The sequence below is a fragment of the Miscanthus floridulus genome, chromosome 11 (genome assembly GCF_019320115.1).
Source record: "Miscanthus floridulus cultivar M001 chromosome 11, ASM1932011v1, whole genome shotgun sequence".
NCBI classification, from domain to species: Eukaryota; Viridiplantae; Streptophyta; class Magnoliopsida; order Poales; family Poaceae; genus Miscanthus; species Miscanthus floridulus.
Window position 1 is genome coordinate 5023307 of NC_089590.1, and position 60341 is coordinate 5083647.

Below are 60341 nucleotides of genomic sequence, written 5' to 3' on the forward strand. Positions count from 1 at the left end.
TTTCAATTGTTAATACAAAAAAAAAACTTGCTCAATGTATGTATGCATGACTCGTGTCTCTATGCATATACTAATGGGCATGAAGTGATGAGCATGGTGATTTCGTAGCCACATATACGGTTGAAGTTAAAGTTTCAACTGAAAACATATCGAGTACACGTACAAGTATGGCGCTAAGATGAAAAATATGAGTGGGGAAGGAGAAGTATATGAAGTAATTGATAATTAAAGTATACCATAAGAGAATATTGATAATGAAGTATATATTATATACATGAATATTTTATTAAAATATGAACAGACAAGAGAGATCTACTAAACACAAGTGCAATGCAGTATGAATATGGTAGAAAAGTACATAAGTAATCATAATTTATATCACAATAGAATAAAGCAATCAAAATATTAATCAGTATTGTATTAGAATATGAGCATACCTAAATATATGTCCAACACACATGAAAGCGTAATGCAAAGTACACAACTATAAATTGAAATAATAAAACTATAGCAATTAGTAATTAAACGATGTCACTGTTGGATCCAAATAAGAAAGTATTTGTATGAGTATTGTGTTAAAATATTGTTATAATATATAAGCAAACTAGAGAAAGCAAAGATAACCAAATTTTAATAGTTGTGCGACCTAAAATTGTATATAAATTTCTAAATGTTTATATATATCTTAGCATAGACCGAGGGCAAGTAATGCCAATTATAGTGACAAGGGAATCTTTAATTGGCATAAGGAAAAAGCATATATGCATTGTTTTACATTTGTATGAAAAAAAATAAAATGATGATAGCTAACCTAGGAAGAACTAGGCTGGGTTTTTATTTAAGAGACAAATAGGCATCCAAATTTATCTTGATGGGGACTCAAACCTAAATGATCTACGTAGGCATCCATTCTGCTGACCAACTTAGCTTGCTCAGCTTCCTATTTGAATGAAAAGGAAAGATTCTCATCCTATCATCTAATAAAAAAGAAAAAGCAAGTTCATGTCATGTCAAGAATCAGTACTAGTTCCGATATCCACTGAACAAAAGGAAAATAAATTAGTATATTTTATTCTTTTGTCCCAAAAAAAACTTTATGTTTTAGGATTTTTAGGAAATGTTAGTGCTTTAAATTAACCGCATGTCTCGCAAAAAAGTAAATTAACCATATACTCCTAATTATTAAAGGTGATTCACGTTAATTAAGGAATAAACCACTTATTAAAAGTAATATATTGAGGCATGCAGAACGCATCTCAAACTGATATTAGTCCAACCTAGTGTTCAAGAGCACAAACATCAAATTTCTAGAACAGTTTTTTAATCATAAAACAGTTTTTTGAAAAGAAGGATTGCGATATGAAGAAAACAGAAGAAAAGAAAGGGAAAAATATTTAGGAAACGACAAGTCCTTATCCTATCTTCCTAGAAGAAAATGTACTCTGCCTTCACATCAAGAATCGGTATCAGTTCTCCATTCCAATCCAATAAATAAAGAAATGGAACCAGTACAATGGAACCAGTACGAGCTCCTGATTGCACTGTATTTTTGACAAACCGATGGGCGGGAGGCAATGCCATTTGCAAGAGAAAAATAGGCACCCAAATTCATCTCGACGGGCCGCAAAGGGCCTAAGGGGAAACCATAAAAATACTCCATCCACATTGCCCATTAAACACAACAAGCTACAAACTAGAGGGTGCAAACTATAGACAAAACCCCTACACAACAACAATTAAAGACAGCACGATGCAAACCTAGAGAGGAGGGGCAAACACTGGGGAAAACACTAAATGCCTATTTGGATTCAAGGATTTCAAAACATAGGAATAGGAAAACTATAGGAATCAGGTAGGTCGCTAGTGGTAACACAGAGGAAACGAAAAATGTAGAAAACATATACAAACAGGTGTTTGGATCGGAGGAAAATTTGAAAACGAGCACATGACCTCATCACCATGAAGTGAGTATGGTTAAATATTCTTCGCTTTGCACTTTCACATAAAGATGACGATGAGGCATGCACTTTGTGAAGGAAACAATCCAAGAGATTTGGGTGGATGCTTTTTCTCCTCCATTTTGCACGTGGAAGCAAGCCCTTCCTAAGGAAAGGAAATCACAATTCCTTTGTTCCAAACACCAAAACAACAAACCTTTCCATGGGAATATATTCCTCTATAATTCCTTTAATCTTCCTCCAATCTAAACACAGCCTAAGGAAAGGAAAACACAATTCCTTTGTTTCAAACACCAAAACAGCAAACCTTTCCATAGGAATATATTCTTCTATGATTCCTTTAAACTTCCTCCAATCCAAACACAGCCTAAACCCAAGAAAAAACCCTCTAAGGGCCTGTTTGGAACACAGGAATTAAAAACACGGGAATAGAAAAAAACGCAGGAATGGGGTGAGTGTGTAGTGGTAAAACAGAGTAAAGGAAAAACGTGGGAAATAACTGAAGGGGTGTTTGGAACGCAGGAATCCATAACACAGGAAAAACGCAGGAAGTAACACTGCGCAGCTGAAGGAAATCAAAACCAGAGATCTGAGTGGATTATTTTTTTCCTTTGAAACGAGCGTTTGCGGGAGCCTTTCCTCTGGAAAGGAACTCACGAATCCTCCATTCCAAACGACGCTACAGTATTTTAAACTATAGGATTCTGATTCCTTTAGAATTCCTTTGAAAATCCTGTAAACCAAACTGTAGAACCAACAAACCTAATAACTCAAAGTAAACCAGTGCTGCGAACACTAATCACAACCCTCTGTTGCGGCCCCTAATCTCAACTCTAGTGGTGAAGAAAACACTAAGCGCCAAAATGCTTATTTCTAGGGATGGTAAAAATATTGTAAACTAGGAGGTCATTCAAAATTATGGGATACATACCAATACACAACAAAATACAAATATATATTTAGTTATAGGTGTGTACAAATGCTGTGAACTGGCGTGGGCAAACAAAGAATCGGGGTACAAAACAGTTCGTCCCTCAATGCTATTATGTAGGGGATATAAAAGCTAAAAACTAGGTGTATTGAAAATTATAGGGACACCCAAGTTTAAAATGCCATCATGGGTGAGGGAGAGCGGTTGCTAAATGCTGTAAAAATAGGTGGCATAAAAATATAATCCACAAAACAAAATCACCTAAATATTAATAGAAGGGGTATGCATTTTCATAACTTTTTTTTTTGGTGCCGCATTTTCATAACTTGTGGTCATATAAAGTGGAGTATAATTGTTGATAACTAGTAGGCGTACAATACAAATATAGTGAACAAAATGCTAGGATCGACCAAAAAAACTAATTTTTACTAGTGGTATAAATGCTTGAAGCTTGGTGGACATTCAAAATTATAGGATAAGTAACAATTACACAACAAAACACAAATACATAATCGAGGGGTACAGATGCTATGAACTTGGAGCAAACAAAAAATCAATATCATCTATCGCCCTGAAAGTACTGTTGGCTGATTTGTTGTGAGACAAAAATAATATTTGTTGACTGAAAAAAGTACGGCTTATAAGCCAAGCGAACAGGACGATAAAGTTTCATGAACTATTGTATAACTACATATAGGGAACTGCGCTTCCATAAAGTTTCATGAGCTACTATATAACTACATATAGGGAACTGTCTATGAAATGGAAGCCACCGGAGGAGGGAACTCTGAAGATCAATATGGATGGAGCTTTCCTACACGAGAGCTGTACAGGTGCAACAGGCGTGGTGTTGCGCCGGCATTGGCTCGGTGGATGAACTCGGTGGGTTCAACGCTCTTGGTCGAAGCGCAGGCGTTACGAGATGGCATTTGGCTTATCCCAGAGATCATATCGTTGTTGAAACTAACTCCCTGGAGTTGGCCTCGCAGAGGGAAACATCGATCAGAAATCACTACGATCTTAGATGACGAGCAGCAAGAGATCAGCAAATTTTGCGGCTCACCTTTGTGCTCAGCATGCTTCGGTGACGAGGCAGAATTTTGGTTGGCTTATCCCCTGGCTTCTTGCAGCGTTGTCTGCAATCTGATTGTAACGATTCTATATAAGCAATGAAGCATTTCTTTCTAGGAAAAAACTACATATAGGCCGGTAAAATAAAATCAAAGCCTGACAACCTCAAGCCATCATGAAGTTCAATACGCTAAGGAATGTGACGAATCAACTGAGCAATTGGAAGGGATTTGGGAGAAAATTGACACCCCTAGCAGCAAATTAAGCAATGTGTGTACTGACACGTGAGACCAGAGGTGCAACTGTGCGAGAAACCGATTGATCCAATGAAATTTACGGTGTGTTTGGCTTGTAAGTCACTCCATGCATGCTTCATGAGATGATGCATCGTAAGTTCATCACATAACTTTGGTGGAATCAATCAATTCCTCATGCGTATACTAATTATTAGCTCGTGAGGAATGTGGATGGATGAACTCATTTCATTCAAAAAAAATAAAGGTGAGAAATGAGAAGATGATAGACCACCTCATTTCAAAAATCAAATACACAAACAACGGAACGTTGTATTAGCTTTCCCCATTTTTCTTTCTTTCTTTCTTTTTCCCGCTGCTGCAAAATCTGGGCGTTTTCGTGGCGCAGGCCGAGAGGCCAGAGGACGCCAATCCAATCCTTATCCCCACGTGTGTTATCCTTCCGTTCCCGCCGGCCTCGATTTTGTGGCTGGGGGTGAGCTCCTGCAGCCCTGCTCTCCTCCTCCACCTCAACAACGACGCCACCGCGGGCTCATCTCATCAGCTTGTGGCCACCACGGGAGGCGACCGACAAGTCTTTGTCCGGTCGGCAATGCAGACCCTCCATGCCTCGCCCGCCTCCTTCCTCGCGCCGCCCGCTCCCCAGCTCCTTCGCACAGCGCCGCCACCAGCCCCGCGAGGTGAAGTGCCTCTCCGCGTCGCATCTCTCTTGTTCAAGTACGTCATGCTGAATCACTGATGACTCCGTGGTTTGGTTCCTGCAGCAAACGCTGCTGCTCTTGCCGCGGTGGCCAACCGGTCGCGCCCCTGGTTCCCCCCGCCGCGCCACGCCTGCCGTCGCAGTCGACGCGTGACGTCTGCGTCGTCCGGTGGTAAGCTTCGAGTTCTTGCATGGAAAACTTGGAAAACAATCCTAAAAAGAATTGCCCTGTAATTAGCTCTATGCATGGTGTTGCGCTGATGCCTGTCTAGTTGATGTTTCCTGTGTGACGTACGTGTGCATTTTGCTCAAATCGTTGGGTTTAATTCGTCAGCTAGTGCGACCGTGGCCTCCGTGGATGATGCCAAGACGGATGTGCTCATAGCCCTCTCCCAAATTATCGATCCTGATTTCGGCACGGACATCGTGTCCTGTGGGTTCGTTAAGGATTTGGAGATCAGTGAGGCCTTAGAAGAGGTAAATGGAAATCTTTTACCAAAAGATGAATCTGATTAATGTGAGCTGCACATTTATTGGAATCGGCGGATTATTTTTGGTTCATACGGCTATATTTCAGGTCTCATTTCGTCTGGAGCTGACGACTCCGGCATGTCCAATCAAAGACGAGGCAAGTGTAACACCTTTATCTGATTTCTGAAGAACTATTCACTAAATCTTTGCTTTGGCCTTTTGGGCTGCTAAAGAAAAAGAATAATGCTGAAACGTCTTAACTTCATGTTGTACTTATTGTTCGTGGATTGATGGATGTGAACATTTGGTTCGTAAATCTGCTAGTCAAAAGCAATCAGCTTCATAACTAAAGTAGTAAATACTTCTTTTTACAAGATTGCATTATCATTCTGACTTCTGAGTGCAAAACTAATGTAGTGAATACTAGCCATTTTAAGTGCAAATCTCTACTGCCTTGTGCCGTACAGTTCGAACAAAAGGCGAACGAGGTTGTTGCAGCACTTCCATGGGTTAAGAAGGTAGATGTCACAATGTCTGCGCAACCCGCACAGCCAACGTATGGAGGGGAGCTTCCAGAAGGACTACAGAAGATTTCCAACATCATAGCAGTTTCAAGCTGCAAGGCATGCAAGAATTCTGTAACTTCGTGCATATCAACAAATCTCATAGTTCATTTCACTAAAGAAAAATCAGTTTTTTTTTCACAGGGAGGGGTTGGGAAATCAACCGTTGCTGTAAATCTTGCGTATACACTAGCTGGAATGGGTGCCCGGGTTGGAATCTTCGATGCTGATGTCTTTGGTCCAAGCTTACCAACTATGGTTTCTCCTGAAAACCGGTTGCTAGTGATGGTAAACCTCCTGGATGAACTTCTGTATTAGCATGGAATTTGGTACTTGCACTAATAATGGTAAACAGACTTACCTTTAGAACCCAGAAAACAGAAGTATTCTTCCGACCGAGTATTTGGGCGTCAAATTGGTGTCCTTTGGATTTGCTGGACAAGGAAGAGCCATCATGCGAGGTCCAATGGTTTCAGGAGTCATCGATCAGCTGCTGACCACTACTGATTGGTATGCAAACTTACAAGGCTATAATTGATACATGTTAAAAGAAATCACGTGCACATAAATAAGATAGGACAATCCAATTCACTAGTATATTTCTGAGAACCTTCTTAGTTTCCTTACACTAAAGAACTTGACAGTATCCTTTGATTCATAAAGGGGTGAACTTGATTACCTTGTCATTGATATGCCTCCTGGAACTGGTGACATACACTTAACACTCTGTCAGGTGCTACCACCAGCCCTCTATGCTGTACAAATCATAGTAACATCAATAGTCCTTCAAAGCATTGTGAAATATAACGTCTGAAATATCAGGTGGCTCCACTGACTGCAGCGGTGATTGTTACCACCCCTCAGAAGCTGGCTTTCATTGATGTTGCAAAGGGAGTAAGGATGTTCTCTAAACTGAAGGTGTGTTGCACAATTTGATACATTATAGAAGTCTAGCGTTTGTACCTAATCTTACATTGACTAGTTTCTGTATCCTCTTCTGTCGCCAAGGTTCCTTGTGTTGCAGTTGTTGAGAACATGTGCTATTTTGATGCTGATGGAAAACGTTTTTACCCATTTGGACAAGGTTCTGGAACTCAGGCAAGACATCAGCATTTCAATTATTTCATAGCATAGTTATCTTGTGTAGTTGTTGAATTGCTTTTAAAATGCAATGCCTGTTTCAGGTCGTGCAGCAGTTTGGAATACCTCACCTCTTTGATTTGCCAATACGGCCAACTGTAAGTTCAGTAATAGCTACTTATCGTTGACTAAGGGGGTGTTTGGATCCCTACTGGATTATAGTAATTAGATAAAATAATCTGAAGGTGATATAAACATCCTAGACTATGGTTTGGATTAAAATAATCCAACGGCCAGATTATTGTAATCGTTATTTATACTCCAACTAACAATGATCCACCTCTATAATCTCTAGGGATCCAAATGGACTAAATTATTACAATCTATAATCCAAATTACTATAATCCAATTGGGATCCAAACAAGCCCTGAATAAGAGAGCAGAAATCACAGTTTGGTAATTTTTGCAGCTTTCGGCTTCTGGAGATACTGGAATCCCTGAGGTCGTGGCTGATCCGCTAGGGGATGTGGCTAATATATTTCAGAATCTTGGAGCATGTGTTGTTCAACAATGTGCTAAAATTAGGCAACAAGGTAAATAGATGGAAAAGTAGTTCAGGGAAGGAGATGACCTCAAATATTGACACAAAAAAATAAAGGACCAAATCAGTTGTGCAGCACATGTTCTGAATACACATACATACTACAGAAAAGAGACACTTTTCTTATGAATTATTGTTTTTCTGTTTGTCAGTTTCAACAGCGGTGTCCTATGATAGATCCATTAAAGCAATCAGAGTGAAAGTGCCAGATTCAGACGAAGAGTTCTTGTTGCATCCGGCAACAGTTAGACGGAACGATCGATCTGCTCAAAGTGTGGTGTGTATATGTGCTTTTCAGCATTCAGTATGTGGGATATATGTGATTTTAACATCAGTTCTTAAGGATGACAACTCAAAAGTATCTTTATGTCATTAAGTTGCAAATGTTTCTACTTGATCATGGTCAGCATCATCAAAGTACAACATCTACTGATAGTCCTTTTTATATTTTTTATTTCTACTTAATGAATAGGCAGTGATCTTGCCTTTTTTCTAAATAAATCCTTATGTTTTTTAAAAAAAAAAATAGGTCATGCATGGTAAACATATTTGCTGCAACATTGTTTTTCCCTGTTTATAACTACAAAGTCCTTATTGCAGGATGAATGGACAGGGGAGCAGAAGGTTCAGTACAGTGATATACAAGATGACATCGAGCCACAAGAGATTAGGCCGATGGGAAACTATGCAGTTTCTATAACTTGGCCTGATGGATTTAGTCAGGTAAAACGATAAAGTTTGGATTCACCATCATAAGTATTGTCATATTTGGAGTCTATTAAAGTTCTAAAACTCACTTAACCTGTCATATCCATTTCCTGAAAAATGCATGCATACCTGATGCTTCTGCAGATAGCACCTTATGACCAATTGGAAATGCTGGAGCGGTTAGTGGATGTTCCGAGTCCAACAGCGTCTGCAGTGGCCTCATCATGATACAGTAGAGAGAATATTCAGTTATCAAGGGGGCAAGAAGACAGACTTTTAGCTCCCAGAAAATTTATAGGCCTACAACGAATTTTGAAGGAATTTTACAGTGTAGAACCATCATCAGTTAATTGTTTATTGAATAAAAAAAGGCAGCATCCTTCATTCCCGATAGTAGTGATCTGAAATGATGATATAATAAGTGGTAGACATGTTTTTTCCCTTTCATTATTTCACTGTAATCACAGGTGATATTTTTCTGAGTATAAAGAATTATGAATACCCTAATCCATTTTGAACTAATGAATTCATAATGATTGGTGATCAAACACTTCTATATTCATGAGTATGAAGAATTATGGACACCCTAATCTATTTCGAGCAGGTGAATGCATAATGATTGGTGATCGCTCTCCCTCTCTCTTCCTAATGCGTTACTCCCTCTCCGGTCAGAAAATTTGATGTTCTGACCGGAGGTTGCAGGCCAATTAACGAACGGAGCACATGACAGTGTAAATGTCATATTTTCTTATAGTGGAAACAATTACAAATCCCAAAGCCGACTGAAATAGGTAGGGATGAAACCGGATCAGATACAGACGGATACCAGTGATCCTGCATTATGTCCCATATCCCGTATTATATCCCATATTTTTTCTTTTTCTTAGATCTTAGAACCGGATACAAATCATTCGGATATTGATATCTATCTCATGTACATATCAGAAATCCAATATTGAATATTCGGATTCAAATACGGTCGGACATGTTCGGATTCAGATACGCACTATCCATATGGAGTTTTGACCTTTTTGGGACGGACAATATCGGGAAATATCCGTTTCGTGTTTATCCCTAGAAATAGATCAGTAGAATGCTTTATTATGAAAGAAGAAAAACGTGGAGAGGAAACCGAAAGTGGAAATCTAATGCATGTTTTTGGTCACATATCTCCAAAACCTATACTATAGATTTTCTGTAAAAGATGTCATCCACAAAACAGCATCAAAGCTAGAAATACGATTCACTTCAGCATACGTATACGTTGGCGGTTTTAGTTGCACAGCAAATCCCCCTTCTTCCCCAAACAGCTTCGCCGACGAAGCTCAAATCATGAAATTTGCCAATGCTTCCGGCAAACCAAGTCTCATGAAAATGTGTAAACTGCTATAGCACGACAAGAGAAGAGAAGGTGCAACCTTGGCGGTTTTCACGAAATTTGCCAATGCTTCCGGCACCCCGCCTGTTGGACCAATGTGGAAGGCTATTTTGCTTGGGCTGCTAGGTTGTTTCGGCCTCGGTTGCAAACAAGATTTGGGCTATGGTGGTTAGAAGAAGAGGAAGGTTTCCTATTTGATTTTAAAACCACATTCAAAGTTGGATGTAATTCCAAATTAAAATCTCTAACATATAATCATCACATGATTGTGTTTATTAAAGGCTTTCTAAATTTACGTAAATCTAATTCTGGCCTATGTTTCTCAGGTTTCACCAATATTCACAATGAAGTTTTATATTTCAACAACTTTTGGAAGAAATACAAAGTTAACTACTCCCTCGGCTCCAAATTATATCACTTTAGTTTTGTCCTGAATCAGGAATTTTCTAATTTTGGCCAAGTATGTACAAAAATATTAGCATCTGCAAGTTGAAATAAATACGCTAGCAAACTGAGCATAAGCTTGGTAAAACTTGTCCACCCAGAGTTAATTTCTTAACAGGTGCTCCTACTTTTCTAGATTTATTCTAAGTTTTAAATATTCTAAGATTTAATAGTGTTATTCTTTCAGCGGGAGATCACCATCAACAACAATGTGCCTATGATGACTTTATCAATCTCGCGATCTACCGTCTTAGGGCTTGTTTGGTTGACCGCCACCACCGGACCGGCCACACTACAGCACCCTCTTAAGTGCTGTTTGGTTGCTCATTCAAGTTTGGCACGCCACACATCTTTCTACAGCTTCTCAGTAGGAATTCTCACCACATGTGTGGCGGAAGAATTTGCCGCCACAGCCTCTGGCGCGGCCACAGACTTTGGCGTTTGGCGTGGCTCGCTATAATCTTCCAGGGGTGCTTATATGGATGAGTATGTGTGCATATTGTGATTTGAACTAAAACTAGTTGCATGTTGTGGTTGTAGATGGTGGTATATGTCTATAAACTTAATTAAAGTTAAGAAAGTTTTACTTAACGAAGCTAATGCTAGTTATAACTTGGAATGGAGAGAGAAATTACAATGTTGATAATAAACCGGATCTCCACGCGTGCGCTGTCAACATTCTCGGCCAGGCTGCAGGAGGGGGGCAGCAGCCCACGAGGACGAGGTGGACGACCTTATGGGAAAATAGTCATAGCTAGATTCTAAAGATCGATAAATACTCCGTAATAAGATTTTTATAACTGGCAGGACAATTACAATGAAAATTTCCCATTAAGGCCTTGTTTTGATGTTATCGATCCACATGTATAATGTATTGGGGTTGATTAGAGTGGAATTTAGTTCAAGTTTCACTCTAATCCACACCAGCACATTTGACGCAAATCCGACTACATTCAAACCCTACGAAAGCCTGAATTGCCATGCTTGGCCCGTAGGAAACAAAGAATCGCAACTGCACTCAGTTAACAGATAGCAGTGGATGACAAAAGACGGTAAAAGCTGTAAAATAGAGCTCGAGAGCATCTCGAGGCAAGACAACTGATAGCAGCCATATGACAACATTGCATGTAGTAAAGTCTGACAATCACATAGCATAACTAAGTACAGGTCACTCTAGACTCTAGAGACAGGAGTTTAAGGCAATTAAGGTGATACTCCGGTACAGGGACAGTAAGTTCTTGCTACTGGGTGCAGCCCTGGAAAAAGGCCGATATAAGTTGCAGATAGCCTGTAGCACCATCTTACAAAGATAATTCTCGATTAGTCATATGCTCTTCGGTTCACACGTGGGGATCTTGATCGATAAGCAGGAGATCTGCAGATTATACAATTATGTTCTCATTAGATAACAAGACAAGCCCTAATAAGTTGAAATACTAAAGGGCAGCAGTAAGCTGAAAACTGCAGCCTGAACAAAAAAGATGAAATGGTTGCAACCAAGAGAGGTTACATGGCACATCACGTATTTTCTGAGAAAAATATTCCATAGGACCAGGTTTGCTCAAAGAAACCTTAAGCTTGAATTCAGGACTAAAAATTTTAAGGACTCTGACTAAACCTTGAATTCAAGTAAACTATCAACCATGATGGAAGTAGGTAATAAAAAAGAGAAATCAAACAAATATATATACCAAACAAAAACTAACTGCAGGCGCTAATCATTTAACTTGATGGTACAGGTACAAGAGACTATCAAGATGTCCTTATTATTAAGACCGTACAAGAGACCATCAAGATGTCCTTATTATTAAGACCGTGAAGTGGGCTCCAGAAGCCCTTCTACAGTCATATGACATGGCATCAGGACAAGTATGTATACCAATGAAAACAATCCAAGGGCATTACCTCCGATAGCGATCACGAACAGGACTTCTGACATATGAACCATATACAGGACTTGCTGGGCGACCATAGTCTGGACTAGGCCGTGACCTGTACACTGGGCTATCACCCCGCCTACCATAGCCACCACCTCTTCTTGGGCTGTCGTACCTATCACTCCGTTCATCATCATCCCTAAAGGCATACTCAACAGAAATCACCCTGTCCAAAAGCGTGCTGCAGAAGGGTTGGACACATTAGCATCATTATTACATATGAGCAGTGCAAACGAGCAAGAAGAAAATTCTACCAACAGTGCAAAAGAGGCATACATCAAAGCTAATGACATGAGTTTAGTGTCTACAATTAAATTAAATGGTATAGATGCGCGGAACTTTACATAGAAATTGAATGTCAAGTTCTGAACAAGTATAATTACAGAAAACTCACAAACTTTAACAACTTTAACAATTACTACAACACCTATGCTTTCTTTTATAATTTACAGCAAAAGCAAGGAACAGTTTAGAAATTCTAAACCCCAAATATTGAGTCAGTCATTGGAAGTCAAATATTGCTCATTTTATAGGACTTGCTACTGTGAAAATAGCTACATAGAAAAAAGTTTCCAGAGAAGGAGGCTTACGTAGCATGAGTAGCTTCAAGAGCCTTTCTGGCTTCTTCCAGTGTTTCAAACTGGACAAAAGCAAAGTTCTTCCTTATCCGAACACTTGATAAGTTCCCAAATGGTGCGAAGTGCCTTTCGATATCACTGACTCTTGTGTTGATTGGATCAAAGTTAATGACAAACAATGTCCTAGTTGGCTTAGTGTTTGCTTCTGGTTTGTTACCATCACGTCTAGCAGCTCGATCACCCTACATTAAATAATATATCACAAAAAAAAAAAGAATCAGAATCATCAAGTGAACTGACCACAGCATGATAATGCACAAATATTAGCTAATCAAAGTCTGCTTTACACACTAGGGTAAGGGTAGGGGGTTCAAAATAATACAAGGAATTACCCGTGACCACTCTACTGAAAGCCTGCGTCTGCCAGGGCCAAATGGATAACCATCAAGAGCCCGTATGGCATCATTGCCATCACGTTCATCCTCAAAGTAGACAAAAGCGAAGCCTACAGACGTAAACATGCAAGTCAGAACGATAAAATTTTGAATAACTAATGTCCAAACAATCACGAGAATATTTCCACTTCTGTTTTACAATAACAACTCAACACATCAGTATATCCAAACCTAAAAGAATCAGAAAAGTACTGCACCTGCATAGTTCTGATGGTATGAAGAGCACTAGAGTGGTAGATTCCATTCATGATGAGAGCTAAGCATGGTGTTGAACAACTTATATCCAAAGTAAGAAATTATGACCGGTGACATTGAACATGCTTTCACCATAAATATAACTCTTGCTTATCAATATAGTACACATAGTATGTTGTCATGCTGGTGATACTTCTAGGTCGTGGCATGGTAAGGCATGATGGTGCTGATGGCATGGCATGAATCACATAGTCCCGCTAAACATGCTCGAGCAGCAGTAACAGCGTTCATCAGGGCACATGAACAGATGGTTTCAAGTGAAGGAAATGATGGCCAGGTCAGTGAATGGAAGGAATTTCAGGAGTTGAGGAGCCCCGGGGGAGCTATGTTTTGCCCTGGTAGTTCCTGCGCCAGAGTAAAAATTTAAACATCTGCCTACTATTTATTACACAAACTGCAACTGCAGTTACATCGCAGCACACAAGCACAAGTCTGTGCTCTTTATGATGTAGATGTAACACAACTACAGTACAACCGCAAAGTATCAGAGTATCCTACTCACTTCAATTTCAGTCCCAGTTTAAAAACATATCTGTCCAAGTTCTGGACAGCAAAAGATTTGCTTGTTGACGTGTTCAAAACTTAGATGACAAATCATTTCAACAATTATATTAGCTAATCAACCAAGAATAACTGGAAACACTAATACAGCACTACTGGATGATGAATCTCATCAAAACAATTTATGGTACAAAACTTTCTCAGTCCCTCTATTTTATTTTTTTATACGAAATAGGGGGAATTCCCCCACCTTTTTTTTTCCTCAACTCATCGAAATTCACACATCAAGATATACCAACTGATTAGGTACATACACAATAAGATCAGATCGAACCTAAACCGACCGAAGGCGACGATAAACAAGGGGTGAGCAAAAAGGAGGGAATGCAAGGGCGAGCAGACCTGACTTCATGTCGATGCGCTCGACCCTGCCGTAGCGGTAGAAGAGGTGGTCGAGCTCCGAGTGGCGGGTGTCATAGTCCAGGTTCCCCACGAAGACCGGCCTCATCTTGGCTGCCGGCGAGTCGGCTACGAACAAATCCCCCGCAGAAAACCCTACGAAGAAACCAAACGGTAAGCGGATCCGTCCCGGGGCTGGGGTTTCACCGAGCAACGAAGGATCCGCGATGGGGAAATCGGAAATCCTGTGTAGGAGCAGGAGAGAGGAATACCTCCGCCGTCGTCGCGTCGCGCGGACGAGTGCAGACCGGAGAGCGAGGCAGGCGGCTAGGGTTTCGGCGATGCGGTGCTTCTCTTCTCTCCTCTCCTCTGCAGTTCGGCTATGACACCAGGTTGGTCGGTGGGCTTCACATTTACGAGTAATTCGGATGGGCTGGACTACTTTTACCTTTGAGCCCACATGCTTTCCAACCACCGGTGGCCCAGCTAGGCCTGCTTCAAAATATCAGACATCATCCTCCCGTTTCTGGGAGACGCAATGGCCTCGAGTGCTAAATTGTTTGCCACCCGTCCTACATTGGCACTCGAGCATCTTGGAGAGACTCTATTTTCCGAATGGAAAACAAATCCCGTATTCCAAAGGTATGTTTGGAATGCGGGATTTTTTCTCCATTCCTGTATTTTTTCTGTGAAATTAAACTGATTCCTGTGAAATTCCTGTGCGATTTCTGTGAAATTCCTGCGTTCCAAACATGCCCTAAATGCTTAGAATAGAGATTTTAGTGAAAAAACTATCATCCAACAGTTTATCTAAATGGTTATTTAAATATAGCCATCTTCTATTCCAAATTTTTCGCTAGGTAAAAATAAAAGACAAGAATGGCTCTCTAGACTGCTCACGAGATATAGAAAAACTGTTGGAGAGTGAAAAGATAAAGAAAACGATTTTTATGTAAATGACTCTCCAAATGATAATTTAGAGAGTGAGAGCATCTCCAACAATATCCCTACTTGACCCCTGCTCCAGTTTTAGGTAGTGGAGGCCAAAAATACAACTCCAGTAGGCCCCTACATTTGTTGGCCTCCTATTTTCCCCCTTCCCACCCTCTATTCCTGTTGCCCCCCTTCTCCACCGTGCAAAATTTTTCCCCTTCTTCCTTCCCTGCATGCAACTGTGCGAGGCTCGACTGCTATGCGGCGGCCCTGCCCGACGGCGCTGCCCTGCACATCCTGGCCCTCCCCCACGGCGACCCTGCTCGGCAGCGGCCCTACCCGGCGGCGCTGCCCCGACGCGGTGGCCTGCTTCTTCCTCGCGCGGCCGTCCGAGCGGCCTGCCCCGGCGGTAGCGCGACCAGCGCCGGCGGCGTGGCCTACTCGGCGCAGCCAGCCCTCGAGTGCGATGCGAGTCCCCTCCGGCTCGATGCAGCTCCCTCCGATGTGGCAGCCCCAGCGAGGCTCCCCGTGGGCGGCCGCTCCTCCCTTCCCCGGCGCAGCCTCCCCTCCCCTCCACGGCGCGTCCGCCCCTCCCCGAAGAGGCTCACCGGTGGCTTAGCCTTGCCCTGCTCCGTCCGTCCATGGAAGAAGAACATAACAGAGGATGACATATTGGTCCCACATGCCATTCTCACCTACAATGGATTGGGGTAGTCTGTTTAGGTAGCGTTGCTGGAGAAAAAAAAATGAAATTTGGGTAGTATAAAAATTGGTAGCTACCTAAACAGAGAAATAGGAGATGTGTTTTAGGTAGTATTGTTGGAGATGCTCTGAGATTTAGAGACTCTTGAAGATGCTCTGAGAGTGAGAAATTCTTGAATCATTTTTATTTTTAAAAAATAAGTTAAATTTTCTATAATTTTTTATGTTTAATTGAATCTATAGAAACTTAATTTAAATTAATACTAAAATAATTTTTACAATTTGAAATGGAAGAAATGCTAAATATATCATCTTAGACATGTTTAGAGTCATGGTAAAGGCCGAGATGTTGGGCAGCCAGAAAATTTGATGAATAGACTCGTAATGCACTGTCTCATCTAAAGTGAAGTCATTCTTCAAACCAAAAACACACTATATATGTCTATACCTTTGCTACAAGCACACCCCCATCACACACCCTCTTACCATTTTGGTGTGTTTCACAACCATCAGATCGTGAGCCTTTGATCTAACTATCAAGAGAGAGGAGTGAGGAACAAGGGCAATAGCTTTGAACAACCGTCGAGGAAAAAGACTGAGTTTGAGTTTCCTTCTCAAACAACAAAACTGGATAAAATTGTCTTTCGAAACTTCTAAAACCATTTGAAATTGCCTCCGGATCTCGTCATAAAGTGGTTTTTGAGGCAATTTCATTTTTTTACTAAAAGAAATCAAATAAACACTTTATATGGCTTTTAAATCATGAAAAAATCTCTAAGTCTCTAAAAATTTCATGAAAATCTTAGAGATAGATTGGGGGACGTGAACCCCAAATAAAATATTTAGAGCTCGTTAAAATGTACCTATAGGCTTCCAAAAATTAAGTTTCACTCTAGTTAAACAGAAAAACATCCCGAAGAAATTTAAAATTCTAAAGATATTTTTTATCATTGTCTAAACATATATTGAAAACTTTTCATAACAAAACACACGAGATGCAAACAACATGAATATAATGATTAATACATTCATATTAGTTGTATCTCATATTTTTATTGTGGAATGCTTTCAGAATCATGCATACTAATTGTAGCAGAATATTTATCTCGATGTGTACATGCATGTAACGGCTAGTTTCAGGGACTGTTTGGTTGAATTATGAAATATGGAAAAGCTTTTGTGTGCTATGAGCTATGAGAAAACTGTTATGAGCAATGTGGTGTGAAAAAAATATAAACTACTGGGTTAAAACAACTACAAAATCTATCCCTCTCTTTATCTCTCTTGAAATAGCCGTAAAACATCTCTCTATTATCACTCCTTTGGAAAAACAGAAAGCTGAAAGCCAAAAGTAGAGTTCAACGTGCTGCAAAAATTGTATTACGCGGAAGTAACTATTTGCTTTCAACAACCTATAGGAGTATCTATATATTATAAAATGCTCCTATCTATTGCTAACTACTTGCTCGCCATTTGCCATGCATCACCATCTATACTATACATCATCCATGACAGCAGGAAAAAGTGCACAATTCCTTCAAGAGGATAAGAAGATCCAATAGTGCTGTCACCGTGCTTTTTTGCTAGACTACAAAAGCTCACAGGGGCGAGCTACGTGGAGTCAAATGACACCAAGGCTCATGTACTGAAGATAGCCCTATCCTCATCTTAAGCTAGCTAGCCACTGAGACAACACTTCCTCTCCCTCCATTCTACAGAGGATGAAGCTTATATATAGAAAGAGAGACCATCCTTGTGCTTTTTATATGCTGAAAACAGCGCGGTGACAGAGTAACAAGTGAAATTACAACACTCCCACTAGTAGCTCAGTACAGCCCTCATGGCTTCTTCAGATGCTATATTGTCTTCGCCAGTGGCCAGCGACGGCTTCAAGAGCAAGGTTTTCTAAGTTTCTAATCCTACCATGATGTGAAATGTTCTCTACTAGTTTGCACCCTGATCTGAATTATGAGCAATTATCTGCTATTTTGCCATTTGGTTGCAGTTCTTGGCGAGCCCTGCAGTAGCAGTAGTTCAGGTGCCTGCAGATGCCAGCAGCAGTAAAACGCAGCAGGTGAAGATGGAGCTCACCAGCGGTGAGATTGCTTGCAAGCAGCAGCAGCTGAAACCGCGGTTCGCCCTGGAATTAGACGGGCTCAACTGCTTCGAAACCCTGGTCCCCCGCTGATTGACCGAGGAATCCATTCACTGGATATTTTTTCTTTTTGTGGATTTCTTGTTGTTTTGATTGTAATTTCCGAAGTTCATTAGGTTCCATTCACACGTATGTAAGTGTAACCCGAGTACAGTATTCGGATTTTTTATATTTTTATATTGCCGTTTGTTGTGGTAATTAAGAAAAAAAATTACACAAACATTCCTGTGGTTCCATTCTAGATGCTATCAGTATTTCAACTACTCTAACTATTTCGTTAAAAAAAACTACTCTAACTATCTGAAGTTCTAGTTGGATTGTTAAACTACTCTAACACTACTTAAGCGGCTTAAATATATTTGAAAATCAGCTTTAAATAGCTGCAATGTAAATAACCGCAATTGCCACAGCATGATCCAACTAGAACTTTAACTAGCACGTCTCACACACTGCGTGTGATTAATTAACCGTAGGAGCATGGTGATTGTAGTTTTCCTTTTTCAAGATTTATATCAAACTAAACTCAAGATCCACGCCGAATAATTGATCTAAGGGTTCTCTATAATGAGTTAAGCATCATTGCATATATATATATATATATGAAGGTAAACTCAATAAAGATGTGAACGAAGAACATATAAAGATAGAGCATACGACAATATCTACCCACATATAAAGATAAGTCTAATATTCTAGTCTTAGCTTATATGCATCCAAGTCAAGGGATTTTTAAACCACTCATTCTCATCCCCCTCCCCCGACTATTGCCAATCTACTTAGCCTACACCCTATCATGACCCTAGCTCCTATCTGCACTAGAGATTTGAAGGGTAGAGGATAGAGCATCACTAAGTAACCGTATCTGCCAGTATCTAGTTACCATGGACGAGGGCCAACATATAAGATATAATCACTACAATACATAACATTCCGCCCCCTTACATTAGTGTAAAGAAATAGCAACTCAAATGCATTGCCATCAAGGCTTTTGACAACATGGATGACTAGCGGTTCATGCATAAATAGAGTACAGAAATTTATTATACGCCTTGAACAACTCAACCAGAAACATGTGGCATCTATTCTCATCAAGTTGTTGTCTTCGTTTTCTATCGGGGGAGGGGGTTCTTTCATATTCATAGTCTACATAGGAAGTGATGCAAAATTAGAATCAAATCAACTTAATATGGGGTTGAACTGATCGAATCAAAGGCAAGTGAGCCATTCAACTCAAGCCTGATTTCTTGCTAAACATGCTTTGGTTTTATCCAATTTAGTTATGTGATAGCTCTTATAAGAGTATGTAGTACTCCATAATTTTCAAGTAGGTTCATCCATGCATATATCTTTAGATAAACATTTTTGTGTTCTTGGCTTCCTTATTTGGACATTCTCTTCTATCTCTTGTAAGGAACCATATATCTTCATTATCTTTGTCCTTATAAGCAAAGCCTGGGGGTACTAAGTGGTGAAAGATCATATGCCCCTAAAGCTGCCCTTTATAAGGGGTGAGCAGAAGATCTATGATCCTATTTTAGGTTACTAACGACAAACATTCGTTAGAACTAGCTATCTTCACGAGTCGGTGTGATTAGGTTGAGTTCTAGTAGCAAGATTGAAGGTTGATAGCTGAAATGTTGAGGACCACCAAGGTAAAAGGAAGAAGGGAATAATAATGATATATGATTCTAGCAATAATTAAGACAAGCTCTAGCACAAGCAAAGATGGTTGGTACACTTGATATTTCAAGGATTGAGAATCAATATACAAGTATAAAGAGGAGATATAAGAGATCATATTTAATGCTCATTTGTTGAAAATAAATGAGTGATGAAGATACTTGACAAGAGATTATATTAATGGATACATGGAAATATGTATAGTGTTGGTGGGCATAATCAACATCTATGCTTAAAGGACTAGGACAATTCATGAAGACCATTAGGCCGATGACAATCAAGACACACTAAAGAAGCTGTTCAAAAATTGAGAGTTTGTGGTGAAAACTGATGAGGTGGAATAAATTGGAGGTGATGTTATTTGTCGATTAACTTCAAATTGATAATCAACAATAATATAATGTGGAATGAAATTTTAATTTTTTTAATTAAGTGACGAAGTGAAGATATTGAAGATGTTGGAGTGTAAGGTGGCTTTCTACAGTAAAACAATGAAGGGCTAAGTGTAAGCCTTGATGGGCCGTGCGATAGTGAAGGGCAAGCAAAGAACATGGTACCAATGGACCAATCAAGTAGTGAAAGTTGAGTGAAGACTTTAGCTGTCATAAGCGGTGGGTCAATTTTTTACTTTTTATGTATCGTGTTTGCTCCCTTCTTAATAAAAAACGTGTTTCTACAGGGTCGTGGAAAAGAACACAAAATTTAAAAATAACTGATGAGGGAATTCATTTGTCAATGTTTTTTTTTATTTTCCTACATTAATTAATTAAGTAATTCAAAAAATTTAAAAAACAATGGATATTTATTTAAGACATTACCTCCTATAGTAAGTAGTAAGGTGAGTACCGTAGCATTGTCCTTGTGTTTCTGCATGCTCTTTTAAATTTTTTCTTTTAAATTTTTTCTCTTCCGTCAGTTCTTCTGAGTTTGGGTAAAAAGACTTTACCTTTTGTATACCGTTTTTACTCCATTCTTAATAAAAAAAAATGTGTTCCAGCACGGTCGCAAAAAAGAACATAATAGTTTGTGTGTTGTTTGGTGATTCCGACCCTACAAATAATCTGAAAACGTGGCACGCACCGGATGCATTGGAACAACAAAATGCCTAGTTCGTTCACATTGGAACAACAAGAACTCAAGAGGTCAATTATGCCAGATAAAAAAAACTCAATTATGCATTCTCGGCTTAGTTCTGTGGCAGATGAACAACCTGACCCCATGTCTGCATCGCAACGGAGTGGCATTACACAGACGCCAAGTAGGGACAAACCTAGGAGGGGCGCAGCAGCGCGGCGTGTGAGCTGGGCGGACCCTCCAAAGCCGAGCGTGAGCGCCATCGTCCACCGAGGACTCGCCTGCCTTGTTCTTCCTCGGTCTCTCCGCCGCCCACCATCTCCTTCCCCTCCTCTCTTTATACGCCACCGCGGCGGGGCCTCCCCCGTCCATCCCTCTGTTCCTTCACTGCATTGTCCCCCGAACCGTCCGGCCAGGAGGAGACAGCGGAGAGGGCAGAGAGAGATGGCGGCCGCGTCCTTCACCGCCGCCAAGTTCCTGGCGCCGGTGGCCGCGAGATCCGGCGGCGAGAGGGCGCCCCCGCTCCCCGCCGGCGCCTCCTCCTCCTCCTTCGCCAGGACCCTGCACCGCGGCGGGGCGCACCACCCGCGCCTGCGCACCGCACTCGCGGTCTCCTCCGACCTGCTCGCTGGGAACAAGGCCGCGCAGGCCGCCGCCACGCATCCGGTAAGGAGTTCCGCTCTCTGCTATTACTTTAGGGAAAAAAAAACGATCTTGGGTGCTGACGGAGCGTTAAAACCCGATCTTGGGCGCTCTTCACAGTTTAACTGTGCTGCGTGATTGGATCTTGGGCCAGCCCCTTGAGTGTGAAATTCTGATGCGTGGTATGGTTGAAGTCTAACAAGTTAGACTGATTGCATCCAAGTACTTTGTAGTCGCAATTCGGTATGCACAAGTGTAAATCTCACAAAACTTCACCTCCCAGCTTTGGAATCGTAGTGCTTAGAAACGATATCCTGGCCTCCTGAATCTCACTGGTGAGGACTCTCCTTTGTCCTGTACTCTAAAACTACTGCTAAAGTTGTCCTCTCGCTCTCAGATACTGCTCATGTGTGATCGGATACTATTCCATCTTATCAATTGAAACAATTGTTTAGTTAATATAAAGTCACTGATTGACAACTGAAACTGAAGTTTTCGCAACATAATTTGAATAGATCCACCATTTAGCTCTGTTCATGCCTGCAGCTGCAAGTCTGAGGCATCTGTGTTTTCAGATTCAGAACTGGACTGATACTATTTTACTGTCATCTAGCTTACCTAACTAGTAGTGCTTAGACTTGGAAAATGTCTTATTTGCCTTTCCGTTACTGCAAATTTATTCAAGTTGGGGACCACTGTGTGTGTTCTTAATTCATGGTTTGTCATTTTCTCCAGGCTGTTACACGGGAAGAGGCACTGGAGCTGTATGAAGACATGGTTCTTGGCCGTGTATTTGAGGACATGTGCGCACAAATGTACTACCGCTGGCAAGATGTTTGGTTTTGTCCACCTTTACAATGGCCAGGAGGCTGTCTCCACTGGCTTCATCAAGCTTCTGAACCAAGCTGATTGTGTTGTTAGCACGTACCGTGATCACGTCCATGCGCTTGTCCAAGGGCGTCCCGGCAGCGTTCTGTCATGGCTGAGCTCTTTGGCAAGGCCACAGGCTGCTGCCGTGGACAGGGTGGTTCCATGCACATGTTCTCCGCTCCCCACAACCTCCTTGGAGGCTTTGCCTTCATCGGAGAGGGCATCCCTGTTGCCACTGGTGCAGCCTTTGCTGCTAAGTACCGTCATGAGGTGCTCAAGGAGTCCAGCCCTGATGGGCTTGATGTCACATTGGCGTTCTTTGGAGATGGTACCTGTAACAATGGCCAGTTCTTTGAGTGCCTGAACATGGCACAGCTTTGGAAGCTTCCTATTGTGTTTGTTGTGGAGAACAACCTGTGGGCAATTGGAATGTCACACATTAGGGCTACATCGGACCCAGAGATTTGGAAGAAGGGGCCATCATTTGGAATGCCTGGGGTGCATGTTGATGGTATGGATGTCCTGAAGGTCAGGGAGGTTGCTAAGGAAGCAATTGAGAGGGCAAGGAGAGGTGAAGGACCAACCCTAGTTGAGTGTGAAACCTACAGGTTCCGAGGTCACTCCCTCGCAGACCCAGATGAGCTCAGGAAGCCTGGTAAGGATTACTTTCCTGTTTCATTTTATTTCAGTTTTGCTTTATAAGGAATGATGTTTATGGTATGAACAAGGCTAACTGACTGGAGAAATGTAAAGTGGCATTGATTCTTTTTACGCTTGTAGTGGTTTCATATAAACAGTCTCATCTTGATCTGAGTTCAAGTAATATACACTATATTAATGTTACTGTTATTTGCACATGGAAGATTAATATTCCCTGCACTAGTCCTGTGATCCTGTCTAGTGGCAGTGTGGCATCACAAACTAGTGAACCATGTAATATTTTAAAACATTAAAAACAGTACCTGACTCTATGTCTGAAAGTTTAGAAGCAATTATCATGTTAATAGTGCATGCAAAAAATTGATTGGAAATCTAGTATGTTTCTGCTGCTGCTGCTGTGTGTGTATTGGCATAGTTAAGACGCCCCTTTTTTTGCTTGCACCATAGTATATACATGCAGGATTGCCTATGCGGACACACATGATACTTGACTAGTAAGATAATATTATTTGATGAAATCTGGTTGGTCAGAGCAAGCTTGTTTGCAGATTCTGTGGTGTCAATGAAACTACCGAAAGAAACATTTTTCTCAGATTTCAGCTCTTCTTATCGTCATCGCAAATTCGCAATCATCTTATCTAAAATGTCAACATCTTGATAAGAATCTTTAGGATGTCTTTTAGCCACCTGCCCACCTCATAGGCTTCTAGGACCACTTGCCCTGGATTTTCTTTTCCTATTTCTGAAATTTCACTCTAACGTTCATGGCTATATGTGATGATGCATTTTGCTCTTATTTCGCTAATTAAATGCAGCTTCATAACAATCAACTTGCCTTCCCCCTTCATTTCTGAAGGAAAATGTTTTGGGGAACTTGATATTTTCCTGAAGGGACCACATCGTGTAGCGATGGTGGGAGAGCACAACATATAAGGCGGGATAACCCCCACCTATCAGGCTAGTCTTTTGGGTTGAGAAGGCCCAAAGGCCTTATATGTTGTCAGCTCCGTTGGACCTGGGACCTGTGGGAGCGCAGGCTCGTGGTAACGAGCCGGGCCGGCTGTAAGCCAGCTCCAAGATCGTGAACTCGGTGGTCACCACCGGTTCCAACAATTGGTATCAGAGCCGGTACCCGTGGTTAGAAAAGCTAAACCCGATAAAAAAAAATCTCGAGCGTCACATATGGCGGGGGCACCCTGATGTGTGACTAAGAGGGAGATTGTTGGGTTTAGTCCCACATCGTGTAGCGATGGTGGGGGAGCAGGCTAGTCTTTTGGGTTGGAAAGGCCCAAGACCTTATATGTTGTAGCTCCGGTGGACCTGGGACCTGTGGGAGCGCAGGCTCGTGGTAACGAGCCGGGCCGGCTGTAAGCCAGCTCCAAGATCGTGAACTCGGTGGTCACCATCGGTTCCAACAATTGGTATCAGAGCCGGTACCCGTGGTTAAAAAAGCTAAACCCGATAAAAAAATCTCGAACGTCACACATATGGCGGGAGCACCCTGATGTGTGACTAAGGGGTGTTGGAACCGGTGGTATGTGACGCTCGAGATTTTTTATCGGGTTTAGCTTTTTCTGACCATGGGTACCGGCTCTGATACCAATTGTTGGAACCGGTGGTGACCACCGAGTTCACAATCTTGGAGCTGGATTGTAGCCGGCCCGGCTCGTTACGAGCCTGCGCTCCCACAGGTCCCAGGTCCACTGGAGCTGACAACATATAAGGCCTTTGGGCCTTACTCAACCCAAAAGACTAGCCTGATAGGTAGGGGCTTCTTCCGCCTTATATGTTATGCTCCTCCACCATCGCTATACGATGTGGGACTAAACCCCAACAGAATGTAGGATATTTTTTTTGAACGAGTGGTTTCCTTGGCTATGCATTTTGTCCCAAAACTAAATGAACATTAATAAAGTTAATAAGGTCAGTGGCTGTCATAATTCCTTCACTTGTGTTTTTGATGCTTTAATCAGTTTGGATTGACATGTCAACCAGCGAACTATCTTGTTTTATGTAATGACTTGACCATACCTTTTCCTTCATTATTCACGTATGTAATTCGACAACTGAGTTGTTCAGCACATTTGCACCTTGTTTCATGACTGTCACAGGTCACATCACTACTCATATGTATATATGCATGTGTTCTCTTCATTTCTTCATCATACATGTTTGAGCACCTCACTTTTATTTTTGGCTCGGGTGTTCAAGCTTGCGTGGGTTTCTAGTCTTGCTGGAACATTTATTAAACTGATGACTCCCACCACAAAATGACTCTTTGCACAGATGAGAAAACCCACTATGCTGCAAGGGATCCTATTACGGCCTTGAAGAAGTACATCATCGAGCAGAACCTTGCAACCGAATCTGAGCTGAAGAGCATTGAAAAGAAGATCGATGATGTTGTTGAGGAGGCTGTTGAGTTTGCTGATGCAAGCCCGCATCCACCACGGAGCCAGCTGTTGGAAAACGTGTTTGCTGACCCCAAAGGCTTTGGTATTGGCCCTGATGGAACGTACAGATGTGAGGATCCCAAGTTCACGCAAGGCACCGCCCAAGTTTAAGGTTTTACGGAGGTTAATCTGCGCTCTCTACCACTGTACTTCGGTTCTCTAGTTTTGTCGAACCAATGTCATGTTAAAGATACTGTACGCATAAGGCTGGTTCATTTCTTTGATTCTTAGGTGCGTGTCTGATATTATTGTGTAATTTGTTCAAATGCTCAACTGATGCGTGCCCAGGTTTTATGAAATGTGCTGTAGCTCAACTTGTTCAGGGAACAGCTCAGTTTCTACATCTATAGAAGTCTGTGAAATGGTTTCGGGGGGAGTATCAGATGTAGTTCGAATCATTAGCTACCCTGTTGGGTAAGGCAATATTTGCAATTTCTATTATGGGCAGTGAAAACATAAACCTTTTTTTTTCAATGTTTTCCATGTTCTGTTGTACTGTTTGGGTAACTCAAGCTGTATATATTTCCTTTGTTATAAGTTGGAGTCACTATTCAAGTATTCACCCTGTCATTTGGAATCATGGCTTGCTCAAACTTTTTTTTTAAAGGATGGCACGCATCATGAAAACCGTTATACCTTTTCGTTCTACACGACTGTGGTTTGGTTTGATATGGTATACACGTGTTGGTTTACATCATAATGGACGGCTACTTCCAAGATGTTTATCTAGGAAGCACATGACATGACCTCAACACTAACCATACAACACATAACCCTAATTGGTCAAGTACTCTGGGCGTCAATATGGAATAAACTGTCTGCTGCCTTTTGTTTCTAGTTTGTTTAGCCACTCTATTTTACTTTTAGGGAACTTGCAATAATATATCTGTCTTCTTTCCTAGGTTGTTGGGCTAAGCTCATGAACATATAGGGTGAGATTCATTATTTGCATTGATTTTAGCCTGCATTAGGCCAGTGGTGTAGTCAGGATTTGTAGCTAGGGCGATCCATTGCTTAAAAAAATTAACTACTATGAATGTAACATAATGATATACAAGTATATGAATTTTGAAACATAATATGATTAAGTTAAAAAGGACATATGAACATCACAAAATTAAATAGGCGGAGTCTAGCTTGCTTAAAATAGATTATAGATTACATACCTATAATAGTTGAAAAACAGTACGTCACTACTTCCTCCTGTCAGGCTTGTTGTGTCTTCTAATAACCATGAAAGTGTTGATTATCTCATCTTCCTTTAATCATAAGAAAATGCCTTCCTCCTGTCAGGCTTGTTGTGTCTTCTAATAACCATGAAAGTGTTGATTATCTCATCTTCCTTTAATCATAAGAAAATGCCTCGTTCAAAAAAGTGACTAGATTCACCCAAAAGGCTATCTCCGCTCTTTTTCATGGTTCACAAATTTGCAAGAGAATTATACAATATTTTAATTTATTATCCCAGTAACCCAATGTTGCATAAAAAAGCCTATACATACACAGCATGTTCGTTTCGTCGTAAACGATTATGGATTATTTACTACTGGCTGGTTTGGTGTGAGATAAAAATATTGTTCCAACTTATAATCCACGATCATATACGAGCAAGCGAACAAACTGACAATTGAAATAAAATAGAACGCACTCTAAGTCTAGAACCTAATTAAATCAGTTTTGCATGGCCTAATGGCTTGATCGCTCCTGCTCTTAGGTCTATTTAGGGCTTATTTGCTTATAGTCTCTAAAAGAGGGAAAGACTTACGTACGAGCAGGCTGATTATTGACTCAAGAATTGCAGACGTAGTCTAGTTGAGTGTGCTACTGTATGTAGTGCTTCTCGCCCGCCGCGTTGAATCAGGAGACCAGCATGTTCGTTTAAACTTATCAGTCATGGTACAGTGTTTTTTATTATAACAAATCAGCTCTGCGAAGGTCGAAGCGGACCAACCATTACATTAGATAGACCTGCTATGCAGTACGACTCAAGTTAGCATAAATGTATATGGTGCTTGATTTCCTGGTTCCTGCACAAGCAAACTGTAGTATTTGGTAAAATTATGTTTTGTTGTTTACATTGTATTGCATGTAGTCATCTTCGTGTTGTAGTAGATGTCTTATGTTTCTAGTAGAGATAGAGATGTGAGAATATTTTATTTTTTATTATGTCCATCGGCTGGTACAAACTTGCATTATTGCTTATATATACAACCAAATCTGACCCGTACTAAGCTAATGCTGCTACTTTGAGCACTATGCAAACCTGCATAAGAACCTCCTCCGAGCTACACACTAGTATAATCGCAAAAGAAAAAAAAAGAGTTACACACTAGCATAGACAACCAAACATACTAGCCATTAACCTCCATGCAAGATTGGTTGTTTTGAATTTGGAATCAGAAAGCGATCCCTCTAGCCACTTGTCAAGAGCTTGTTAACTCTTTTTCCCCCTGATTGCAACTCATGTTTGCATCAATTCAGATTTAACAGAAATTTCCTAAATGATTCCTGCAACTCTAGTTTGTTTTGAGTTTGGAGATCACCTCAGGGCAATTTTTATAGCTAGCCCAAACTGACATTTCTTTGTGATGCTGCACTGCAAAGGAGTATCTGGTCAAAGGTTATTCTGAATGGTCGGTGTGCAATTTGGTCTGAACCAAATTCCATTGCTGGGAAGTCTGCTGTCTGCATGTTCACATGCCTAGGATTGAAATGGTCCACCAGTCATCAGTGTGGGAGGAACAGTGACTCCAGTCAATAAAAAATGGCGGCTTCTTGTTCAACATGGACGGAGAATGTCAAGTCAAATATACGATGCTAGCTTGCAAAGTACAACTTCTCAATTATCTGACCAGATCATGCTGAAAGTAACCTCTCCCGGTTGCCTTCTCGGAAGCAACATAAAAAAATTAAAAAAATAAAAACAAAACTACTCATTTGGTAAGAGAAACAGTCGTGTCAGATTAAGCGTCCCGTGTTCCTAAACTTGCCATTACAGTCAACCCAGCACTGCCGAACCCTCTGAACAGGTCATCATCTCCTTGCCGTACCAAAGAGTGCGTTCCTTCAGGCAATGGTCACCTATCACATTCATTCACACATGACAGTGCCAACCTTTTCTTGCATCCATTCAGTTAGCAGCAGCGTCGCAGCAGCATCATTTGTTTTCCCCTTTCAAAAGCATGAGGACGTACTGATGCCGTCTCCAAAGCAAGTTCATGTTGTGAGCCACACAAAGTTGACAAGCGGCAGCATCACAGGCTGTGAAGCAATGGCCGATTGCCAATTCGAGGGCCTGGCTTTTGGCCAGCTTCAGAAAGGATGGACTAGCCACGGGCTCTTGCAAAAAAGTTAGTTGGAGGTAACACGTCAAGTACCTACCTTCCTGTCATGTGACATATGGAGAAAGCAATATGATGATGAACTAGTCCATCACGCGTGCCCTTATGCGCGTAGTATATTAGGACTGATTATCATATACAGACGTAGAATTTTTGTTGGCAAAGAATTTATTTCTCTTTGACCACGACTGACTAAATAAATTCAGTTTAGTATGTTTAGAGAGAACACTGATAAGATGAGTAAGTTAATATATAGATGCATATAACCTGAAGATCCAGGTGGGCAAAAAAGGAGGAGCGCATACCTGGTTGATGCTGGTACCACTGAGAATCGAAATATTGAATATGTAAGAAACCAAGAAGGCAAATGTAATCAGGAAATGACATATGCGAAAAAACGTGAACAAATTGCACATATGAATACATTAGTGAACCACTAAATCAAATAATTAATTGAGCTGAGAGGTGAGAAATACACTGCCTATACACATGTAACTGGATTGTGTAAGAAGAGACGACGAAGCTATAAGAATCTGAATTACCATTATGTCAATATTGTAACTAACTTTCCTTAAAAGAGAACAACAAGAACATATAACATAAAAAATAGCAGCATTTATATAACCAAGACAATAGATATTGTCAACAAAATATTTCTTTTCAAACTAACCTTTGAGTTTCAAAATTTCTGAAAGCGCTATGGTGCCAAACTCAAAGGCATTACCATTTCAATGATCAACAACTCAACTAAGACACTACATGGAGTAAGTAATGGGAAAATAAGCTGAGTAAACAGGCACACAAGAAATTGTATCATAGAAAACAGCTGAGGACTACAGACTACATCCACATTCGGTGGAAAAGCAACTCAAGTATACAGACTACAGAAATAGTCACTAATAGTCACTTAAAAAGTTGTGCTATCAAGGGATGCTAACCCAATTGTACCTGCAAAGATTGTCAATGTTGTTGCTCTTGCCGGATGCAACAACAATTCCCAAACCTGAAATGTAAGCCATGAAGTTCATGAATGATTTGCCATATTTTCTTCCCAACAGAATTAGCAATTCAAATGAATGATGTGTAGATAAAATGGGTTAGACTGAGGAATGAAGACAAAGTGGTTCAATCCAGGCAATCTTACCCCACGAATGAACGATGCGTACATATGGGTTAGACTAAGGGATGAAGACAAAGTGGTTCAATCTAGGCAATCTTACCCAACACCAATGGTTTTGAGCTCAACAGCTAACTTGATGAGCAGGAAGTTTAACTAAACAGTAAATCTCCAATAATAGCCAAAACTAATTAGTGAATGTAGCTATCAAAATAGACAGTGGATTAGGGTAAAATAAGATCCAACACCATATTTTTTATGTCAGCAGTTAACCTGATGACCAGGAAGTTAAACTGAAAAAGAATCTCAACTAATAGGTAAAACTAATTAGCGAATGTAGGTATCAGAATCAAATCAAATATCACGAACATTGCAAAATTGCTCGGAAAAGAATAGTTGGAGACATTTATATTCTAATGACAACGTGTATGTTCAGGTAGCTACAAAGTGTCAACGATAATTAAACAAACGCTCAGAGCACAAACCTTATGAAAGCTTTGATGCTGTTGTAAATAGATCTTTACTTCACCAACTACAGAAACTATAGTACTAAAACTGTCATCAGCCAACACCATGTGAGATGCCCATTTGGCAACCCGAAACATTAGAGATTTGTTTTAAAAAAACACTTCAAATTATAGCATGACAAAATCATAGTTTTAGAGATAAATCTTCTTTGTGGGCAGCACAACATATAAATTCATTTCCTATAGAGTAAAGCTGATGCTGTTAAATAGTGTCCGTTGGCTATATTTATAAAACAAGAAACATAAGAAAGCAGTTATTCTCTGGTGACCTACGACACACCCCTTCTAATAACAGCAGTCCTTGGAATTTAATTATCTGAAAATAATTATTTTATAGGCTTCCTGAAGCAGAATTGATATGGCAATTCAAAAGGCTGGCATGTCTATGTACATAACACCAAAAAGAAGTGATCTGAGGTGAATCTAGTAAGTTGTAAAACTAAGTATTTATCTGAGTTCTAGTAATGCCAAGCAGAATTAAGATGACAATTCAAAAGTAATGGAAACGGGGATCCCGATCTTCCGTCAGGTAGAGGTAACTATCGTTGTGGCGGAGAATGACACATCGATCCGACTTCAGATCGAAAGATCGAACCCTGCAATCTTAGCACCACAACTCCTCTGGTTATCAACCAAGACACGGATCCGGTTGAGCCTCACCAAGAAGGCTAATCCCTGCCTGCGCAACGAAGAACACATGCAAGAACAAGAAAGAAAGCAACCAAATTGCAGATGAATGATTAATCTCACGAAGTTGGGGTCTCACAAACTGATGAACGACGAAACTGTTCTTGACAGATTAATCTAAGCAAAACCCAAAATCAAATAGAGGCGGCAGCGTATGATTATAAAGGTCTTAGGGTCGTTGCCTACCCTGGACGCACCTCCTAATAGGCCCAAACACGATACACAGTCCAACGGACCAAAAGACGGTGTCGCAGCACCTTGGCAGATTCTGGATGTTGACTTGTTTCGACGATTCCTGTTGATTCTGAAGGGCTTTTGATGTGAGACCACTTGGATTAGCTTCCTTATCAAATTAGATTTTCAACCATATGTGGATCGTCGAAAACGGAGTCCGAATGCATCCTGGGTGACCAGTTTAAGGCAGACTGGTCCTGGAGCTCGAGACAGACTCGAAATCATGTTGGATCGGGCCTTCGGTTTCTGTTGGACATCCTTGTTGGTCATCATCACCTCCACCACATCCTCTAACTCCCTCATGACCCTCTCCAATATTCCTAAGCATGATAACATCATTAGGTAGCAGTCTATTCTCAAAAGTATAAAAAGGATCGCTTAAGAACGAGCTCACCTCTAAATTGAGTTGACGCATTCGAGCCCGGGTCATTAGACCTTGCATGATGGTTGGAGGATCAGTGGGTACATCCGAAGGAGTGATGTCCTCATCAAAAAGGCTGGCAAGTGTATGGCCATGAAACTAAAAAGAAGTGATTTGAGCTGAACCTAATAAGATCGAAACCCAAGTATTTACCTCAGTTCCAATAATGCCCATAGGTAATCCTCCAGAACCTGGTAACAGTACTGAAAGCATCTAGGCCCCTAGTTGAGTTTCGATGATTAATGACAATACGAGATTACTGTGACTAACATGTGTTTTGCAGATGCAATTAAGTTAGGTCATGGTAATGGCAATTGATTGGGCAATCATGGTTGTCATGCCTCTACGATGGAAATCGTTTTGGTTTTCAAAGGATGGACGACAAGGTTAAGGATGGACTAGTTCCAAGTGTCGTTTGGAGTTAAAGAGACACTTAGAGTAGTTTAAGGACATCATTTTTCCTTTGGCCATACTATTAAGGGGGTATGGACAGGTAGCTTAACCTAGGTGAGTCTAGTGGGTTAGGTGTGGTGCACACTTGTCAAATCTAGCACTAGGTAGCTCCTAAAAAGCCCTTAGATCAATTGGAGCAAACTTTATTCACATATGATTGCGAGATGGAAGTGAATGGAGGGTCAAATGCTGACCGGACGCTAGCGCAGAGTCCGATCAGTTTATTTGATCAAGGTGAAGTTGTCTGTTGCGACCAGACGATGAGAGGTGAGCGACCGGAGGCTATGTGCCAGCGTTCGGTCGACTCCAGTAAGGTTCCAGAGAGCAGTTTTCACGACCGAATGCGTCTGGTCAGTGCTAACCGGACGTTGCTCAACGTCCAGTCACCACTTAATTGCTCGGTTTCGGGGTGAACTGACCAGAGCGTCCGATCAACTTGACCAGAGCGTCCGGTCACCCCGCAGAAGCACATAACGGTTCATTTTGAAAGAGGAGTTATAAATACTTCCTCTATTCACTCAAGGGATCACTTTTTGCTCATTCCAACAGCTGAGAAACACCCTTGAGAGTGCCAAGAAGAGCAAGGTCCTAGTGAGGTTATTGAGATTTGAGAATCCAAGAGAGAGACCTCATTAGTGAAAGCAAGAGTAGCAAAGTGTGCATCCACCCTTCTCATTAGGCTTGTTGTGGTCAAGTGAGAGTTCATGCTTGTTACTCTTGGTGATCGCCATCACCTAGATGACTTGGTGGTGATTAGGAGCTTGGTGATCATCCGACAGAGCTTGTGGATGACCCAACTCAAGTTGTGAGCGGTTGTGGATGATTCACCGCGACGGAGTGTCAAAGAATCAATCCGTAGAGAGCACTAGATCCTTGCGTGGATCAAGGGGGAGCTATACCCTTGCATGGGTGCTCCAACGAGGACTAGTGGGGAGTGGCGACTCTCCGATACCTCAGCAAAACATCGCTGCATTCCTTCTTCTCTCTTTACTTTGAGCAATTCAATTTTTGTATTTACATTCATAGAATTGCCATGCTAGAGTAGGATTGGAACTTAGGTTGCAAGACTTTTTGTGCGGTAAAACATTAGAAACGCTTTCTAGGCACAAGGGGTGAAGTGGGCTAACCATAGGGTTTAATTATTACAAAGAAATTTAGAATTAGCCCAATTCACCCCCCCCTCTTGGGCATCTTGATCCTTTCAATTGGTATCGGAGCCTCGTGCTCACGAAATTAGACTTAAACCGTCTAGAGAAAGATGTCTCACGGGGATGGTCCTCCTCCTATCTTTGAGGGGGATGATTTTCCTTATTGAAAAATCCACATGGAGGCGTATTTAGAAGCTCTAGATGTTGGAATACTTAGAGCCACCTCAGAAGGATTCCCAAAACCTCAGGATCCCACGCACCTTCAAGGCGATGAAGTAAATTACAAAAAATGGAATGCAAAGGCTCGAAACACCATCTTTAGAGGCCTTTGCAAAGATGTGTTCAACCGGGTGTGGAACCACAATGACGCCCATGCACTATGGTTGGATAATTGTGCGCTCCATGAGGGAACTAAGAGCGAGTGTGAGGAACGATATCATCTTGTTATGAAAAAGCTAAATTCATTTGAGATGCTTCCCAAAGATAGTGCTAATGAAATGTACTCACGCTTGAATATTCTTGTAGATGAAGTCAATGGGCTTGGACTCACTCAAATGCAACCATCCGATGTTGTAAGAAAAATCTTGAGTGTCCTCCCTAATGATAATATGGGCATATTGTGACCATGCTTCATCAAGGTGATCTTTCCACCGCTACACCGACTCAAATCTTGGGAAAGATCAATGCTCATGAGATGTACATGCACATCACAGCACAAGATGGCTCATCCTCTACTAAGAATAAAGACAAGGACTTAGCATTCAAAGCTAGCCAAGAGAAGGGCAAAGCAAGGCTTGAGTATGAGAGCTCAAGTGATGATGAAATTGATGATACAAGTCTTGCTCTCACGGTGAGAAGAACTGCCAAGATGCTAAAGAAACTTAACAAGAGTGGCATCAAGTTCGATGGGAAGAAAAAGAAGTTCTTCACTAGCACAAGAAGGAAGCCAATCTCGGAGATGGATTGCTACAATTGTGGAGAACTTGGTCATCTAGCACATCAATGCACCAAGCCTAAGAAAGACAAGTACAAGAACAAGTACAAGGGCAAGAAATATGACTCAAGTAATGAAGAAGAATATGAGAAGAAGAAAAACAAGCCATACAAGAAGAAAGATGGCAAGAAGAAGGACTTCCACAAGAAGAAGAAAAATGGGAAGGCATACATCGTTGGTGATTGGCTCACGGACATTGATTCATCAAGTTGTTCATCGATGATGATAGTGATAATGAGAAGGTGGCCGTAATTGTGATTGACTCCTCATCATCTTTACCAACACCACCGCCATCATCCTCTGCACACCTATGTCTTATGGCCAAAGGTGAACGAAAGGTATCAAATAATGATGATAGTAGTGATGATGATCATGTCAATAATGATGATAGTGATAGTGATAGTGATGATGATGAATTTGAATCACCTTCATATGATGATCTTGTTAAATTGCTAAATCAATACACTAAGATCATTAGAAAGACTAGAGCTAAGAATGAAAAGCTAGAAGCTAAGAATGATTCTATTTTAGCTAAATGTGATATAGCCGAAATGGCTAGTGTTGAGCTTAGAGAAGCAAATGAAGCCATGTCATCCAAACTCAAGGAGCTCAAATCTTCTAAGAAAGAGTTTAAAGAAAAACATGATAAACTTGAGAGGATACATAATGAGCTCATCACTAGCCACAACATGCTAAAAGAAGAGTATACCAATCTTAAGATTAATTATGATAATTTTATTATTGCTCAAGAATTTTTATCCAATGAGTCATATGATGCTACTAATGATGTTGTTAAGATTGATATAGCTACATCATGTGATGATTTGATCATTGAGAGCATTAAGCAAAGTTCTAGTAGCAAGGGCAAGTAAATGGTTGAGACCGATAATTATGATGAGTATATCAAGCTCAAGAATGATAATGAAAAGATCAAGAAAGATCTTGAAGAGATCAAAACCCACAACACTATTGTGCTAGAAACTCTTGATCATAATGGTGATTTGATTCTTGAGAATGAGTAGCTCAAAGAAGAGAATAAGAAACTCAAGGAAGAGAAAAATAATAATGCACTAAAGGAAGAGAACAAGAAGCCCAAGTTAGAGAAAGAGCATCTCAAGATTCGATTGAGAAAGTTCACAAGAGGCAAGCATCTTCAAAGTGAGCTACTAATAAACACCGTCATGAAGATGGATAGAATTGGCATTGGGTATTTGGTAAACCAAGAGAAGAAGGCTCAAGCTCAACAACAACAACACAAGTCAAAGCCAAAGCCAAAGATACGTTTTGAGTGTGGAGAAGAAGGCCACTTTGCCCATGAGTGTCAAACTCCACCACCACAACCCTTGACCAAGCATGCTAGACCCTTTGCTTTCAATGCTCATTACATGCTTAGAAAGGACTCTAGTGGAAAGATAAAAGCTATATTCTTAGGACCTTCCAACAAGAATAGGCCTAAGAAAATTTGGGTTGCAAAGTCACTTGTTAAGAAAGTCAAGGGCCCTCAACAAGTTTGGGTTCCTAAAGCTTGATCTCTTGTGTGTAGGTAAACTACAAGACCGGTGGAAGTCATTGGGTAATTGATAGTGGTTGCACACAACATATGACCGGTGATCATCATATGTTCACTTCACTAGATGAAGAAATAGATGGACAAGAAAGAATCACATTTGGAGATAATTCAAAGGGCAAGGTTAAAGGATTGGGCAAAGTGACAATATCAAATAATAATTCAATCTCAAATATGCTATATGTTGCTTCATTGAGCTTCAACTTGCTATCCATTGGACAATTGTGTGATCTTGGCTTTCATGCCTATTTGCCGAGAAGGAAAGTGGTTGTATCTAAGAAAGATGATGATTAAGTGATATTCAAGGGATTTAGATACAACAACCTATATCTAGTGGACTTCACCTCCGAAGATGCTAATTTGAAGACTTGCCTATTCACCAAAACAACACTTGGGTGGCTATGACATAGAAGACTTGCTCATGTTGGGATGAGCTCACTCAAGAAGATAATGAAGAATGATTTGGTGAGAGGATTGAAGGATGTGAAGTTTGAGAAGGACAAGCTTTGTAGTGTATGTCAAGCCGACAAGCAAGTTGCAAATACTCATCCTACAAAAGCTTTCATGTCAACCACAAGAGTGTTAGAACTCCTTCACATAGACTTATTTGGACCAACAACATACAAGAGTTTGGAAGGAAATCTTTATTGGCTTGTGATTGTTGATGACTATTCAAGATACACATGGGCCTTCTTCGTTTATGACAAATCTGAAGTTGCATCATGCTTCAAGAAGTTTGCCAAGAGAACACAAAATGAGTTTGAAGTGAAGCTCAAGAAGATTAAAAGTGACAACGGTAAAGAATTTGACAACACAAATATAGAAGCCTATTGTGATGAAGTTGGAATGAAGCATGAGGTCTCCGCAACATATACTCCTCAAGAAAATGGTGTAGTTGAGAGAAAGAACCAAACATTGATCACTCTTGCAAGAACAATGCTTGATGAGTACAACACTCCCGAAGCTCTATGGGCGGAAGCTATCAACACCACATACTATGCATCCAACCGCCTATTCCTTCAAAAATTTCTTGGCAAGACACCTTACGAGTTGCTTAATAGGAAGAAGCCGGACGTCTCCTTCTTTAGGGTGTTTGGTTGCAAATGCTACAACTATAAGAAGCAGCAACACCTAGGGAAGTTTCAAAGATGTTGTGATATTAGTTTTCTTGTTGGTTACTCATCAAAGTCCAAAGCATATAGAGTATTTAATCATGCCACCGACTTGGTTAAAGAAACATATGATGTGGAATTTGATGAATCTAACGGCTCCCAAGGACCACATGATAATCTTGATGATATAGGTGATGAACCATTGAGGGAGGCCATGAAGAATATTCTAGTTGGAGACATCAAGCCTAATGATGATGAAGATGATGTACAAGTGATCAATCCACCTTCTTCATCAAATGTGCTACAAGATGGTGATAAAGATGGGAGAGTAGAAAATGAAGACACTCATGTCTCCCATGAGTAAATAGTGACACAAGCACATGATGCTGATGCTCCACAACCTCCCCCTCAAGTGGTTGATAGAAGAAATACACCTCTACTACAAGCTCATCCATAAGATCTCATCATAGGGAGTTCATCAAAGGGAGTAATGACTCGCTCTCAAAAGCTTGCTTCGTTTATTGAACATCACTCTTTTGTCTCTTGCTTTGAGCCTATTAAGGTAGAAGAAGCTCTTCAAGATCTAGATTGGATAAATGCCATGCATAAAGAGTTAAACAACTTCACCCATAATGAAGTTTGGACTCTTGAAGAGCGACCACAAGGTACAAGAGTCATTGGAACAAAGTGGGTGTTCCACATAAAGCAAGATGATCAAGATGTTGTTGTGAGGAACAAGGTAAGACTAGTTGCAAAGGGGTTCTCTCAAGTTGAAGTGTTGGATTTTGGAGAGACCTTTGCACCGGTTGCAAGACTAGAAGCCATTCATATCCTCCTTGTATATGCATCACATCATGAAATGAAACTATATCAAATGGAAGTGAAAAATGCATTTTTAAATGGCTTTATTAATGAACTAGTCTATGTTAATCAACCTCCTAGGTTTAAAGACCCTAGATATCCTATTCATGTTTATAGGTTGTCCAAGGCGCTATATGGGCTTAAGCAAGCCCCTAGAGCTTGGTATGAGCGTCTTTGGGACTTCCTTATTGAGAAGGGCTTCACCATTGAGAAGGTCGACACCACACTATTTACCAAGAAGCTTGATGGATATATCTTCATTTGTCATGTGTATGTTGATGATATCATATTTGGATCATCAAATGAAGATTCTTGCAAAGAGTTTGGTGAATTGATGTCGAAGGAGTTTAAGATGTTAATAATTGGAGAGCTTACATTCTTTCTTGGTTTTCAAGTCAAGCAAATGAGAGAAGAGATTTTCATCTCTCAAGAGAAATATACAAATGATCTTCTCAAGAGATTCAAGATGGATGAATGTAAGCCAATCAAGACACCAATGCCATCAAATAGACATCTTGACCTAGATGAGAGAGGTAACACGGTTGATCAAACTCTCTACCGCTCTATGATTGGTAGCTTGTTATATTTAACCGCATCTAGGCCCAACATCATGTTTAGTGTGTGTATGTGTGCTAGATTTCAAGTTAATCCTAAGAAAACTCATTTGATTGCCATTAAAAGAATCCTTAGGTATCTTAAGCACACACCAAGCATTGGCCTTTGGTATCCTAAGGAGCTATATTTGAATTAGTTGGCTATTTCGATTCGGATTATGCCGGTTGCAAAGTTAATAGAAAAAGCACATCCGGAGGGTGCCATTTGCTTGGTAGATCACTTGTGTCTTGGTCCTCCAAGAAACAAAATAGTGTGGCCTTGTCCACCACCGAAGCGGAATACATTGCTGCGGGTGCTTGTTGTGTACAAATACTTTACATGAAGCAAATTTTGCTAGACTATGGTGTAGTTCTAGAAAAGGTACCTCTTTTGTCCTCCAAGAAATATGTTTAATCTTTGGTAATGCATATAGGGCTTGTCTAACATGGTTAAAATAACCGTCGAAAAGCATGTGAAGAAGCTTAACCTTGGATCAAACTTGACAAGCAACTAGAATTACTTTCAAGTATTGCATTGCATATGCATGAATATTGTTTTGTCGTTTATTTTTAATATTTCTCTTCAATCACCCTTTTATTGCCTATTTTATTAAAAAGAATTATAGCCTAAGGCAAAATACTTTGAAAAATTTTAGGGTTTGAGAGAGGTCACTCACATCAGTCCCAATTGGTGTTTATTTGGATATTATTAAAGTTGGGACTTGATTGGGAACAAGCAGCACGAAGGAACTTTGAAGATTTGCTAGAAAAGAGTGACCGGACGCTGCACCAGACTCTGAAGTCCAGCGTTGGGTCAGTTCACAGGAGGTGAACCGATGCTTCAATGGAGTGACCGGACTCTACTGTTCAGCGTCCGGTCAGATGGCGTTCCTGCGTCCGGTCGAGCGAAGACGATGAAGACAGGATCGACCGGACTCTAGGTGCGTCCAGTCAATGGTGATCGGACACGTCCGGTTGTGACTCCAGGGGATTTGGACCTCTTTGGAGTCGACTGGACTCTAGGTGGCAGCGTTCGGTCATTACCATCGAAGCATCTAGTTAGTAGAAATCATGCGGGATTCCAACTCTTTTCTCTGTTGCCTTTTCTATCATGAGTGGGCCACCATATAACATCACGCCGCCGTGACCTAATCTCGTACCTTGTGCCGACATCACCATAGCTCGTGCCCTAGTTGCCGTCGCATCCACACCCGCGCCGTGCTCCACGCTTGAGCTCGCCATTTCCTGCGCCCGCACCTCTACGCCACTCCCGCATAGCCACGCCAGCACCGCCACCGCGCCCCATGATGCCATCCCTGTGCCAAAGCAGCGCCACCACACCAGCCACCTCTGCTCCACGCCACCGCTGTGCCCATGCCCTAGCATCTCCCACATCAGCGCAACCACCAGAGCCTCACCGGTGCCCTAGCACATTGCTCACCACGCATCTTCACCGCATTGCACCGCCGATTCACATCACATTGCCTCTTCGGAACCCTAACCCTAGGTGTCTTCTCGGTGGTGCCCTCGTGTTCCGTTCCTCTGCTCTTCGAATCACCAGTTCGTCAGGTAGCAAGCCCTCGACTCTAATTTTGTATCTAATCACTTGCTTCTTAGGGTTTCGTATCTCTAGATATATATTGAAATTATTCATATATTTGATCTATTCTAACGTGCAGCGAGTCGGTGTTTCTGAGGTCTCATTGGCAGTTGTCAGTCAACTCAGGGCCAAGCTCATGAGTATGGATCGAGGCCAAGCCTCAGAAGTGTCTATTGGCAGTTGATTCTTGTCAGTGCAATTGTTCTTTTTAGCTCCATCAGATGGCTCATGTCAAGAATGTTGGAGGTGGTCCCGTTTATGAGGATCCGAGGCCCCCGCCTTGCCTGCCTTCTGAGGCAAAAGGGAAGGTGATGAAGAAGCTTGCAATGAAGAAGCGCAAGTATCCAGATGCTGACATAGAGAGAGCAGTAGCAGTTGCAGCCGTCGTAGACCATGTAGAGAGAGGAGGTGCTCGGAGTGGTGTTGTCATTGCAGATCAGCTTTCACCAGCTCAGAGGGCTGTTGTCCAGGAGGTTGAGCATCATCATGGTGGTCCAACTAGGATAGCCATGGTTGGAGGACGACATGTCGCTATTGATGAGAGTCAGCCTTAGGGGGAGTCACAGCAGCAGGCACAACAGACAGTGCAGACTCAGGAGGGAGTGCAGTTAGAGGAGATAGAGCAGGCACCTCAGCCATAGTTATGCCACTCTGGTCGTACTTGTACCCAGGTGACACCGAGGCTAGAGACACAGAGGAGGGGTTCTCATCCACCTCCTAGACCATAGGGTCCGCCTCCAGTGACTCATCTGGATTTGAGGGCCACCATGGCCAAGAAGGTGCAACAGCTCAGGTTCGTTCAGTTCGAGGAGTGGTTTTTGCCTAGGAGGGATGAGCGTGCATCAGAGGGCTTCTACACACCACTACAGGAAGATTTTTATAATACATATCTTAACAGTGGGCACAGCATTCAGGTCTCAAAGGGTGTGCAACATTGAGTCCATTGTAGCAGCAGCAGGAGAGCAGATTCACCCTTATCTATCCTACTTGCCAGGGCTGATAGATTTACTTGGACGGACATGCAGCTATGTACCATCATGGGTCCGTGAGTTCTATGCTACACTTTGGATTGACCCACAGCACAGATTCATTCGCTTTGCATTCAGAGGGTCAGGGAGATTCTCAGGCTTCAGGAACAACCCGTCTAGCTACATGAGGTTTGCTATGGTCAGACAATGCCTCCTAGACACCCTCATGGTGGTAAGGTGCCTCCTACTAATTTGGTCCGCCATTGCTTCATAGAGCCATTCGACGAAGGGTCGAGCAGGACACCCAATGACCTCACTCCTATAGCTAGAGTGCTTGATGCTATCATGAGGAGGACCTTGCTTCCGAGGATAGGATATCGCAAGGGGTTGACTCGCATTCAGTTATGACTACTGAATGCCCTGATGTATCAGATTGTCTTTGATATTTGTGATCTCTTACTATCAGAGATAGAGGATACTATTGTAGAGGGGTTCAGAGATCACCGACAGTTGCCCTATGCTCACTGGATTACATTCTTGATTCATAGAGCAGTTACAGTGAGGCCACCTAAGATGCTAGCAGAGTACAGTGGTGCTACTACAGAGTTTCCTGCCTATAACATGACTCAGATGCTCCGCCACAGTGCAGTGAGGACACCTAGCTAGCCACGCCGTAGTCCAGAGGTGCTAGAGATTGTAGCCTAGGAGGATGAGACTATCAGGGGCATTACAGCTACAGAGGAGCAGCAGCTTGATGCTCAGCAGGAGGGGATGGTCAAGAGCGACCCTAGTGATAATTCTGATGATGAATACCAGGATATCCCTCAGATGCCTCCACGACGACATGACCATGAGGCCAGTAGCTCTAGTTTAGCTCCACCTACACCACAGATAGACCCCGCTCTACTTGCTATACTTGAGTGGATGAGGCAGGATCAGGCTCGCTAGGTCTAGGAGACCGTTGCTACATTTGCACAGTTTCAAACCAGGTAGGATGAGTTTTAGCAACAGCAGCAGGCAATCCAGCAGTAGCAGCATGCTATATAACAGCAGCAGCAGGCCATGCATGAGCAACAACTTCTCATGCAGCAGCAGTTACTCAGGTTTGTGCAGCATGTTGTGACAACTATTGGGGCTCCACCGCCACAGCCTTTACCCTAGATTGGTCAGCCTACCACCACTTCTATGACTCTAGCTTTATAGCCCAGTGGGCTTTAGAGTCAGGGACAGCCAACGACATAGTTTCTTTCACCTATAGAGCAGGTGTCCTAGTGGTTTGCATCGCTAGTGCCAGCCCCGTAGTTCACACCTCTATAGATGGGCTTCACATTGGCTCAGTCTTCCTCGCTGCTTGTGCCAGATACTACAGTCTCTAGGAGCCTTGGTGCTACCTTTAGTGAGTTGACAGGGCAGCCTACTCCGCCATATCTATATGTCCTAGATCCTTCCACAGTTGCACCTATTACAGGGACTACAGAAACGCTCCCTTCTTTAGTTGCATCATCAGAGCTGCCTGCCATGGTCATACCTATAGAGTCACAGGCCGCACTAGTCCCTAATTCGACCCAGACCACTTCAGCGTCGCTTCCAGCTATAGAGGGTCATACAACTTAGAGCTCAGGATCAGATGATGATGGCACACAGTTCCAGCTCGCTCCTCACACCTCAGCGCCCGACTCGTCCACTGTAGCCCCGCCGACCAACCCTTAGGTTTTGGTGTTTGACGCCAAAGGGGGAGAGGGATCGAGTATGTTAGACTTAGGGGGAGCGATTCTTTTAGGGGGAGATTATCTATTATATTTGGTTTTTATATGTGATACACTATTATGCATTCATGTGTTTACTTTCATGCATCGAACTATATTTATGTGATAGTGATATCTACGTGATCATGATATTTATGTGATATGTGACATGTGTGCTCTCTACTTTGAATTATTTATATGTCATATCACTTGTGTTATGCTCATTTGCTTTGCTTCCGCGTTTTACTCCGATGCAAATGAGCTTTATTACTTGTCCTCATGCTTATTTCATATCTATCGAGTACATCATGTTGGCTTGGGTCATATAAGCTTGCCTAACTCTTTTGTTCTTATTGTCAAAAGCTTATATGAACCAAGCATGTTAAAAACCTCATCTCTTTTACATACTCGAGGTGGTATTGTCATCAATCACCAAAAAGGGGGAGATTGAAAGCATCTAGGCCCCAAGTTAGGTTTCGGTGATTAATGACAATACAAGATTACTGTGACTAACATGTGTTTTGTAGATGCAATTAAGTTAGATCATGGTAATGGCAACTGATTGGGCAATCATGGTTGTCATGCCCCTACGATGGAAATTGTTTCGGTTTTCAAAGAATGGACGACAAGGTTAAGGATGGACTAGTTCTAAGTGTCGTTTGGAGTTGAAGAGACACTTAGAGTAGTTTAGGACTTTGTTTTTCCTTTGGTCGTACTATTAAGGGGGGTATGGACGGGTAGCTTGACCTAGGTGAGTCTAGTGGGTTAAGTGTGGTGCACACTTGTCAAATCTAGCACTAGGTAGCTCCTAAAAAGCCCTTAGATCAATTAGAGCAAACTTCTTTCACATATAATTGCGAGATGGAAGTGAATGGAGGGTCAAATGTTGACTATACATGGGTTCCAGGTGTGACCGAACGCTGGCGCAAAGTTCCGGTCAGTTCATTTGATCGAGGTGAAGTCGTCTGGTGCGATCGGACGCTGAGAGGTGAGCATCCAGACGCTGGGTGCCAGTGTCTGGTCGACTCCAGTAAGGTTCCAGAGAGCGGTTTTTGTGACCGAACGCATCTGGTCAGTGCTGACCAGACACTGCTCAGTGTCCTAGTCACCACTTAACCACTCGGCTTTGGGGTGAACTAACCAGAGCGTCCGATCAACTTGACCGAAGCGTTCGATCACCCCGTAGAGGCACATAACGATTCGTTTTGAATGAGGGATTATAAATACTTCCTTTATTCACTCAAGGGATCACTTTTTGCTCATTCCAACAGCTGAGAAACACCCTTGAGAGTGCCAAGAAGAGCAAGGTCCTAGTGAGGTGATTGAGATTTGAGAATCCAAGAGAGAGACCTCATTAGTGAAAGCAAGAGTAGCAAAGTGTGCATCCACCCTTCTCATTAGGCTTGTCGTGGTCAAGTGAGAGTTTGTGCTTGTTACTCTTGGTGATCGCCATCACCTAGACGGCTTGGTGGTGATTGGGAGCTTGGTGATCATCCGACAGAGCTTGTGAATGACCGAACTCAAGTTGTGAGCGGTTGTGGGTGATTCACCATGACAGAGTGTCAAAGAATTAACCCGTAGAGAGCACTTGATCCTTGCGCGGATCAAGGTGGAGCTACATCCTTGCGCGGGTGCTCCAACGAGGACTAGTGGGGAGTGGTGACTCTCCGATACCTCGGCAAAACATCGCCGCGTTCCTCCTTCTCTCTTTACTTTGAGCATTTACTTGGAGCAATTCAATTTTTGTCTTTATATTCATAGAATTGTCATGCTAGAGTAGGATTGGAACTTAGGTTGCAAGACTTTTTGTGTGGTAGAACATTATAAACACTTTCTAGGCACAAGAGGTGAAGTGAGCTAACCGTATGGTTTAATTATTGCAAAGAAATTTAGAATTAGCCAAATTCACCCCTCTCTTGGGCATGTTGATCCTTTCAAGTACCTGAAACTAACCATCCAACATATGCACAGGTAGCAGATGATCTGCAAAATAAACGCTCGAGTAGTTATAGTTTAGATTTGTAAAACTATATAAACCTTGGAGTTGGGCTGCAGGCATATTTGTAGGTGAAATAGAGGCTAGCAAAAGAGGTTAGGAAAACAATAGGCAGTAACCATATCTCATAGCGGTATTCCATCAAGCAAATGGTATGCAACTCATATAGAATCATTCACCTAGCTGAGATACAAGATGGCATGGTCATGTCAGCACAGGTCAAAGAAATTGTACAGGTCGGTCAAAGAACACCCTTGCAGATGAAATACAGGTTAGCAAAACGAAAGGTACAAACCACATATCACATGGGCATTCCATCGAGCACATGTTATGCAACTCTTATACATCGACATTTCATTGAACACACGTTATGCAACTCCTACAGAGTCATTCACATCTAGCTGCAAATACAAGATGCCATGCTCATCTCAAACTCAGGTCAAACAAACTGTAGAGGTTGGTCAAAGAACACCAAATCCGAAAAAAACCTAACACGCCATATATGTTGCCTCCAAGAATAAAATGTATAATCAAAGCAGCTAGAAACAACAGCTGCCCATCCATCCATACCTGTTGTGTGGCCTTTTGTGCAGTTGGAGAAACTGAAGAGGGGATGACTAGGTGGATCGCTGCCATGGGGCATGGGTGTGCAGCCGAGGGGGCATGGGTGCGCAGCCGCGACCAGCACGCGCCGGTGGCCCTCCTGGCAAACGGTGCCAGCGGCGGCTTCGCAGCGGAAGCAGAGCATGTTGGGCATCAGCTCCTGCTAGCGAGTGGCGCCGGCGGCCCAGGTACTATGCACCACCGCCGAGGGGCCCTGTATGCCACCGCCTAAAACCCTAGCCCTAGCAGAGGCAAGGCAATGAATCCGGTAAAGACAAAACAAAAATTAGACAACAAATAAATCACGAACTGAGGAGGATTGTAGATGAGACTGACACTGTGGAGAAGGCGGAGCAACGGAGCCGACGATCGGAAGAGGCGGTGCTGGCGATGGAGAGGGGCGGCGCTACGAAGACGGAGCGGCGACGCGGGCGCTGGCTCCTGCCAGCACACATCGCGGGGAGGAGGTTGTGGCTAGGCCCGTCTGGCGCGCCGCAGCGAGGAGGGATGGGGGAGGGGAGGCGGCGGAGGCGGGAGAAGCGCAGGGAAGAGTACGACGGGTGGGAGGCGACGGGCTCCTCGTAAGCTGACAAGAGGATAAGGACACATTTTTTTTACGATGGGAAGGAGGTTCAATCCACTCCGTGAATTCAGGATCAGACGTTGTAAATTTTTTTTTTTCTGTCGTGGACAGGCTAGGAGACCGCCAAAGCAAAGTGCTTTGATAAGAGTATAGATGCATAAATAGTTTAATCTTTGACTACGTTGTAGAAATTTTCCTATTCTGAAAATACAGCGTTGAGTGGTTGGACACAGCATTGGGTAAAAATTTCTGTCAAAAATTCTTCAGCAACTGTCAAAAGGTCAGCATCTAGCATCCATAGGAAAGAACAATAGATGTCATATAGTTACAAAAGCAAGAATTCTTGTTATTGTTATTAACTACTAAACAGCAGTGTATTTTATACCACCTCTGAAATGAACCTAGTACAACGTACATCATACAGTTGTTTTCTTTCCCAACTCTTCACACTTGTCCTCATAATAATGCTATAGTTCTAATCTAACCAGCTGGCTCTAACCCGCGGCGACTGCAGCAACACAAGTACGTCCGGTCTGCTTACATACACTTCTTTGTCTCGCTGGATCTTTCCGTCCATTTCCTTTTTCGGAATGTTCAGGATCTATTTTCTCAACTGACCTAATATGAGCACACCACCTTATCTGCAGCATGAGGATATCCAGACTGATGAACAACTAGCCAAAGCATTCTGTCCTCTGCAGTGCATTGCTACAAAAATACTGTTTAGGGCACTTCCACGCATAGTTTTGCTACATCATAAGCATGGCTTTGCTCTACGGTGACCAGCTCCATCCACCTACCGCCTTCCTGGCCCTGCAAACCTTCTCGGCCGTGCCGAATATGACGGCCTTGGTCAATAATCCACCTGTCAAAGGTGCAAGCCAGGGCGACGGCACCACCTATCATGAGGACCTTGGGTATGTTGTTTGTCCAGTGCTTTGGCTTCTCAACCTCTGTGTTGTTGTTGGATGAACTGGCCTCTGTGTTGTCTTCTGTGATGAGCTCATCCGCATTGAACCTGGTGGTAACATGTGCCATGGCAGCACATTTCGAAATAGGCTCTCCAGCGGTCCTTGCAACTTGGTATGCCCGAAGGCCAGGCTCTATCCTTTTGACGCAGCCCCACATCCCCTGCCGGACACCAAGCTTCGCAATCTCCCATGGAATCCCCATATCTTCATGATGGAATAAGAGCACCTCACATGCAGTCATTGCACCATCGCCTTTTATTGATTCAACTGATAGATAAAATAGGGACAAGTTGAGTTCATGCCCTTGAGTTTTTTGATATCCTACGAAGATTGCAAATAACTGTGATGTAACTAATATAGTACCTGGACGGATGCACCAGCTGGAGTAGTACAAGTCCACACGACGAGGTTTGTTTTGTCTTGGAACAGAGGGACGAGGCACACCCTGAAAAAATGTCATTTGAGGTTTAATCACCTTGTTTAACCTAGTTACTGCTACCTATAAATTGAGATGACAAAACATGCCCATACAAAATTCTAGAGAGAACAAAGGAAATGCCAAAAAGAATTTCTAGTGCTTTTTCCAGTAAGCAGTAGGTGGAGGACAGAAAGAATAGCTTACACTCAACTATAAATTCACAAAAAATAAAACCATGGCATTTTTTTATGTGCGCCTATAGTACTGTAATCTGTGGGCAAAAGCAGAGCACTGTAAAGTGATTCTTTCCTTTTTATTCAGAACATAAAGATCAGGAGTGTAGTTTAGCGATTTTCCTAGTGGGACAAGCATCTCAACCACTGGTGTGGAATGGTTTGGGAACATAGGATAGCCTAGATACCAAGGCTCACAGAAATTGTGCCCCCTACTGCAAATGATTATGCAGCTTAGATACAAAGCACTGACAACATAGAAGTGACGCCTTAATGCAACTCAACTCCAAGAAGCATCATTGCACTATGATGCAGTTCCAGCTCAAAGTCATTACTGAGTACAAGGATAGCTAAACATGGGCGTCAACACAATCATAGCACAGGCAGCAGAAATTAGTTTATACTTATAAGCTATACCTTGGTCACACAGTAAAACGTCTTTCCAGATGCCCATATCCTGCGACCTATGATGTACTCCCTGTCGCTGCAGAAGAACGGGAACTGCACACGAGAAACACCCATCAATTATAAGCAACCTGCCATGGTTTGAACTCAACAATCACCAGGAGAGATGATGCGAAACACTCACCTTCCTGACCCACCGGACAACCAAGGTTCCAGTCTTGGTGCACTCCTCCAGTGTCTCGTGCTGAAGAAGCATGTCATCCCAGCTGTTCTTAATCCGGAACTCATCGTCCCAGAAGAAATCTCTCACAACCTCTGGTGACGCATCCTCAAAGATAGTGCTACTGCGATACTGTGGTGGACCATTCTGGATTGAAGCAAACACAGAAATAATTCAATTCAAAGCTATTTCATCTTGCATACACCTACCTAATACAGTAACCCATACATATATCTACTAAATAGTTTGTCTACCATCAAATAAATTGTTTGCAGACAATTATTCAGTTCGAAACTTAGTCAACCCCATATACCATCCTAACAAGTCTTGAACCCCATATATCTAAAATTTAGTCCTAAACAGTTTGCAGACAATTATTCAGTTGTAAACTCATTCAAGTCTCTCTAGCCATTTAATTTAACGATGATGATGAAAAAAAAGACTGCTACATACCGGTGGGTCTCTCCTCCAGGCTTGGTACCTCATGGTCGGCAAGGTGCGGTCCATCATGTGAATCCACGACGGGCCACCGTCCTTCTCCTCGACGAGCCGCCAAAGGTGCATCAAGTCGCCGGTGTTGACCGCCAGCTGCTCGTCCTCGGGCGCCGCCGCAGGAGCCAGCACAGTCCTGCAGACATGGCATCAGCGCAGCAAATCTATTAGACAGACAATTCAGGGAAAAATCACAGGGACTCGCGCATCCAGCGAACGAACGAACGAACGCCTCACCTCGGCACGACGGCGGCCGCCTCGTTGCGAGAGACCACCGCGGTGGCGGTGGCGGTGGGGCGCGCCGGAGGAGGCGGCGCAGGGAGCTGCGCCGCCGCCTGCTGCTGGGCGCTGTCGTCACCGACGACGAACCCCGACCACCTCGGGCGCCACGCCCAGCCGATGAGGAGGCCGACGAGCGCGGCGAGCCAGAGCGGCGCCGCCAGCGCGGCGAGCTGCAGGGCGGCGCCGCCGAGGGTCTGCTGGCGGAAGATCCCCATCAATAGATCGAGGAGAGCCGACATCTCTCTGTTCGGTAACTGAAATCCGCAGAAAAGATCCGATCTTTCACCACGGAATCCTCGCCAAAACGCGTTGTATTCGCCGCGACAACTCACCCACAGAATCGATTCCGGCGAACGGAAGGATAATAATACTGGTAGCCGAGAAGAGTTTTTGGGTATAGGATTGGGACTCTGCAGCCACACCAAAATCTCTCTCGTCAGTGGGCCGGTAATGGGGGAACGAGGTAGCAGTGATGAGTGACGAGAAAGAAACGAAGGGAGGAGAGGCCCTGCCCCGGCTCGGCGCAAGCAGAAGCGGGGAGCTGATGGAAAAATCGTGTGGGAAAAATCCAGACGAGCGAGATCGAGAGAGGTGTGGAGGGAAGGCGCGGAACGTGTGGCTGAGGAGAGGCGGGGGGTGCGTGGGGGATAAGGATTGGAGTCCTCTGGCCTCGGGCCGCGCCAACACGAAAACAGGCGATATTTTGCAGCAGCAGGAAAAAGAAAAAGGAATCGGGAGGAAGAAGACAAGCCCAGGGGAGAAGCAGAGAAGGGGGGATTGGTGTGGTGGTGGCGATCGCGAGGCGGGGGGTATCAGCGGGTGCGGGCGGAGTATATATACAGCTCTCCTTCCTCTGGTCAGGTACTCAGGTCAGGTGGGCCTGGACGGAGCTGCTGGACTGTGTCTCGGCTGTGGGTGGAGTCGCGAGGTCCTCGTGTTTTTTCTGCGGTGGACGGTGGTCGCTGGTCCGGGGTCACTCGGTTTCGTCAGCTCCCTCGCTCGTTTTCCTTGCTGGCAGCAGCGGGGGCCGGAGCGCCGGAGTGGAGTGGTTAGCGAGGGAAAGCGAAGGTTCCACACGGAAGACCGGCGGACCGCGTGACGGCTGGGCACGAGCGCGGCGTGGAGATACGGACCACAGCCGCGTGCGGGCGTGGGCATCCACGACCTACGTTGTACTGTAGCCTGTAGGTACCAGCAACTGCAATCGCAACCACCACTGCAGGCTGCACAGAGGAATTGAAAGTTGTCACACTGGTGGGATCTCCCAACGAGCTCCACGCTTTTGCACAGTCTTAGGTGTTACTTCCCTCCGTCTTTCTTTACTCCTCACCAACCTTTTATGGTAGCAGAAATGATCACTCGTTTTCCTTAAAAAAAAAATCTTAGATACTTCAAAGTATATAACATTAATTAAGTATGTAAAATGAAGAATTACATATGTGAAAAATTAATGTATCTTAAAAATCTTTTGTAGGGAAAACGCATGATTAAATTGCAACAGTAAAAATTCTGTGACGAGTAAACGAAAACGGAAGGGAGTAGGTACATACTGTTATCAGTAGCAACGGACGGTAACCTGATTCGAGCATAGCCTCGCCGGAACTTTGATGTTTTAAGCCGATGCTAGAGAAAAATATCGATAAAGAAAGGCTTTTGGGCCTGTTTGGTTCATGTCCCCCCGTAGACTAAAAAAATGCAGGTCTGGTTGCCTTTACCGTCGCTCCTCCTGTACCTATTCAAGTTAAGGTTTGAACCGCTCTGCTCACCCACCTATCCAGCCAAACCCTTCTCACGAGTCACACGCTACTGCTATGGTCACGATTTGCTGCATGAATATTTCTGACCGCGGATTGCGATCCAATCAACCCAGTTAGACCTGCATGACAGCAGGGAGGATGAAATAATCTGGACACTGGGGGATCCGGAGTGTACTCATGGCCTTATTAGTTTCCAAAAATTTTCACCCCAAAGTGTCATATCAAATTTTACGGCATATGCATGGAGTATTAAATGTAGACGAAAAAAACTAATTACACAGTTAGGTGAGAAATCACGAGACGAAACTTTCGAACCTAAGTGTCACATACTTTGCAAAGTATTCCTTTGGCTCCTCTTGCAAAATCGGCTATGGGCTACAGCTCGCCTACAACTTCGTGGATGGAAAAACAATTACTTCCGCGCGCTATGCGAGAGGAACTTTATGTATTAATGCATGTGATAAAGTGTGTAGATCAATTTCTGTAACTCGAAATGATCAACAAAAATACGAAACGAAAGTTGATTCAATAGTTCATACATATTAAGTAGGGTTTAAAACCAATTTTTATTAAACAAAAATACTATAGAACATGTATGTGACACTTAAATAAAGTTTGAACTGCAAACTTTATAGATGACAATGAAATACTTGCTGTAAAAAAATCATATTACTAGCTGATATTTCTAATAGTATAGAAACGGAACTTGAAAACAAATTTAGCTCAAAAACTTAGAAATTTTCAAGTCTGCCAACAGCCAGACATCACTATGTTTAGCAATTTATTGTGAGAGATTGGGTTAAAGGGTGGTGTAGTGTTATAGCTTGATTTGGTAGTCTCATATGCCATCTTGAGCATGGTAAAGCTGGTTTGGCTCCTGGAGCGACCGTTTGGTTGCATTGAGCGCTTTAAAATTCGTGCACGTCACATGTCTTGGGATGGTGGTGCTGTGTGTGTGGTCATCGCACGGCCACCATGTGCCGCGCCCATGACCGCGTCTCGCGCGGTCACCTCGTACCGCCGTGCTTGGGCGGTCGTGCCGCTTGGGCTTGGCCGAGGCCGGCCGCAGCGAGCCGCTGGCCCCACGCCCTTCTGCCTAGCCTCGCGCTGCCGACGTTGGTGCCGCCGCAGCTGCGCTGCACTGCCGTCACATCCGTCCACTGCTGCCTCGCGTCACGACACTACCTCCGCATCGTCGTCACGTCTGCGCTTGTCCGCTGCATCTCTGTGCTATTTGCCGGTCCTGGGTGTGTCGCCTCTACTACGCGCACGTGGTCGAGATGCCGTCGTCATGTCAATTAAGACACTACGGCCGCGCGGGCCATGTCGGTCGAGCGCGCGCGCCTGTCGGCTAGAGCCGGTGCGTGGGTCTTTCGATCTCGCCGCTCGCGTCCCGCCAAGGCGACGACGAGCCGAGCCCACCTGCCACGCCCCGTCTCTCTCTTTCTCTCTTTCTTCCTCTGCTTTCTTCCGCCGTCGAGTCACGATCACGGTGAGTTAGAGAGCGAGCACCTCTCATCAATTCCTCGTGCCCACATCTCCGCCTTTACGTCCTCTTGTCGACCGCCCCCACCCCGCCTTGATTACAGCCAGGCCGAGCTCCAATTTTGGAGCTTTGCTCCTGCCACCTCGCCATTAAGGCCCAACCCATCTCATCATGGCCAACTCCAACCTCGCCAATTCGCGTCAAATTGACCGCACCACTAGCCTCGCCTAGAACCCCTCTTCGTCGTGCGCACGCTAGTCATAGCCCTAGTGCCGCCTCCACGCCGCTGTCACGGCTGTGTCGCTGCAGTTCGCCGTCGAGCTCACTGTGCGCATGCGGCCAGACTTGCTTAGGGCGTCTCCAGCCAGGACACTGCCACGGGTAGGAACGTGGTGCGTCACTGATGCTTACCTATCACCTCTATTATCTGTTGTACGCTGTGACTTATCGGAACACGGTTGCCGTCACCGAGGAGAGCCCGATCTGCTTCACCCCTGTTCGTGCAACCACCGCCCATCGTCGCACGTTGGCCCATAGGTGAGCATCGATCCCCTAGCTAGGTCTACAAGGGTCTCGGGTGGCCGGCGAGCACGGGGCGTCTTGGGGACCTTTCCGGTGCGAAGGTGAAAAGATACGATGGCTCCGTTGCAAAGTCGCTGTTTATAAAAATAGTATGTGTAGTGTTTGCACTATTGTTTGATAACGCGAGGACGTTTTTGTAAGAGTGTCAGCGCGCGCGGGATCCCCGTCGTGGACCGCCTCCGCGTGTGGACCGCGCCCCACGTGGGCCACGTTGGGCCAAAATCGGTTTATCTTTTTTGTGGAAAATAGAAATAGCTTTTTATTTAAATTTGAGCTGAACTTTGGTAATTAATATAAAATAATATAGACATCCAAAAATTATGAAACAAATTTTGTTAGGTTTTTAAAATTGTACTCTATCTGTTAGTGTATTTAGTTTATATATGTTCTTGTTGATACCAGGAGCTATTAAAGTATTTCAGAGTGCTCAATATTATTAAGTTAATTATTGTAAGAATTTTTATGTTAGATTGGTGATAGCTTTAACTCTAAAATTTTTATTGTAGCTTCATGATATTATTAGGTGCTTGCTGTAATTTTGTAGTCCTAAAATAGACTATTTAATATGGTAGCTAAATACCTATTAAAGCTAAATGAATAATGACATGATATTGGTTTATAAAAATTAGACACTTGTAGGGTGAGCTTGGAATCTATTTGGTAGAGATAATGATTGGCTTAGTACCTTAGTCATTAGAGCTAGCTTAGTAACTTAGCATGTGTATTCTTATTTTAAGAGTTGTTGTTGCCAAAATACTAAGTGTTACATCATCATTGCATGCATGTAGAGAACGAGTTGGTAGAGTTCGTACCCGCCGGAGAGCAGGAGTATAAGGAGGTGATCGAGGAGTACGAGGAGGAGGTCCCACAACCACTGACTGACTCAACTAACACCGTGCCTGCCCCAGACAAGCCCCGATGTATAACCTTTATTTTGAATAATCACTGGATATATATGTGATGTACATTTATGTGACAGGATTTATATTGAAACTACATGCATAGATAAACCTATCTATGAGTCCTACTAGCATAGATCAAGTAGCTGCTATGTTTAGGCTATCGATAGCGTGAGTAATATGCCGTTACTCACAATAGGTGATTATTATTATTACTCTCATGATAAAATGGTGAAAGAAAATAGAGATCGGGCAGGGATATGAAAGGATATTGGTAGGTGTAATAGGTTGTGTCCCGCGGTCAATGGGGCATAGTTTGGTTACATTGTTTTTCCTGTCCATGTCGGTTAAGGACCGTCCATTGCTGTGGATTCTAGTCAGTTCACAGACTTATTATCCTGAGTACATACTTGCTTATGGGAGCGAGAAGGCTCGTTGCTCTCTTGTCGTGGGTTTCGGCTCTTTCTAGACCGACTGATTGGAGGCAGGGATGATGGAGGTATAAGTACCACACTGAGTCTGGGACTCAGGAGTGGAGGCTTGGAGTCCAAGTTTGGACGGGGACCTGTATCTCTTGACAGGAGAGTTGTGGGTTTGTCTTGCTTGTGCCTGGGGTACAAGCGGGGCGTGTATTTCAAGGTACCCAGCTGGGATACATTGGTTTGCGAATCGTCGTATGATACGATATAACTTGTCTATGATCTAGCACCGTAGTAAGAACTAGAAAATGAAAGATGGTGAAATGAATCTGATTGCTCAACTCTTGCTTGAAAGTAGAACATGCGCTTATATAGAATTGTTAGCTAATGAATTAATCATGACTGCTAATAAAACACATACATAAGGTTTCACTGCTAGTAATGCTTTTCGTAAAAAGGAAACCCAGCAAACTATACAGCTTATCATATTCTTTGGAATCAGAAAATTATTCTCACTAGTCGGGTAAGTCTTGCAAGTACATTGTGTATTTAGGGTTTATTTACCCCTTTTGCAGGTGCAGCTTGAGGAATGACTGTTGTGTGGAGGATTCTTCTGGTGGGTACAGCGAATCCTTGTATCTTATCGTTAGATGTTTAATTTAGTTCCACTGTTTAAATTTCATACTCTGAACTTGGTATTGTAATAAAGTATTTCCGAGAACTCTTGGTGTATAAAATAGACTAAGTATTGTAAGCTCGTTCTCATTATTGGATCCTGGATAAAAAACGTGGATTGTTCGAGTTCTCTCTTGGGGTGTGCTCGACGGAACCGTTCAATGTAGCCAACTTTCAGGTTGCTTAGTGTCTGGTGACGGACGAGTGTCTCTGAAAACGTATTATTTCAGACGGTTCTGCCACACAGCCAGCCACCTATTCATCAAATGCCCATACTCGAGAGAAATTTGGATGATGATTGACGTTGAGGATCCTGAATATGACGGATCAAGGTTCGAAAATGGCACACACATTAGCAATCCTAACACTTTGGAGCATCTAGAAACAAAGGAACGACGTGATTTTTAGAGATTCGAGGAAATCAACGCAGGCCCTCTTCTCACAGATCAAAGTCACCTGCTCCACATGGTCTTACGCTGGGAGAAGGTCCTCTCACCTCTTTGGGTTGTTCCAAACTTTGAGAGTAATTAGCTTCGTGATTTTTGTTCGCATGCGCAGACCATCTACGTTTAGGCTGCGCCTCTCACGCATGTAATCTGAAGTTGTGATATCTCTCCCTCTTATTAATATACAAAGCCGGGTAAGCGGGTCTTTAAAAAAACCCGCTATTGCTATGGTCATGCGAACATCCGTCTGAGTATCGTGCTCTGCTACTGTCTACCTAGTTAGCATGTGCACAACTATATGATTAGCATGCTCTCAGAATTGGTCATCTGCTATCTTCTCATGGTGAACAAGTGCCTCGTCGAGGTCACCCACTTGGGGCGAGGTTCCAAGAGGTGTAACCTACGATGACGATGGAGTTGAATCCACTGAGATCAGCGGCAACAAGCTAGGATGTCCTTGACGATGCAATAGGGCAACTTCTGGCATAAACGCAGCTTTAGGAGAGGGGCGGCAACGAGGCTAGAGAGGCGGAGTCTCAGGCCCAGTGTGGCTAATGCCGTGAATATTCCTACTCTTGCTGCTGCTAGTGAGTTCACAATTCACTACAAGGAGCCAATAAAATCATCAATCCAATTAATTTGGGTCAATCTCTAAGTTTTCAAGGCAAGATGATTTAGTTTCAGATATGACATAGCTTGTCAAAGGTGCAGATTTGTTGGACAAAGACAGTAATAACTTTGTGGCAAACAAGAATCTAGAAGCGCTTGATATTGGCACAAAGCCGAGGACAGCTTTGTTTCATGAGGACGAGAATGATGAATCCAATACTCCTCAAAATATTTCAGCTGATGACAATAAAGATCATTTAGTTATACAGCTTGGTTCATTGTAATTTGATGTCAAGAGTGGCAACATGAAGAAAGAAGTCATGCCATCTACAACCAATTTGTCGACCAAGCAAATATTTAAAGAAGGTAATTTTCTGAAGAAAAATGGAATGGACAAGCCGGTATATTATATTCAGGTTGGCTTAATCCAAGTAGATATCACGGAAGAGGCGCCAGGTTGATGTACAAAACTCATGGTCAACTGATTCATCGGCCCTAAAGTTAAACACGCTCGTGTTGCCTAGTTTATTAACGTGCAATCTTGCCGCCATCATTTCAATATTTATGGTTAATAAATTAAGAGGTCAGTCAAACTACATTAGTATTTTGGGTCTGGTCTCTTTTGGCTTGGGAATTAACGAGTCGTAGCTGGGTCTACCTGTTGGAGTCAGAATTAGAGTTAGGCCCTGCGTGGCTATATATCTAGGGCATCACCCTTGTATCCAGGTCAGACAAGTTTATCCGAATTTTCCTAATTCGAGCCGTGGCTCTAGAAGGTCAACCCCAGCCCTGGGCGCATAATGCTCCCTGCAGCCATCGAAAAGACCCCAATAAACAAGGAAGCAAAAAGTATCGTGAGCAATTTCATATCGTAGCAAGAAAGCTAAAAGATAGTAAAAAGTACCGCTGATACCGACTGATAAGGGCACGCCTGTGATAGTCCAAGAATTTTGCAGATCTTTCACGGTACAAATCACAAGAATACAACTTCTCTGAATTTTCAGCTTCATAAAAATAATTAATCTCGTCTCCCAAGCTTTCCTCACATCCGGTCAAGGACGGCTCCAATAATAAACAACAAGATGGCTAATATAATCAAGCACGAGCAATAAAAATATGCTCTCGGGACTGTTCAGAATATCTGGCCTGTTCTTAATATCTGACTAAACCATGATGGCGGCCAGCACGACCAAGTATCCAAACGACTGAATACTTTGTTGAATAAATATATAAATATATGTGAATCTCTCAGCAGCAATTTATATATGGTTCAAGCTCTCAGAATTATCAAATAAGGTATCCACGGCAATAGGTGTCCCAAAAAGGCAGACCTACCAAACAGTTTGGTTGACTCAATCAGACGTGAACAGTAGCAGGTGTATATCATGACTAGGGATGATCCAATTTAGAGAAATAAACCAGTAAATATACGAATAGGTAAATCGGGACAAAATCACTTCCAATCAATCAATCACCAATTATGATGTCTGATTTGAAATTGCTCACGGTACTTTTTGCTTCCTTGTTTATTGGGGTTTTTTTCCGATGGCCGGGAGCGTTCTGGTGCCCTGGGCTCAGGTGGCCTTTTGGAGCGACGGCTCGACAGAGGAATAAAATCTGAATAAACTTGTTTGACTTGGATACAAGGGTGATGCCCTCGGTATAGCCACGCAGGGTCTATGACAGAATCGGTTAATTTATACAAGATTAAGTACTGGCTGTCCCCGTTTAACACATTGACGTACGCATACTTTCACTTATATAAATCCGGTAGTCCACCGAGTGTCACGAAGGACCTCGGTAAATCAACATCACAACCAAGATCGCACGATTAAGCAGATACACATCACATACGCAGAGTTGTAGCGAAAATAATATTACATATGGGTTCACAAATAATAGTACAAGTTTGGGTTTTAAAACCGGTTAAGGGAAAACAACATAGCTTTTAAATAATTACATTAATATAAGTTCCAAATACATTGCTATCATAAGTGACATCCTCTGACAAAAGCATATAGATGAGAAATAAATATAGAGTCACCGAGCCCACCGGCGGTTAGCCACCATCTTTCTCAGGCTGAGAATTTCACCTGCAACATGGTGGGATAAACCCTGAGTACTTGAATGTACTCAGCTAGACTTACATGTCATAAACAAAAATAAAATGATACCAAGGATCATGCAAGGCTTTATAAGTGGAGCTAGTTTGACAATATTTTGCATAAAAAACCACTAATTCAACTGTACCTTTTATAATTCGGTCATCAAGTTAATTATAGCTATTCATCTCTAGATTAGCAACTAACATATGTCAAACATGTGGCATATCATTTAGTAGCATAGCAATAGTAACCATAGCCGGTGTAATAATTATATATTCATCATAACCATCATTCCATAATTCAGTTACTACGATGTTGGCACTAGCCAAGTTTATCACTGTCCGGGAGAAATGACAATTCGAATCAATTTCAACCAGCTGGAAATTTATTCATAACGTAAACCTAGGTCTACCAGCCACGGTAGCCTTAGGTCACCTTTGGTACAACTCAGGTCCACATTTCATGGGTTCGCCCAGCACCGCACAATTAGGGACAACTAGCTGCCAGGATGTTTAGGCCTAGCCTACCCTTAGGCTCACTGTCTGGCTCCCCACACATCCTTACTATCATCTAGAGTGCGCACTTTTACAGAACAGGGCCCGACCTGAGTTGAGCTACTCGGCTTCGCGGTCGAAACGAGTTATCCAGCCTAGCTAAGTGAGAGACATGCGTTCGAATCTCGACAGAAACTGCCAACCACGGCACGGTCCTTAATTGGCATAGACGGAATCACATGAGTCAACATACGTATAGACTCCGCCCGACCTCTAGTTACATTATTCTATGGTTCTATTCCACGATAGTAAATATGGCCAACCATGACTTTGGTATCCACCTATATCTCGCAGGATGACAGGAAATCACCCGACTTCTACCGGTCTAAGCATTGCTAAGCATATATTCAATCCTGGATCCTACATAGGGTTCAAGGTATATTTCTAGACAAGGAAAATTATATGCATCAAGTGATTCCAATCAACTCTTATAATCTAATGCATCAACATAAAAGGACTCAAGTTGATATTTGTAAAATATAGGAGGCTTAGAATGCTTCGGGGCTTACTTGGGATCCAACACTAAGGTCAGTATTTGTTAGATGACACTCGCTTGGCGAGCATATCTAATCTTGGCACTTGCTTAGTCCTTCCGTCTTCTAGTTGGATTCACCAAACTCCATCCTCGGGTTTGGCTCCAACATCACGTCCTTCACGTGGTGCATCTAGCGTATCCTAGATGAGATGCAACAATGCAAATGTATGAATGCATGAAAGTGCCATAGACGATGCATTACAAGAAAGCAAGCAAGACAAGCCCAAGGTCAATATAGCATAGCACACAAGTTTAACTTAAGTCAAGCTATTGTAGGTACGCAAGTAATATGAAGGTTAAGCAATCAATTCAAAGTACATGCACAAAATCTGGACAGCAGCATAGAAGGCAATTGTTTTAGTCATAAACAGAGATCCCGGCATCCAATACAGGTGATCCTAGACTTTCTAGAAAGCTAAATAAATTGTCTACAACTTTTTTATTTACACTTAGAGCTGAATTTAAAGGTTAACAAGGTTAAACAATACTAACAAGCAGATCTGCATAAACTAGGACAAAAATCTGATAATAACTTCATAAATGTATATCTGAAGTTCTAGACATCCAGTAAACATGATTCTTAACTTTATGAAAGATTATTAAGTTATCTACAACTTTATTACATCTTAAGATGATTCTATAGATAACAAGGTTAAACAACATCAAGAAGGCATCTCTATCCTGATTTGGATAGAATCTGTCATTCCACTTTGAATAGCAATAACTAAAATTATAAACCACCAAAAGCAGTGATATTAGACATTTTAGAAAGCTTAGGAAAAGCAATACAACTCTCCTAATATCACCAATACATAATTCCATATTTAAATAAGCCAAACAATACAATCATTGAGATCTGTCCAGAGGACATGCAAAAACCTGATAGCAACTTCTAAAATCTATAACTCCTAAACCATCAGGCCTAAAATCATGAAATTTTAGTATAAGCAATATAAGGAAATTATCTACAACATTTGTATTCACCATATTTACATAAAACATCATTTGTTCCATGAAGTTATCATCACAACAGAAAATGCACATGCAGCCATTTCAGAATGTAATAATTTGATGTTTCACTTGTTTTGCTAACAAAGTGCATGCACACATGAGCCATTCAAGAACTTCAACCACCAATAACATACTTAGCAACACTTTATTGAACCTTAATCACTCAAAGCATCACCAAATCAATTACAAGCTTTATCTACAATTATGCTTTTATTAATCCTTTTTCCCAATAAACACAC

The 60341-nt window shown here is 42.5% G+C and overlaps 4 protein-coding genes and 1 pseudogene across 4 annotated transcripts; 3 read left to right on the forward strand and 2 right to left on the reverse strand.

The window, feature by feature from the left end:
* The first annotated feature begins 4688 nt into the window (after window positions 1-4688).
* On the forward strand, window positions 4689-8848 carry LOC136492935 (fe-S cluster assembly factor HCF101, chloroplastic). Its single transcript, XM_066488962.1, has 15 exons — window positions 4689-4894; window positions 4979-5086; window positions 5249-5391; window positions 5492-5542; window positions 5853-6008; window positions 6093-6236; window positions 6316-6458; window positions 6612-6681; window positions 6771-6866; window positions 6957-7046; window positions 7133-7186; window positions 7498-7621; window positions 7782-7906; window positions 8230-8352; window positions 8482-8848. Exons 1-15 carry the CDS (start codon window positions 4807-4809, stop codon window positions 8563-8565), a joined length of 1599 nt encoding a protein of 532 aa, XP_066345059.1. The 5' UTR covers window positions 4689-4806; the 3' UTR covers window positions 8566-8848.
* Window positions 8849-11199: 2351 nt separating this feature from the next.
* Window positions 11200-14709, reverse strand: LOC136492936 (serine/arginine-rich splicing factor RS31-like). The gene is made up of 6 exons (XM_066488963.1): window positions 14557-14709; window positions 14288-14440; window positions 13067-13179; window positions 12687-12916; window positions 12065-12277; window positions 11200-11534 (listed from the first exon to the last, which is right to left on the reverse strand). The coding sequence occupies exons 2-6, from the start codon at window positions 14391-14393 to the stop codon at window positions 11480-11482; spliced, it is 717 nt and encodes a 238-aa protein (XP_066345060.1). The 5' UTR covers window positions 14394-14440; window positions 14557-14709; the 3' UTR covers window positions 11200-11479.
* A 2841-nt stretch (window positions 14710-17550) lies between these two features.
* On the forward strand, window positions 17551-18278 carry LOC136490602 (uncharacterized). Its single transcript, XM_066486807.1, has 2 exons — window positions 17551-17819; window positions 17925-18278. Exons 1-2 carry the CDS (start codon window positions 17760-17762, stop codon window positions 18105-18107), a joined length of 243 nt encoding a protein of 80 aa, XP_066342904.1. The 5' UTR covers window positions 17551-17759; the 3' UTR covers window positions 18108-18278.
* A 2741-nt stretch (window positions 18279-21019) lies between these two features.
* Window positions 21020-25894, forward strand: LOC136494314 (pyruvate dehydrogenase E1 component subunit alpha-3, chloroplastic). Its single transcript, XM_066490482.1, is given in 5 exon segments — window positions 21020-21494; window positions 22206-22295; window positions 22297-22434; window positions 22437-22995; window positions 25287-25894. Coding segments are annotated over 5 exon segments (1287 nt in total). The 5' UTR covers window positions 21020-21272; the 3' UTR covers window positions 25565-25894.
* A 20431-nt stretch (window positions 25895-46325) lies between these two features.
* LOC136494317 (uncharacterized) lies at window positions 46326-49842 on the reverse strand (annotated as a pseudogene).
* Window positions 49843-60341: the final 10499 nt, after the last annotated feature.

Bases quoted from the DNA above. Each gene is read 5' to 3' on its own strand.
- LOC136490602 (XM_066486807.1), top strand. From the start codon at position 17,760: ATGGCTTCTTCAGATGCTATATTGTCTTCGCCAGTGGCCAGCGACGGC. The intron at 17,820-17,924 runs GTTTTCTAAGTT...ATTTGGTTGCAG, and splicing joins GCGACGGCTTCAAGAGCAAG to TTCTTGGCGAGCCCTGCAGT.
- LOC136492935 (XM_066488962.1), top strand. From the start codon at position 4,807: ATGCAGACCCTCCATGCCTCGCCCGCCTCCTTCCTCGCGCCGCCCGCT. The intron at 6,009-6,092 runs GCATGCAAGAAT...TTTTTTTCACAG, and splicing joins TAGCAGTTTCAAGCTGCAAG to GGAGGGGTTGGGAAATCAAC. The intron at 6,237-6,315 runs GTAAACCTCCTG...ACTTACCTTTAG, and splicing joins AAAACCGGTTGCTAGTGATG to AACCCAGAAAACAGAAGTAT.
- LOC136492936 (XM_066488963.1), bottom strand. From the start codon at position 14,393: ATGAGGCCGGTCTTCGTGGGGAACCTGGACTATGACACCCGCCACTCG. The intron at 13,180-14,287 runs GTCTGCTCGCCC...TTACGTCTGTAG, and splicing joins GCGCATCGACATGAAGTCAG to GCTTCGCTTTTGTCTACTTT. The intron at 11,535-12,064 runs GTAATGCCCTTG...TATAATCTGCAG, and splicing joins GTTCGTGATCGCTATCGGAG to ATCTCCTGCTTATCGATCAA.